Genomic DNA, 72,089 nt, shown 5'->3' with positions numbered 1-72,089 from the left:
TGCAGAGATAAAAAAAAAAATCACATCTATATATGTTATTTTACACTCCTCTGCCGCCCTCTAGCAGTATTTCTGCTATTGGGCGGCCGGAAAGCGGTTAAAATCCATAACAGACCCAAAGGGTCTGTTACGAAATTTAGTGGAGACCCCCATGTGTTTTTTTTTTTACCTAAAGGGTGTGGTATAAAATACGGGGAAAACACCCAGTCATTTTTTAAACTATCTCATCTGCTTTGTTCACATAGTTGGGGAATCCCAGCCAGTAAATAAATGACATTTCACCTATTGATAAAGTTTCCCTGAAAAATCGAATTTGAAAAGTTCTGCTGATATTTCTCACTTTTAATTTTTCTGTCTTCTATATTTACTGTTCACTGAATAAGTAAGGAATCCACATGATCTTTTTTTCTTGTACTATACATCACAGTGAAACTCATCTCCCAAAGCAGCATTGCAGTACTGGGCTGGAAACTTTAGTCTTGGACAGCACAATATGCAGATGCCTGAGACTTCAACGGCCAAAACAAAAAGAAAACAAAGTGCTTAGTGAATAAGAGATGTTAAAATCACTTTTCTCTTTCCTAATGCCCTAGTGTGAAAAGTACTAGATTTGGTTCTTAGCTATTTCTTTTATTGTTGTTTTTTTTTTGTTCTGTTCTCTTCTGTTAGAGGATAGTTGTGCTTTAACTTTTTATTATTTACAGCATAGGATTGGACATGTTTTTTGTTTTTAGTGCTTCAGGATGCAATGCCAGAGGTTTGGGTGATGCCACTAAGGACATCACTAAAGGCTTTATTGCAATAGTGAAACTTGACAAAGAATAGACACATAATTAATGTGAAGAGGAAAGTGATATCTTTTAAAGTGTTACTTAACTCAGGATCCACTATATCTGGTCTCCCACAGTACACAGAATATGTTAATGCAAATATTTTAGTAATTAGAAATGACTAAATACCTTTTCTCATCAGCAGTTAGAGCAGTCATGTGACTTCAATCAGTGTCCAACAGAGCACTGATTAAAGTTGATAGGAGGAGTTTTCATTCTCCCCTGATTGTTCTATAAGGCTGCATAACCCCTGACCCTCTGTCTGGATAGTGCTGATTGGCCCTGTGCTGATCACATGCACTCTCCCAAGCTCCCAGCTTGCCCCCAAGGCTCTCTTCTATCAGAAGATGGATTGGCGACAGTAGAAGAAGGTGAGGATCAGAAAAGACAGGATCAAACATCCTTTTTACACAGTGCGGATTATTAACCCCTTAGGTTCCATGGTGAGTATAAAAAGCATGCTTTACTGCATATACAGACTGATTTTACTGTTGAGGCTTAGTAACACTCTAAGGGTGAATTTATTAAGATGTGTTATTTTAACTGCATTTGTTATATCACGTGCCTGCTCTCATGTTTAATGACATTTTTATTATTATTATTATACAGTATTTATAAAGTGCCAATAGTTTGCTCAGCGCTGTACATTACAAAGGGGGACAGAACATGTGACAGAACAATACCAATACAATGAAAAATATGAGGGGATTGAGGGCCCTGCTCTTTCTAGTTTACAATCTAGGAGGGAGGGGATGGTGGCACAGGAGGAGATAGCTGTCGGGGATGGAGTGGTAGGAAGAGTGGAGGAGGTCGGCAAGTTAGCAGGGGGTGGGGTAGGCTTCCCTGAAGAGATGGGTTTTCAGGGTGCACCTAAAGGAGAGGAGAGTAGGTGATAATCTGATGGGTTGGGGCAGGGAGTTCAAGAGGATGGGTGACCCCCCTGAAAAGTCCTGGAGGCGGGTATGGGAGGAGGAGACCAGGGAACTAGAGAGAAGGAGGTCTTGTGAGGAGCGGAGTGTGCGTGCTGGGCGGTACTTGGATATTAGGTCAGTGATGTAGTTCGGGGCAGTATGGTGGACAGCTTTGTACATCAGTGTTAGGATTTTGAATTTGATCCGTTGCGCAATCGGAAGCCAGTGGAGGGATTGGCAGAGGGGGATGGCGGAAACGGAGCGGATGGAATAATTTGGTGGTTTGCAATTAGTTTTTCACATGTTTTAACTTATGAATATGGATGAAATTTCTATACTCATCACCTGCACAGGTCAATGTCACTCTCTCTGACCCATTCCCCTTTTAGGAACAGCATTGGACAGGGCTTCCACACATCCTCCTGATCTTTATTTTAACAATGGAACCTATCTTTTATAGGATTAAGGCTAACCTGGTCATCTCAGGTATTAGCATGTGTCCCCATCACCACAAAGTTGCAGTTTATGCAGTTGACCGTTTATTCTTTTTGTCCTCCCCAGATGATTTCTTCTTTTAGAGTTTAAGGAAGTTGAGGCTACAAAGAACTTTCATATTGATTATCTGAAACTGGAATCTTTACATCTCTCCCTTCCCAGTTTCATGCTTACCAGGATATTAAGTAATTTTCCACCTACTGAGAGAACCTGCCAATGTCTTTGTTCTAAATTTCCCCTCACTAATTCAGAAGATCAAAAATGACCTATAGGTTTGGTTCCAAGGCACCTTCTCCTGTATAAGAATAAGAAAAATACTTAATCAAAAGGTCCTTCCAAGATTCTTATACCCCTACAAGCTCTACTGATTTACATCCTGCAGTTCTTTCTCAAGACAACCCAGGAACTTTTGAATATATTGGTTTGGGCTAAGGAAGGCCATAGATTATGCAATTTTCTTTTCCTCTATCAAAGGTGGAAGGAAAGAAAATTGCTTGATTCCCCCATCAATGCAGTCATTTTTGATGGGGGAATCCCTCCTTCAGTGATATTGTACTGTGCCAGTGGGGCACCTTCCCTGCCAGAAAAAAACCCAATGTTTACTGTTGCTGGTTGTAGCTTGCAGCACTAATTGTTTGGGAAAAACCCAACAGGCTAGTTGTACACAAGGTGATTGATGGATTGACTTGTGTACAACCATGGAGCCCATACATGGATCATAATTTGGCTGGTCCCTGCTGGCAAGAATGAGGCACAAAATACTTAAAAGAGGTTAATAAGATGGCGTAAGGTCTTTACTAGGTATAAAGCATTATAATATGGCAAGAAATCCTACTAGTAATTAACTGGTGCAGGCACAATACAACCAAACTGTGGACCTCCAGTCTTTTTTTCCAACCTGCAAAGGAATGGAGTGCCCTTCCTGTAGACTGTCAGTCCACAACCAACCATTATTCTCATCTGGGCCATAGCCCAAGCCACATTTACTGAGGGGGTCTATGAGAACATGCATTTATGATAATGGGAAAGTCAGCTAAATACAGTATAGGGCCCTGAACTTCATAAAACAGTCACATTGTCTTTCATACACCAACCTTTTCACAGACCCAAATTTGGTCCCTTTGGGATCATGGCAATGGAGACATCTGGCAGACCTTTTTAAATTACTCCTTAGAGCTTCCACTTTGAGTTGCCCCTGACACCCTTTGAACAGGAATGTCTGCTATAAGATCCTCCTTCTGGGTAACAGGGAATTCCCTTTCTCCCTTATATTCAAATATACAAGTCTACTTTTCCCTTGAGAAGTGACCTAAACCTCTCACCTTGTCCTTCAAATCATCTATTGGCAATAGAGATAAAGATTCCAGGTAGAAAATTGTCATCTTGTGGTATAAGACCCCTCAAATACTACACTCCATTTTCCCAAACTCTTCAGGCCTGTGCTAGTGTTGTGAACTCTCGCAGTGAGACTTACTGGATATTATAAGAAAATTCTGGGACCAGGTAAAAACCGTCATGCAGAAATTCATGGGCATCCCAATCACTTTAGAACCAGCCTTTTTTCTGTGTCATAATAATTCTATCCCTTTAAAATCCTATAAGTAGTCAGTTATAATTCACGTGAAGGCCACCCAAAACCTATATTCCAACTTTATGGAAACAGCCTAACCCCCCCCCCCCAACACTAAGAAACTGGTTTGACAGGAATAATCACATTAAAACTCTGGTTTGTCTGACTAGCTCTCTAAGGTACAGAAAATTTGGAATATCTGGTACTACTGGTTGAAATATACTGTACTTCCATATGGAATACAGATCACAGAAGAATGCGGACAGCCAAGGGTCCCACTTTTGATCCTTATCTTTCACAATATTTGCAACATTATACTTATTCTCTCTAGTATGATGCTCCTGCCCCCTTTTTCTGTTCTCGTTTTACATTCTGCCCCCAATCTTGTTCTTTTTTTTTTTAATTTAAATATTTATTTATTTTTCAAATAAAACAATACACATTTCCAATCTTGTTCTTAATTCCCCTACCACAACTCCGACCCCCTCATTTTACCCTCCTCTCCTCCCCCCCCCCATTTTCCCAAATCCCCCTGAGCTCTTTCCAGTCTTTCCTTACAAACCCATATACTCTGTTTTTGGTGTGCTCATGTCAATCTCTCCCTCCCCCCTAGACCCTTCTTTTTTCCATTAACTGTTGCCATGAAAACACTCTCAACATGTTACCCCACTAGGACCTAACACCATGTGCACATATCCCCCCCTACTGCAGTAATGAACCCACCATATACTATTGCCCACCATGTATCTTCATTATGGCATGCATGCATGCAGAGTGACATACACTAATACTACTAGGGCCTTGGTCCTCACCCCCTTTAATAAAACCTGTTGTTTGTATTCACAGTTTACTGTTGTCTTTTATTCCAGTTTTTTTATGCACCTGCAATTTCTGTAATATGAATATTTTATATGCACTAGATTTTTTATGCTGTGTATGAACACAGCACTTTTATAAAGCATTTATTTAAAAAAATTAGCTGAAGTCTACAGCATTAAAAAGTTTCTATACTTAGTTTTCTGGTAGCTTGTGTTTTCTACCTTCCTTTCATTCCAGAGCTGCAGCTTCACTAATACTCTTTGACATTCAATACTTTTTTAGGAGTGTCAGATTCCTTTGTTGCCCTCCATGTGCTTTTTCTCCATCCTTCCAAACCTACATCACTGCAGAGGCCTGCAAGAATGCAGTGGTTGGACAGTGGAACCACAAATGGCTGGGAACATGGGCCAGAAGTGTTGAATGCTGAAGAGGAGGCTGTAGTGCAGGAACGGAGCATTAGGACAATGTCACCCTATATAAAGGAAGTGGAAAAAATGGATCTACTGGCAGGACAATAAAAAAAACTGACCTCCATATTTCACACTACTAAATTTGACATGTTCTTATTAACACTCTTTAATCTTCTGCCAGAATCCATCAATTTGAATTGCATTCACTAGTTCATTCAACACCTCTCCTGTGCCTTATGCTGGAAGCATGTTTGAATGTAATGTTTGAAATATTGTCACTACTTACATTTGTACCAGGTATAAAAATGAATTTACTTTTTTTTTGTTCATAGACAGTATTAATATGTTCTCATCTCTTCCCCTAAATTGTCTGAGCAATTCTTTTTTAAGGTCTGCTAAAATATTTCATCAGGTGTAGAGGAGAGATAGCCAATTCCAAGCAATTACAGTGATGGGAATTCAAAATGTTTTTTACTTGAAACAGTTTCAGTTGCTTGTGTTAATGATATTCATTTATAAAGTGAAGCCTCTAAATGACCAATTATCATGCTTGCAACTTGTTCTGCGGCGCTTGCTTTTCCTTAAGCTTTGCATAAATATATCTTTTCCCCGTAACTGAAATTCTGGAAATCATATTACTCCCTAAGCATATGGTAAAGAACTGTGATATAATTATAAAATAAATGCATCCACCGCCAGTAATAGTGTTATGTTGAATGTTTATGAACACTTTCTCAAACTGAGAAAAAGAAGAAGGTTTTCAAGTACACTCAGGTGACAGTAAATAATATTTTGAATCTGGTATAATTGAATGTGGTATATTGCTGGACTATTCTGGTCTTAAAAAGCTCCAAAATTCCCTGGTATTGTTAAAAGTTACCCACTACTTGTTGCATCCCATTGGCGCCATCATTATGATGACCTGCTTCTATTGGCCAACGGGAATGTACATGCACTAGGAAGGGTAGGCAAGCTTGGCACTACCATGCCAATTAGCTCTGCATGGCATTTTGGCAGAACAATTGGAACTTGCATAGTGCTTCAAGAATGTGCCTAAAGCTCTAGATCTCCAGATCCCAACCTGCAGCCTGGGGTTTGCATACTGCCCTTTGGAACATATTGTGTAGTCCTCAGCTCTGTTGCAGACCATAGTCTGCTTTTCCTTACTACAGTGCTTTCTTAAAGAGGAACTTCATCTATGGTTGTTAAAAATGAACACTCAGCAGGACCAGTATCTGCTCCTTTGTGCAAGGAGGAACAGGATGAGCACTGCCAGAGCCCTGCGAAATGACCTCTAGCAGGCCACTGGTGTGAATGTCTCTGACCAAACAATCAGCAACAGACTTCATGAGGGTGTCCTGAGGGCCCGATGTCCTCTAGTGGGCCCTGTGCTCACTGCCCAGCACCATAGAACTTGATTGGCATTTGCCATTGCACCCCAGAATTAGCAAGTCTGCTACTGGTGCCCTGTGCTTTTCACAGATGAGAACAGGTTCACCCTGAGCACCTGTGACAGATGTGAAAGGGTCTGGAGAAGCCGTGAAGAATGTTATGCTGCCTGTAACATCGTTCAGCATGACCATTTTGGTAGTGGGTCAGTGATGGTCTGGGGAGACATATCCATGGAGGGACGCACAGACCTCTAAAGGCTAGATAATGACACCCTGACTGCCATTAGGTATCGGGATGAAATCCTTGGAGCCATTGTCTGACCCCATACTAGTGCTGTCGGTCCTGGGTTCCTCCTGGTGCACGACAATAACTGGCCTCATGTGGCGAGAGTATGCAAGCAGTTCCTGGAGGATGAAGGAATTGATACCATTGAATGGCCCCCACGCTCGCCTGTCGCCTGACCTAAATCCAATAGAACACCTCTGGGATATCATGTTTCCATCCATCCAACGCTGCCAAGTTGCACCTCAGACTGTCCAGAAGCTCAGTGATGCCCTGGTCCAGATCTGGGAGGAAATGCCCCAGGACGCCATCCGTCGTCTCATTAGAAGCATGCCATACCCCAACATTTTCAGGCATGCATACAAGCATGTGGGAGCCATACAAACTACTGAGTAGCATTTTGAGTTGCTGCAATTAAATTTTGTCAAAATGGACTAACCTGCTGCATCATTTTTTCACTTTGATTTTTGGGGTGTCTTTGAATTCAAACCTCTGTAGGTTGATACTTTTCATTTTCATAAAACAATGGGGCATCCTTACGTTCCTAACACATTACCCAGTCCATATCAGTATAGATATCCAGCATGATATTTTTCCTCATTGAGATATGATGTGTTTTCAAAGTGTTCCCGTAATTTTTTTAAAAAGTGTATGTACACTATGTTGCCAAAAGTATTGGGACACCCCTCCAAATCATTGGATTCAGGTGTTCCAATCACCTTCATGGCCACAAGTGTATAAAATCAAGCACCTAGGCATGCAGACTGCTTCTACAAACATTTGTGAAAGAATGGGTTGCTCTCAGGAACTCAGTGAATTCAAGCATGGTACCGTGATAGGTTGCCACCTGTGCAATAAGTCCATCCGTCAAATTTCCTTGCTACTAGATATTCCACGGTCAACTGTTAGTGGTATTATAACAAAGTGGAAGCAACTGGGAACAACAGCAACTCAGCCACAAAGTGCTAGGCCACGTAAAATGACAGAGTGGGGTTAGCTTATGCTGAAGCGCATAGTGAGCAGAAATCGCCAACTGTTTGCAGAGTCCATAGCTAAAGACCTCCAAACTTCATGTGGCCTTCAGATTAGCACAACAACAGTGCGTAGAGAGCTTCATGGAATGGGTTTCCATGGCCGAGCAGCTGCATCCAAGCCTTACATCACCAAGTTCAGTGCAAAGCGTCCGATGAAGTGGTGTAAAGCACACCGCCACTGGACTGTAGAGCACTGGAGGCGTGTTCTCTGCAGTGATAAATCACACTTCTCTGTCTGGCGGTTTCCAGTTGAACGGTACTTGCCTGACTGCATTGTACCAAGTGTAAAGTTTGGTGGAGGAGGGATTATGGTGTGGGATTGTTTTTCAGGGGTTGGGCTTCGCCCCTTAGTTTCAATGAAGGGAACTCTTAAAGTGTCAGCATGCCAAGACATTTTGGACAATTTCATGCTCCCAACTTTGTGGGAAGAGTTTGGGGATGGCCCCTTCCTGTTCCTACATGACTGCGCACCAGTGCACAAAGCAAGGTGCATAAAGACATAGATGAGCAAGTTTGGAGTGGAGGAACTTGACTGGCCTGCACAGAGTCTTGACCTCAACCCGATAGTACACCTTTGGGATGAATTGGAGCAGAGACTGCAAGCCAGGTCTACTCGTCCAACATCAGTGTCTGATCTGACAAATGCGCATCTGGAAGAACGGTCAAACCTTCCCATGGACACAATCCTAAACCTTGTGGACAGAAGAGTTGAAGCTGTTATAGCTGCAAAAGGTGGGCCAACTCAATATTGAACCCTACGGACTAAGACTGGGAGGCCATTAAAGTCCATGTGCATGTAAAGGCAGGCATCCCAATACTTTTGGTAATATAGTATATATATATATATATATATATATATATATATATATATATTGCCAGTAAAAAGTTAAAATTCAAAGGTGTAATATCAGTGCATGTGGTACTCCATGGTGAAACATTTGCAAGCATTGTGGGTTTAGGGTCCATTCACACTTTTGCAAATTCGAAATCCTGTGATTTTCACTGCGACTTTACAGTGCGACTTGATGTGATTTTGACACAACTTTGGATGAGTGTGATTTTGGCTTTGACCAAGCAAAATTGTTTTTGCTGTACAAAGTTGTACACAAGTCGCATGTGCAACATTTAGATGTGACTTGCATGCGACTTTGGAGGGTTTACATTGATGTCTATGGCCCTCAAGTCGCATGAAATTCAGACCAAAGTAGTGCAGGAACTATTCTGAAGTCACTGCGACTTTAAGTTACACAGATATGAATGGTACCCATTGGAAAACATGGGGGGCGACTTTTCATGCGACCTTGGACCCCAAAGTTTAAATGGGCTCTTATAGTGATAGACCATCAGATAATTACCATAGCAATATGGTCTGAAAACATATAGTCAATAATAAGGTAGTTGTGATAATAGGAGGTGTCACAATTCCCAGAATGGACTACACAAACAATAAGTTTGCTTACCTATACGCTAGTGGCTATTGTCACCTTCAAGGTAGTCCCCTTGAAGCAACACACTTTTCTAGATGACAGTGCCAATGCTGGAAACATTCCTAGAATTCTTTTTCCGAATGCTGCGCAGTATCTTTGTGCAAAAATGTCATCAAATCTGAGTCCTTTCAATTAATTTTTACATTTTGGATACAGGCAAACATCACAGGGTGCTAGGTCAGGGGAATAAGGTGGTTGTTCAAGCTTTGAAATGGTATTCTGAGCCAGGAACTTGTAAACACTTAAGGCATTATGTGCAGGAGCATTGTCATGGTGGAGAATCCACTTGTCAGGCCAGATCTTTTCCTCTGAAAGGATTCTCTGTCCACATTTTCATCCATCCTTTACATTTTTGGCATCCACTTCTTGCATCATGGTGGACATCTTCCCACCCCTCCTTAAACCACCTATGCCATTCAAAAACACGATTTATTCAAGGAAAGTTCACCATAAGCCTGTTGTAAAAGAACTAAAGTTTCACTTGCACTTTTGCCAATTTTCACACAAAATTTGATGTTAATCCGCTGCTCCAAATTCTTGTCACTTATTTTCAGCGCAATGCACACATTTATAAATTTTTCTACTACTCCGTAAAGACTGAGTCAACTGGTTTGCGACCCAGGCCAGTGCACATTAGAACATGTCAGAACATGCTGAATGCAAATGGCTATGTGACTCACCACCATAGGGCTGCACCGCGTGCAATCTGGGAATTAAATTGTCACACCTTGTAAATTGGATGCAAATGGCAATCATATACAACACATGGCAACAAATAGTCAACTGTTACAATGTGAAGGCAACAAATAGGCAATCATTACAATACAGGGGCAGCACAAGGCAAGTTATGATCATATACAGGTGACCAATGGGCAAACGTGACAATACGTGGCAGCAAAGAGGCCACCTTGGCATTATGGGGTTGATTTACTAAAGGCAAATAGGCTGTTCACTTTGCAAAGTAATATTCATTTTTCAAGGGAATTTTCACATAGCTTAGTGAATGGGGCAAACTATTCACTTTGCAAAGGATACCCAATCATGATTCATGATTAGATGATGGAAGTCAACAGAGCTTCACCTCAGTCACTGAGCTAAGGGAAAATTCCCTTGCAAAAAGAATATTCCTTTGCAAAGTGAACAGCCCATTTGCCCTAAGTAAATCAACCCACATGAGTGCAACAAGCGAGCAATCAAGACAACAAATGGGAAATTGTGACTATATACAGGCAACTCCGCCTGCGCTAAAAAAGCCACCACCCCAAACAAAAATTCCCTCCCCTTAGCTATTTGCCTTCAGTAAATCAACCATTATGATGGCAACAAGTGGGCAATTGAGACAACAAACAGGCAATCATGACTTTATATAAACAACTCCCCCTGAACTAATGCCTTGTTTGCATTTTTACTGCAAAACCTCTCCTCCTTAAGGTTCCGTTCACACCAATGCATTTTTTTTAGTGCTTTTTCCTTTTTGCAGAAATGAACTACAGTCCATTTAAGATGATTTTCCTTTCACATCTATGCTTTTTGTGAGCTGCTGCGGTTTTGTAAAGGGTCAGGGACTTTTGCTATAATAGAATTCAATTTAGAATCTGCTGAAATGCTTGGTAGCGTTTTTGCCACGTTTTGCATTTTTATATAAAAAATTCCACTTTAACAAAAAAAAAAGAGATGAACAAAATGCAGTAAAAACACGTCAAAAACAAATCCAAAACGCGTACAAAACCTGTGTAGAAAAATGCAAAACGAACTGCAAAAAGCACTGCAAAACAGACAACAAGCAAACTGCTTATGTGTGAACAGAGCCTTAAGCAGTATTTACCGCAAAAGCAAACATTTGCTGTATTGCAGCTTACCAATTCTAAGAAGTAATTGCTGCATTTTGTTTCTTAGACTTTCTTTCTTCTATTTTTGCCTTGTGATCTGGCCAGTAAGTCTGTGGTTTTTCAGAAGAACAAGCTCTATTGCAAGATGTATCAGTTGCAGAGATGAGACAAACCATTTATCACTGGAAAAGATGTTTACAATGATCAGATTGTATTTATTCATGTAAAACGTTTATCCCAAAGGGGAAAAACTGTTGCTATAACACTTTATAAAGTGTGAGCTGGAGTTTAGCTTCAATTTGTTAATGTATCTAAATCTGCTAGTCCATCTAAGTCTCCCCTCCCCCCCAGAATGCCAATGCTGCTGTGCAAAGGTGCCCCCTGTGTTCCTTCATCCAGAGTAGGGATACTCTAATAACATGACCCCCATACATGAATGGGGCCCTGAGGAAGTCACATGGGATTGTGACGCAACGCGTCGGCCTGACGTAGTGACGCACTTCCTGCGGGGACGCCATCTTAGCACACCTTTATGTATACCCATGCATACAGATTACACCCAAAAGCATGAGGTTTGAGCTGTGAATACTGCAGATACTGTACATGTGAGTGCGCATTTTGTTTGTTTTTTGCCCTATTCATTGGAAATAAACATATTACACTATGGAAGCATGTGCTTTATGTTTCAAATGAGATATTGGCGCTGTATCTTACCATATCTGGGGAGGAGCTATTATTTGAGTGCTGACCCTGTTTAAGGGAGATTTGTGTGTGGTGGGAACAGATCAGTGGAGTGGCTGCAGACTTGGAGGATCTGAGAGAGGGATCCCATTAAGCGCTTTGATCCGCAAGGGTCGAAGTTGTAAGGTGAGAGGCTTATCTAGCCAATGGTCGGATTGTCTTCTGTCAGCAGTTAAATCCACTATCACACAATATCAGCACGAGTGTCATCGTTTATGCAATAAAGTGTTATTATCCATGTTGACTGGACTTTATGAGCACAGATCAGACGTTGGAGTTTGATCTTTTATTCAGTGTGGTTGCACAGATTCTGTTCACGTGTATGCACATTGATTACACACATTTATGTTTCACTGAGTTGGGGGTTTTATATACTGTATATGTGAGTGTATATCAGGGGCAGACTGACAACTCATCGGGCCCCCGGGCAATAGGGGATCATGGGGCCACTGTGTCCTTGCCCAAACTCAAAAAAGCCTATGAAAAAAGGTACCAGGGGCATCTCATGGGGCCCCCTACTGACCCCGGGCCCTCGGGCAGTGCCCGAGTTTCCAAGTGTTCAGTCCGCCCCTGGTGTATATATATTTATATATTGTTTTTGCATTTATGTATGTATGTGTATTTTTTACTTTCAAGAGATACATATTGGTTTGGTGTTTTATTGGGAATAGATCGCATGTATATGCATTATATCTGTAGTAGTGGCGACACAGATATATCATCAGTCACCATCACTGTTTGTTTGATATGGTTTTTATCACACGGATTTGTGGTATTATATTCAGTATGTTATGCATGATCTCACTGATTTATAATTTATGTTGGCACTGAGTGAGCAATATTGATTTATTTCACTGATTGGTACACAGTGTGTCACTTTATTATTTGTGGATGTATACACTTGTTCATGTATTTTAGTTTGTGAGTAGCGCTTCATTTTATATATATATATATATATATATATATATATATATATATATATATATATATATACCATAACTGAATGCCATTCGTGTGGCTGAAACATGGTGGTATGGGGTTATTGCAGTTAACACAGGACTGTGGTGTCCGTTTATGACACTGAGAATAGCTGCGATTCAACGGATCTCAGCTATTCTCTGGTCATTCACAGTTTATAACACTCAGGAGATCATTTCAGCCCTTCACTGGAGATCTGTGTTCTCCCTCCAGATTCTCCAGCCCAGAGGGACCGCAAACTAAGCAGAGATAATTTACCTCTGTTTAGTAAACTGATCTTTTACTGTACTCTCGCGAGATTATAGTAAAATCAGCCGTTTTCCAGAGTTTGTAGACCGTTCTCCAGGGTTTGGAGACCATTCTCCCTTCGTTTGGAGAACTGCTTCATAAAAGGCATTCACAGGAGAAATGTGTTCTCTGAGAATGCCAGAGAACTGAGCAGCGATCTATTACCGCTGGTTCATAAACGGACACCATAATGCTTTTCACCGCCTGTGAAATGCCCTCTAAAGACTGACCCATGGTGGATTTCTTTTCAGAAGGTGTTTTACAAAGCCAATGTAAATGATCCCTAATAGTTACCTCCCCCCAAAAAACCCCAAAACAAAAATCCCCAGAGAGCACAACCTGAGCCAAAAATCTTACTTCTCCGTATGGTACAATTTGGCTATCTTTGGCTCTCAGTCTCAAAATATCTTCCATCAAGGCGACTTTCTCAGTATACATCATGATTCTAAGAAACGTAAACCATTAATTTAACAGAGGAATGCATCTGCTAATGTATCCCTGTGTAATGAATCTATTATAAATGGGGCTTAGCCTGGTGAAACAAGTTCAAGCCTAATTTAAGCACTTAATTTAAAAGCATGCATGGTGTGAGTCCAGCCGAGTCCCCACACAGCACAATGCTCTGTTTCCACAAATGTGATGACCCGCTAATTAGAGAGCAAAGGAATGTTTTCTGATGCACCTCTAATCAATTCATTACAGCTAATTAACAGCATAGAGGGACATGTAAAGAAGGCCCTTGAATGGATTTCTATTTTTCCTAATTTTAATGCGCTCTATAAATAAGGTAGTTTAGGATTTTTACATGATGCTAAAACACCGGAGTCATTAGCATAACTCAGCCTGCCTCATCTTCTGTGACAGCGTCTGTATATTGGAATTGTGTTTCTTGTAGCAATTTACTATTACAGGCCACTCAGATTGTGAAAATGCATTTGCTATTTGAATTCAATTTGAAATTCCCAAGAATTGAATACTGTATATATTTTATTTATTCATTTATTACAGGTACTAGCGCCATCAATTTACACAGCACTTATTACACTCCCATCAGTCCCTAATCTGCAAGACGCGTACAGGTCCCTAACTCAACTTCATACATGCACTTACTAGGGCCAATTAAGGCTAAGTTCACACCTATGCAGGTTGTGTTTGAGCTGTTTGCGTTGCGTTTTGGCACCTACATTTTTAATGTATTCTGCGTTTTTATTTATTTTTTTTCATTTTTTTCAGATTTAAATATCAAATGCATGAAAAACACATCAAAAACTCATCAAAAACGCAATACATGCTTTTCTGCAGCATTTCCATTGAAGTCTATAGAACCAAAAATGCAACTTTTTGCATTCAAAAAAGTCCCTGACCCTTTTCAAAAAATTAACCGAGTGAAAATGCACAGATGTGAAAATGTACCATAGGAAATCATATTAAATGGACTGTACTGCGTTTCTGCAAAACACTAAATGCTGCAGAAAATGCTTAGCTGTGAACCTAGGGTTTGACAGGAGCCAGTTATTATTGTTATTATTATTATACAGCAGGGGCGGACTGACCATTTGGACACTTGGGCACTGCCCGAGGGCCCGGGATCAGTAGGGGGCCCCATGAGATGCCCCTGGTACCTTAGGCTTTTTTGAGTTTGGGCAAGGACACAGTGGCCCCATGATCCCCTATTGCCCGGGGGCCCCATGAGTTGTCAATCCGCACCTGGAAGGGGGGTAAATCATCAGGAGGGCAAGTGGTTAAAAAATTGATAAAAGCGTTGGTTAGATGTTGGGTAAGGGACCTTGTCAGGATTAAAAAATGCAAATGAAATTTTCCTGCAATAGCAGAACTATTATTGTCTCCAGTGGCTGTCTAACCTTCATTCTTCTCCAATGCTGCAATTCCTGCAAGACTTTTCTCTGTACTTGACACTTCTGGGTGTATCAAATACCTGTGTTCTTTTCCACAGGGATCCCTTTTTCCAGTCTTCAAGTCCTATATTGTTGTGGGGTTTGGGTGGGAGGATGGAATGACAATATGCAATGCAGGATACAGGTATTTGACACTCCTGGAAGTGTTATATGTCAAAGAATATTGCAAAGGCTGTAGCACTGGAACAAAAAGAAGGTAGGAGACATGGGCCATAGGATAGGTGGGTATAATACTTCTATTGCAGAGACCTTTTATCTCTATTTTAACCTGACAGGGTCATTAGTAGGGATTAATAGTAGTAGTGAACAGTGGCGGACTGACCATTTGGAAACTCGTCACTGCCCGAGGGCCCAGGGTCAGTAGGGGGCCCCATGAGATGCCCCTGGTACCTTTTTCATAGGCTTTTTTGAGATTGGGCAAGGACACAGGGGCCCCATGATCCCCTATTGCCCGGGGGCCCCATGAGTTGTCAGTCCGCCCCTGGTAGTGAAGCAAGGTTAACAATGTCAGCTCCAGCCCCTGCCTTTTCAAAAGAAATCACCAATGGCAGCTTCATACATCTCCCCTAACAGGCCTTGAAAGCCCCTTAAAATGCCCCCAGTCATTAAAACAAACCATCTGCCAAGACTTGCTGTGTGTGAGAAAGCATTGCACTGACAGAGGTAAAAACTGGTTTCAATGGTTCTACTGTAAAGTAATTTTACCATCAAAGAAGAAAATACGTGATTGAAGTCTAGTATGGGTGGACCTTGTTCAGGTCCTTGGCTGCTACCTCTCTGATAGTGACACAAGGAAGCAGTCGCCAAATGGTAGATTCTTGAAAGTAAATGGAGGATCACCTGGTACAAAAGTTTACCTTACTTAAAGGACCTTTTGAAACATTTAAGCATTTTGAAACAGTTAAGAACATCAGATGCAGTCAATGTGTTTTGGGGGAAAAAGCCTCCCAGTTTTCAAGGGCTAAAAGAAAAATAAATTTTATTGCCATAAAAATTTTGTGGACTTATACTACTTTATCATTTATATGAGATAATCACAGTTTATTTTACTTTTTTTTTAATATACATTAACCCTGAATAGGAGGGAAGTTTTTTTGTTCCAAAAACACATTGGCTGTATCTGATGCTCTTAACCAATAAATGTTTCAAACAGTATTTTACGTTAGATGCACTTCTCCATACACTTTTAAGAATTTGCCAACACTTAGAAACGTTGTTAAGGTCTCTTAAAATTAGAGACAGCACTGTTAATTTTGACCAGTTTGAGACCTCACACTTTCTGTGCCCACTCATGATCAATAAATATAAAAGATTTATTGAGCAACCATGATGTGGAGCATTGGCTGGGGCTCTCAATTGTAGTAACTGGTCAAGATTTGCCTAAAGCATCCTAAGCTGACTTGACCATTCATTCACTTGACCTTTCTTCATGCCTGGTTACATATACAAAATTTAATTAAAGACAGGTTCACTTTGGGCTTTTTTTTTCTTTTATGAGACACCATATTTTAACCACAGGTCAAAAATATAATTCTTGAAGATAAACTTTCTTGATGCATATTTAACATGAAAATATGTCAAAAATAATAATAAAAAAGCATTTAGCTCTTCTATGTCCACATCCCTATCTTGTGCAAAATCTCTTTCCTTGTAATTGATGTTTTTCTTGTGTATTTAAGAAATCGCAATGCTTACTTAACACTTTTCTGGGTTCTCTTATTGTGTTACAGTCCAAATATTTTCAGAGTAGGAAGCTGTTTTAAGAAGTTGTTCTACTTTCCAAAATAAAGTGTATTTCCCCTCCTCTGCCTGCAATCCCTCAAAGTCACTTCTTAAAGTTGGAGAACGGCGATTATTTTTAAACGTTCTCTTTATTAGTAATGTATAAAATGGCAACTTGCAGAATTCACTGGAGGCTGGCTGATCTTTACATCTTAAATGAGGTCACATAATAAAACAAAGAGTAATTGTTCACAGGCCGTAAATGTATATGAGCAACAAATTTTGTACAAAAATCTACTAACAAACATGGAAAATGCATTAATATATAAATAATTATTCATAATTTACCAGACAGATAGTTTGATAGACCAATATGGATAGACGGAGTCGATAGATAGATGAATAGATAGACAGATACAGTAGATAGATGATAGATAGATAAATAGATAGATAGATAGATAGATAGATAGATAACCTTATCTATCTTAGCTACTGTATCTTAACTATGTGTGACCTTTGTGTTTGCTTATGTAGCACTACCCCCTTAAAGGTTGCTTAGTAATTTTTGGGTTCCATGTCAATCTGGACCTCTTGCTGAAAACCAAAACTCTGCTGACACCACCGTGTTCTTGTGACATAAATAAATCACAACTGTAAAATGGACACACACAAAAATTAGTATAAAACAATATTAAGTTTATATTGGAATTAAAAGTAACTTGGTCGAAAAGAACAAAATGACACTGATATATGCAGCAAATATAATTACTCTTGGCAATTATGAGCAAAAGTAACAACTAGAGATGAGCGAATCGAACATGGCGAAGTGGAATTCGTTTCGAAGATCAGGAAAAATTCGATTCGCGCCGAATCCGAAAATTAGCAAACTTCGGATGCACGAATCGAATTTTCCCAAAAATGGCGGCGACATGTGTGGCGGCAGAGCGGGGATCTCTGGGAAGGCGCGCAGACAAGGCGCGCTGACCCATAATGCATTCATTCATGACATGTGATCGCATTAGCCAATCAGCAGCCAGCCAGCCAGCACTGTGTAATGGTGGAGCTATAAATTGCGGCCATCTTACAATTCTCCATTAGCCTCCGGTCATTCAAGAGAGACAGACCTGTCTGTATTAGGGACAGAGTTAGGGCCAGAGAGACTTTAGGGCCACAGAATCGTTACTTAGGGACACAGAATCGTTACTTAGGGACACAGAATCGTTACTCAGGGACAAAGAATTGCTACTCAGGGACACAGAATTTTTACTCAGGGACACAGAATTGTTACTGAGGGACACAGAATCGTTACTGAGGGACACAGAATTGTTACTCAGGGACACAGAATTGTTACTCAGGGACACAGAATTGTTACTCAGGGACAGACACAGAATTGTTACTCAGGGACACAGAATTGTTACTGAGGGACACAGAATTGTTACTCAGGGACACAGAATTGTTACTCAGGGACAGACACAGAATTGTTACTCAGGGACACAGAATTGTTACTCAGGGACACAGAATTGTTACTGAGGGACACAGAATCGTTACTCAGGGACACAGAATTGTTACTCAGGGACACAGAATTGTTACTCAGGGACACAGAATTGTTACTGACGGACACAGAATTGTTACTCAGGGACACAGAATTGTTACTCAGGGACACACACAGAATTGTTACTCAGGGACACAGAATTGTTACTGAGGGACATAGAATCGTTACTCAGGGACACAGAATTGTTACTCAGGGACACAGAATTGTTACTCAGGGACACAGAATTGTTACTCTGGGACACAGAATTGTTACTGAGGGACACAGAATTGTTACTCAGGGACACAGAATTGTTACTCAGGGACAGACACAGAATTGTTACTCAGGGACACAGAATTGTTACTGAGGGACACAGAATTGTTACTCAGGGACACAGAATTGTTACTCAGGGACACAGAATTGTTACTCAGGGACACAGAATCGTTACTGAGGGACACAGAATCGTTACTGAGGGACACAGAATTGTTACTCAGGGACACAGAATTGTTACTCAGGGACACAGAATCGTTACTCAGGGACACAGAATCGTTACTGAGGGACACAGAATTGTTACTCAGGGACACAGAATTGTTACTCAGGGACACAGAATTGTTACTGAGGGACACAGAATCGTTACTCAGGGACACAGAATCGTTACTCAGGGACACAGAATTGTTACTCAGGGACACAGAATTGTTACTCAGGAACACAGAATTGTTACTCAGGGACTCAGAATTGTTACTCAGGGACACAGAATCGTTACTGAGGGACACAGAATTGTTACTCAGGGACACAGAATTGTTACTCAGGGACACAGAATCGTTACTCAGGGACAGACACAGAATTGTTACTCAGGGACACAGAATTGTTACTCAGGGACACAGAATTGTTACTGAGGGATGCAGAATCGTTACTCAGGGACACAGAATTGTTACTCAGGGACACAGAATTGTTACTCAGGGACAGACACAGAATTGTTACTCAGGGACACAGAATTGTTACTGAGGGACACAGAATTGTTACTCAGGGACACAGAATTGTTACTCAGGGACACAGAATCGTTACTGAGGGACACAGAATCGTTACTGAGGGACACAGAATTGTTACTCAGGGACACAGAATTGTTACTCAGGGACACAGAATCGTTACTCAGGGACACAGAATCGTTACTGAGGGACACAGAATTGTTACTCAGGGACACAGAATTGTTACTCAGGGACACAGAATCGTTACTGAGGGACACAGAATCGTTACTGAGGGACACAGAATCGTTACTGAGGGACACAGAATTGTTACTCAGGGACACAGAATTGTTACTCAGGGACACAGAATCGTTACTCAGGGACACAGAATCGTTACTGAGGGACACAGAATTGTTACTCAGGGACACAGAATTGTTACTCAGGGACACAGAATCGTTACTGAGGGACACAGAATCGTTACTGAGGGACACAGAATCGTTACTCAGGGACACAGAATTGTTACTCAGGGACACAGAATCGTTACTGAGGGACACAGAATCGTTACTGAGGGACACAGAATCGTTACTCAGGGACACAGAATCATTACTCAGGGACAAAGAATTGTTACTCAGGGACACAGAATTGTTGCTGAGGGACACAGAATCGTTACTCAGGGACACAGAATCGTTACTCAGGGACACAGAATTGTTACTGAGGGACACAGATTCGTTACTGAGGGACACAGATTCGTTAATGAGGGACACAGAATCGTTACTGAGGGACACAGAATCGTTACTCAGGGACACAGAATTGTTACTCAGGGACACAGAATTGTTACTGAGGGACACAGAATCGTTACTGAGGGACACAGAATCGTTACTGAGGGACACAGAATCGTTACTCAGGGACACAGAATTGTTACTGAGGGACACAGAATCGTTACTGAGGGACACAGAATCGTTACTGAGGGACACAGAATCGTTACTCAGGGACACAGAATTGTTACTCAGGGACACAGAATCGTTACTGAGGGACACAGAATCGTTACTGAGGGACACAGAATTGTTACTCAGGGACACAGAATTGTTACTCAGGGACACAGAATTGTTACTCAGGGACACAGAATCGTTACTGAGGGACACAGAATTGTTACTCAGGGACACAGAATTGTTACTCAGGGACACAGAATCGTTACTGAGGGACACAGAATCGTTACTGAGGGACACAGAATCGTTACTGAGGGACACAGAATTGTTACTCAGGGACACAGAATTGTTACTCAGGGACACAGAATCGTTACTGAGGGACACAGAATCGTTACTCAGGGACACAGAATCGTTACTCAGGGACACAGAATTGTTACTCAGGGACACAGAATTGTTACTCAGGGACACAGAATTGTTGCTGAGGGACACAGAATCGTTACTCAGGGACACAGAATCGTTACTCAGGGACACAGAATTGTTACTGAGGGACACAGATTCGTTACTGAGGGACACAGAATCGTTACTGAGGGACACAGAATCGTTACTCAGGGACACAGAATTGTTACTCAGGGACACAGAATTGTTACTCAGGGACACAGAATCGTTACTGTGGGACACAGAATCGTTACTGAGGGACACAGAATCGTTACTCAGGGACACAGAATTGTTACTCAGGGACACAGAATTGTTACTCAGGCACTCAGAATTGTTACTGATGGACACAGAATTGTTACTGAGGGACACAGAATTGTTACTCAGGGACACAGAATTGTTACTCAGGGACACAGAATCGTTACTCAGGGACACAGAATCGTTGAATTAAAGAGTATGTCAGACAACACGCAGAGGAGTGGCAGAGGAGGCAATGTTTCAGGAGCGAGCAGACGTGGCAGCAGAGGAAGGGGTCGAGGCAGCACTAGTCGCAGCCAGAGGCCAGTGCTCCCGGTGTCATCCAGCGGTCGTGTCTCCTCCGACAACCCTGCCGTCATCGATTGGTTGGCTCAGTCGTCTTCCTCTTCCCAGGTCATCTCTGACACCTACAGCCAATGGTCGGTGGGTACGTCAGACACAACCGTTAGTTGGCATGCCCCGGGAGCAAGCCCACTGAAATCACGTGTCCTCTACCTGCCCCTGTCCTTTGGTGTTCCCTCACCAAGCGAAGTATCGCATGCTGTGGGCTCAGCCCCACTGTACAGTGAGGAAGAGCTAACAGAGGGTGGTCAGGAACGGGGGGAGACATCCGCCTCTTCAGCAGCCAGGCGAAGAAGTACTGGCGAGGAGAGTGGCTCGGTAGCCGGTCTAGAGACAGGTCTGTCTCCTGACCCACACGCAGCCGAGGGGGCTAGTAGTGAGGCGGAGACCCTAATTGATGATGATGAGGCTGATCGCACTTGGCAGCCTCGTCGTCATCTGCCAGGCCCGTAATCTGCCATGGGCCCCCGTACCGACTCCTCATGCTGCTGCCAGGTCCAGAGTGTGTCATGGGTCCCTGTACGGCCTCCCATTGCTGCTGTCTCCATCGCCACACTCTGCCATGTGCCACTTTCAGGTCTCCTCACACTGCTGGTGGGTTCCATTTTGTCATAGGGTGCTGGCAGATTACGGGCCTCCCATTGCTGCTGCCAGGCCCGTAATCTGCCATGGGCCCCTGTACCGCCTCCTCATGCTGCTGCCAGGTCCAGAGTGTGTCATGGGTCCCTGTACGGCCTCCCATTGCTGCTGTCTCCATCGCCACACTCTGCCATGTGCCACTTTCAGGTCTCCTCACACTGCTGGTGGGTTCCATTTTGTCATAGGGTGCTGGCAGATTACGGGCCTCCCATTGCTGCTGCCAGGCCCGTAATCTGTCATGGGCCCCCGTACCGACTCCTCATGCTGCTGCCAGGCCCGTAATCTGTCATGGGCCCCTGTACCGCCTCCTCATGCTGCTGCCAGGTCCAGAGTGTGTCATGGGTCCCTGTACGGCCTCCCATTGCTGCTGTCTCCATCGCCACACTCTGCCATGTGCCACTTTTAGGTCTCCTCACACTGCTGGTGGGTTCCATTTTGTCATAGGGTGCTGGCAGATTACGGGCCTCCCATTGCTGCTGCCAGGCCCGTAATCTGCCATGGGCCCCCGTACCGACTCCTCATGCTGCTGCCAGGCCCGTAATCTGCCATGGGCCCCCGTACCGACTCCTCATGCTGCTGCCAGGCCCGTAATCTGTCATGGGCCCCTGTACCGCCTCCTCATGCTGCTGCCAGGTCCAGAGTGTATCATGGGTCCCTGTACGGCCTCCCATTGCTGCTGTCTCCATCGCCACACTCTGCCATGTGCCACTTTCAGGTCTCCTCACACTGATGGTGGGTTCCATTTTGTCATAGGGTGCTGGCAGATTACGGGCCTCCCATTGCTGCTGCCAGGCCCATAATCTGCCATGGGCCCCCGTACCGACTCCTCATGCTGCTGCCAGGCCCGTAATCTGCCATGGGCCCCCGTACCGACTCCTCATGCTGCTGCCAGGCCCGTAATCTGTCATGGGCCCCTGTACCGCCTCCTCATGCTGCTGCCAGGTCCAGAGTGTGTCATGGGTCCCTGTACGGCCTCCCATTGCTGCTGTCTCCATCGCCACACTCTGCCATGTGCCACTTTCAGGTCTCCTCACACTGCTGGTGGGTTCCATTTTGTCATAGGGTGCTGGCAGATTACGGGCCTCCCATTGCTGCTGCCAGGCCCGTAATCTGCCATGGGCCCCCGTACCGACTCCTCATGCTGCTGCTAGGCCCGTAATCTGTCATGGGCCCCTGTACCGCCTCCTCATGCTGCTGCCAGGTCCAAAGTGTGTCATGGGTCCCTGTATGGTCTCCCATTGCTGCTGTCTCCATCGCCACACTCTGCCATGTGCCACTTTCAGGTCTCCTCACACTGCTGGTGGGTTCCATTTTGTCATAGGGTGCTGGCAGATTACGGGCCTCCCATTGCTGCTGCCAGGCCCGTAATCTGCCATGGGCCCCCGTACCGACTCCTCATGCTGCTGCCAGGCCCGTAATCTGTCATGGGCCCCTGTACCGCCTCCCCATGCTGCTGCCAGGTCCAGAGTGTGTCATGGGTCCCTGTACGGCCTCCCATTGCTGCTGTCTCCATCGCCACACTCTGCCATGTGCCACTTTCAGGTCTCCTCACACTGCTGGTGGGTTCCATTTTGTCATAGGGTGCTGGCAGATTACGGGCCTCCCATTGCTGCTGCCAGGCCCGTAATCTGCCATGGGCCCCCGTACCGACTCCTCATGCTGCTGCCAGGCCCGTAATCTGCCATGGGCCCCCGTACCGACTCCTCATGCTGCTGCCAGGCCCGTAATCTGTCATGGGCCCCTGTACCACCTCCTCATGCTGCTGCCAGGTCCAGAGTGTGTCATGGGCCCCTGTACGGCCTCCCATTGCTGCTGTCTCCATCGCCACACTCTGCCATGTGCCACTTTCAGGTCTCCTCACACTGCTGGTGGGTTCCATTTTGTCATAGGGTGCTGGCAGATTACGGGCCTCCTATTGCTGCTGCCAGGCCCGTAATCTGCCATGGGCCCCCGTACCGACTCCTCATGCTGCTGCCAGGCCCGTAATCTGCCATGGGCCCCCGTACCGACTCCTCATGCTGCTGCCAGGCCCGTAATCTGTCATGGGCCCCTGTACCGCCTCTTCATGCTGCTGCCAGGTCCAGAGTGTGTCATGGGCCCCTGTACGGCCTCCCATTGCTGCTGTCTCCATCGCCACACTCTGCCATGTGCCACTTTCAGGTCTCCTCACACTGCTGGTGGGTTCCATTTTGTCATAGGGTGCTGGCAGATTACGGGCCTCCCATTGCTGCTGCCAGGCCCGTAATCTGCCATGGGCCCCCGTACCGACTCCTCATGCTGCTGCCAGGCCCATAATCTGTCATGGGCCCCTGTACCGCCTCCTCATGCTGCTGCCAGGTCCAGAGTGTATCATGGGTCCCTGTACGGCCTCCCATTGCTGCTGTCTCCATCGCCACACTCTGCCATGTGCCACTTTCAGGTCTCCTCACACTGATGGTGGGTTCCATTTTGTCATAGGGTGCTGGCAGATTACGGGCCTCCCATTGCTGCTGCCAGGCCCATAATCTGCCATGGGCCCCCGTACCGACTCCTCATGCTGCTGCCAGGCCCGTAATCTGCCATGGGCCCCCGTACCGACTCTTCATGCTGCTGCCAGGCCCGTAATCTGTCATGGGCCCCTGTACCGCCTCCTCATGCTGCTGCCAGGTCCAGAGTGTGTCATGGGTCCCTGTACGGCCTCCCATTGCTGCTGTCTCCATCGCCACACTCTGCCATGTGCCACTTTCAGGTCTCCTCACACTGCTGGTGGGTTCCATTTTGTCATAGGGTGCTGGCAGATTACGGGCCTCCCATTGCTGCTGCCAGGCCCGTAATCTGCCATGGGCCCCCGTACCGACTCTTCATGCTGCTGCCAGGCCCGTAATCTGTCATGGGCCCCTGTACCGCCTCCTCATGCTGCTGCCAGGTCCAGAGTGTGTCATGGGTCCCTGTATGGCCTCCCATTGCGGCTGTCTCCATCGCCACACTCTGCCATGTGCCACTTTCAGGTCTCCTCACACTGCTGGTGGGTTCCATTTTGTCATAGGGTGCTGGCAGATTACGGGCCTCCCATTGCTGCTGCCAGGCCCGTAATCTGCCATGGGCCCCCGTACCGACTCCTCATGCTGCTGCCAGGCCCGTAATCTGTCATGGGCCCCTGTACCGCCTCCCCATGCTGCTGCCAGGTCCAGAGTGTGTCATGGGTCCCTGTACGGCCTCCCATTGCTGCTGTCTCCATCGCCACACTCTGCCATGTGCCACTTTCAGGTCTCCTCACACTGCTGGTGGGTTCCATTTTGTCATAGGGTGCTGGCAGATTACGGGCCTCCCATTGCTGCTGCCAGGCCCGTAATCTGCCATGGGCCCCCGTACCGACTCCTCATGCTGCTGCCAGGCCGTAATCTGTCATGGGCCCCTGTACCGCCTCCTCATGCTGCTGCCAGGTCCAGAGTGTGTCATGGGTCCCTGTACGGCCTCCCATTGCTGCTGCCAGGCCCGTAATCTGCCATGGGCCCCCGTACCGACTCCTCATGCTGCTGCCAGGCCCGTAATCTGTCATGGGCCCCTGTACCGCCTCCTCATGCTGCTGCCAGGTCCAGAGTGTGTCATGGGTCCCTGTACGGCCTCCCATTGCTGCTGTCTCCATCGCCACACTCTGCCATGTGCCACTTTCAGGTCTCCTCACACTGCTGGTGGGTTCCATTTTGTCATAGGGTGCTGTATGGCCTCCCATTGCTGCTGTCAGGCCCGTAATCTGCCATGGGCCCCCGTACCGACTCCTCATGCTGCTGCCAGGCCCGTAATCTGTCATGGGCCCCTGTACCGCCTCCTCATGCTGCTGCCAGGTCCAGAGTGTGTCATGGGTCCCTGTACGGCCTCCCATTGCTGCTGTCTCCATCGCCACACTCTGCCATGTGCCACTTTCAGGTCTCCTCACACTGCTGGTGGGTTCCATTTTTTCATAGGGTGCTGTATGGCCTCCCATTGCTGCTGCCTCCACCGCCACACTGTGGCTCCACACTCTGGTTTTGGCCCCGTCGCTGCCCAAATGAGTGAAGTGTGCGGTGATTCTAAGATCGACGGCACTCATCTGCATGTCATACTGACTGACAGTATTATTTCTCTTCCCCAGCAGACTCCAAGGGCATTTAAATTAAAGGTACAGTGTTCTGCACTAATATAAAGGCTTTCTGAAGCCTAGAAACACCCTTTTTATAAGTTAAATTCGCAGCGAATATATTCGACTCGAATCAAATTTATTCCGCGAATTCGCCGAATCAGCCGAATCGAATTTTTGAATAATTCGCTCATCTCTAGTAACAACGTTCACAGTAAAGCAACAATAGCAGGCCTGCTTTCAGAAATAATCTACTGCCTCCAATTTGAGGGGATTGCTGAATTCCTAGTGAGCAGGAACAACAATCAAGAAACAAATATGCTCTCTGTGGGTCCTCAGAAGTAGATGACAAGGGATAGATGTGAAGGAAAGAGAATTCTCATTTGGAATTGAGCAATGTCCCTTTAAGAGCACTACAGTGTCTTCTGCTCGCTTGTTTGGGCCCAGTTGGTATGAAGTTGAGTTGAGGTGTGGGATATAGTTCCTCTGGATGGCAACACAAAGACAGTGAGAGAAAAGGGGAGATTAACACTTTTTCTCTTGGTGGTAGCGAATTAGTGCGGGGTTGCCCTTAAAACACTAAACATAGGGAAGGCTTGAAGTAATGAATAGCAACAATTGGCAATAGTGTCTATGGACAAAGATAACTCCCTCTGAATATTAAGGCAAAATGAACAGTAATAGGGATCCTGCTTAGCTGAAAAAGTAAAAACTTGTTTTTTCAGTTGGAACTGCTGTATTCTGGCCTGCAACTGTATGTCCTGTGGTCAGCTTGTAAAATAAATTGTAATGCCGATGTATCCCAATGATGGCAGCTGTGAGAACTAGGCCGCAAACTGGGGCAGCTATATGTAATGTTCACAACTATGTGTAGGAAGATAGCTGAGGTGGCAACCTTCACTTGGTTAGTAGGTGCATGGGTCTCTCTTACCCAATCAAAGTGGTCTGGCAGATCATAGCGGTCCATCTTTCCCGGCAGACAGGGTCAGTCCATGAGACTTGGCATCGTGTCAGGTCTCCTGCGGTCAGATTTGCCTGCTGAGCAGTGTGGCAGACCAGGTGGTCAGTAGGCTCGTTCTGCTCTTCCTCTCTTTCCAACCCTGGCTCCACAGCCTAGTTCAGCAATTCAGCCATCAGCATACATCCTTTGTCAGTCTCTCCTAGCCAGTCTCCCGTGCTTGGATATTTATTTTCCCCCACCCATATGCTACCTTTCTTGGGAAATTTAGTCCCGCACCACCATGCTCACCTGCTATTCAACATACAATTTCCAGAGGGCTGTTCTGTCCATGTGAGTGACCCTGAACGGCAGGCCACCGCCATCTAATGTCCACCTTAGTGTACCGCAAGTAACAACATTTCAATGGGCTACACTTGGCATGCCATTTTGTGATGATTTTAACCATTTATTATTAATTTTGATTATAAATTTACACTGGGCATTTTTCTTGTATACTTCTCCAATTTCTGCCTAAGACAATTGTCCCTTCAAGTCCTTCCTGTCCTTATCCTCCCAGTTTTGGACACTTTCCCCATGTTTGTGAACTGGATTTAGAGAGAGGCACTGAATAGTCCTCTCCATTGGTCTGCCCATAGCTGCCGTGGTTTTTCTCAATCCCCCATCCTCACATGCAAGGTGGATAGAGAAATTCTCCCCACTGTGCCATTGTATTCTGACTCATCCACTGTCAGAATTCACTGATCAGTGGCTGCAGCCATTGATTGTCAAAGGCTTTCCAATAGTCCTAGTTTACAACAGGGAGTTGCCATAGATGGATCCAAATCTGGCTGCTCCCTGCTGAACCAACCAAATTTTGATCCATCAATGGGCAACTTAAGGCTTCCTCCTTTTCTCCAGGGTGAAATATCATGAAGATTTCCTGACTACAGTGTCATTGCAACATTATAAGAGTCTTGAATTGTTTTTGTATAATATGTAAAGTAAAAATTTACTATGAGTTTTATGCTTGTGTACATGAGCCCAGAACAATCATTCAATCAGTATTGTAAATACTGAACATTCATAAAGTGCTGTTATGATAAATTTGAACATGTGCCACAAATGTTAATAATACATAAGTACATATTGCAAAAAACAAAAAAGGTGGGAAGAAGGAAAAGAAAACAAACTTTACTGGTACCAGGCATGACATAAATACATAAAATATTCACACAGACATTTTGGATTGTCTGACTATGGAGTTATGTACAACAATTTAAACTGTTTACCTGAATGTCATAATTATGAGAAGTGTGACCTTGTACTCAGGATTTGTCTTCTCTTTGTATTTTAACCTCTTCACGCTGGCCGAACTCAAATGTGCGGCCTCCCGCTGTCTGGGCCTAGACGCCGAGTGGCCGCACATTTGAGTTCCATTAAAAAAAGAACAGATGTGCTGAGAGCGCGCCCTGCGCGCTTCCTGCACACATGTCTGGTACTCACGGAAAGGTCCTGATCTCCTCTTTTGATCGGGACCTTTCCCGATGTGTCACGGCGGTCACATGACTCTAAACCCCATCCCGGCTTCAGAAACTCTCAAAGGGTCGGGAGGCGCCGGAGTGAAGGGGTTAACAATTGGAATGTTTAATTCATGCAATAAAGCTGTTTGAATATTTTATGTAGTTGTGTCAACCCTGGTATCAATAAAGTTCATTTTTTTTCCTTCCTCCCCCCTTTTTGTTTTCTTGCTATATGATATTTGGATTTGTTTCTAATATGGCGAGCAACATTTCAATGCACAAGTACAATTATGATTGCAAAATATGTAAATACAATTTACTACGCTCAAAAACAAATATAGGCAAGGTGTATATTGGAGGACTTTACTGTTTTCTACATGTGATTGTTAATTGTGAACTATTTATAAGGAAGTGGGATATAAAAATATGTATGCCATTTTCTTATAAGCAATGTTTGGGAACCTATACACTAGACATTTTTTAACCTCATTTGAGGCACATGTACATGGGCATTGGCCTCAAGTAAATCAAGTACAATATGCTTTTACCCAATTACCCTGTCTTATTGCAGGGGTTAAAATTTCGAGTCCAGACCTACTAGCCGGTAACAAAACTTACTCTCCACCAGTTGTCCCACTTAACCTTGCCCAGGTCCGCCCCCAACCCCACCCCTGGTCCACCCCAAATCCCACCCCCGGCCCACCCCCAACCACGCCCCCTTAAAGCTTATGAAATTACATATTTCTTTAGAATAAATAGTCCAAAATATAAAACTGTACACAGTAATGTATATCCCAACTCCCTGTACTCCATTATAGTGATATGACATGTATACAGTAATGATTACTGTATACATGTCATATCACTATAATGTATATCCCAGCTCCCCTATACTCCATTGTAGTGATAGGACATGTTGTATACAGTACTTACTGTCCCCCCGAGTCCCCCGCAGTGATGGAGAGGGTGCCTCCTCTCAGCGGAGGAGAGTGGACCTCTCCTGCACCTGTCCCCTCGGCGGCGGTGCCGGAGAAGCCGGAAATCGGAAGTTGTAAACCGGAACTTGGCTTCACAATGAGGCTTGGAGAGCAGGTGCAGTTGCTCCATGCTTCATCTGTAATCACCGCTCGCAGCCACTCACCGCTCGCCACAGGGGAATTTCTCCTCGCATTTGGCGAGTGGGCGAGCGGCTTTTTCAAGCCCTGTTTTATAGGCAGGTGCTTCTAATTTGTTTTGTTATGAGCTGCTTCTGAGTTGCTTATCTAACCCAAATAACAAAGCTCCTTAAAGTGTATTTCCCCTTTTGAGGTCAATTTTGTGTAAACCTCACTATATGTTTGTTATGTATTCCCAATCAAAAAGCATGACTGCTTTTTCTTTAATAAATCATTCTTATCATATAGAGGTTTCTCAAGAGGATGTGTCATGGCTGACTGGAAGGTTTTTTGAACAATGTTAGAATGAGCCTACCCTAAGTCTGTCCTCATTAACATACAATGCAAGAAGCCCAGCCTCTAAACCTTAAACCCTTTGTTAGGATGGTGTTCAAATCTAGTTTACAACTGATAATGAAGATCTGCCAGCACAGTACAGGCAAAGTCAATGATGGCAAACGCAACTGCGCAACATTCTATTAAGCAAAGAGAACTAACTAGGATTTTTTTTTTTTGCTGGTGAGTCCAGAATTGAGCATATAAAAAGGTAAGCTGCTTTTTTTTAAAGATTTTTAAGTTATGCAATATCATTGGGGACATGTAGCAAATATAACGTAGGTGCTATCATGATTCGGCTGCAAAAGTGAACATTTTATAATATGCTTATCTTATAGGCAATGCAACAGCCAATTGAAAGAGCTTGCATAGCAGACTGAAAATGCTGCTGCTAATTGTGAGGCACTAGCTTAGCACTGTCAGCCTTCAACAGGTAGTGCTCTTACTGTCAGGATCTCTAGGTAAGAAACCTTGCAACAGATTAAAACAAAAGATTTTCTACAGTGAGGTATGATGACAAATATACTGTAAAATAGATTAAAACAGTTGTAAAGGCTCAAGTTTTTTACCTTCATGCATTCTATGCAGCAGTGCCCCCAACCCCCTCAATACGTACCTGAACTCCATCACGATCCAACAATGTGCACGACAGCCTTGGCTCTCCCGGGTCTCTGTCTCCACATTGGCTGAGACAGCAAATGGGAGCCATTGGCTTCTGCTGCTGTCAATAACAGCCAGTCAGCCAATGAGGAGAGGGAGGGGGTGGAGCCAAGCGAAGGCTCCGTGTATGAATGGACACAAGGAGCATCAGGTGCCCCCATAGCAAGCTGCTTGCTATGGGGGCACCCAACAGAAAGGAAGAGCCAGGAGAGCCTGTGGGGGACCACTACACACAGCAGGTAAGTATAACATGTTTGTTATTTTACAAAAAAAATGAACCTTTAGTATCTCTTTAGGGTTTACATACACTTTAAGTAATATAACTAGGTATTTCCCTCCCCCAGACTGTAAATGAAAGGTAAAGGAGAAGCTGCAGACTGACAAGCTCATTTCTATGTTAGTACAAACAAATGGCAACAACCCCAACCTATAACTGGCATGCACAGTAGGGAGCACATGGAAGGTCAACACATGTTAAAAAAACAACAAACAAAAATTCTCTGCTTGCTTACCAGCCAGCCTGCAACAAACCCAGTTACCCTGTCTAACAGTTCACCTTAAAAAAAAGGGGTTTAGTTTGTACACGTTTGCAAATACATGCATAAGCTGCAGCAGCCACTTCGTGGCACTCCAGTATACTGCAGTCCTAACTATCACTTTTGATAGTCTCCAAAGTTTGAACAAATATATAATAATAGATAGAATGTGGGCAGATATGCCTGGAGGGAGCCCATCCTTCCTTAACCACTTGCCTACCGGGCACTTTACCAGGCCAATTTCCAGCTTTCAGCGCTGTCGCACTTTGATTGACAATTGCGTGGTCATGCAAGATTGTACCCATATGAAATTTTTAGAATTTTTTTCTCACAAATAGAGCTTTCTTTTGGTGGTATTTAATTGCTGCTGGGCACTATAAACAAAAAAATTGCAAAACGTTTGAAAAAAAAAAAAAGTTTCTTTGTTTCTATTATAAAATTTTTCAAACAGGTAATTTTTCTCCTTCACTGATGTGCATTGATGAGGCAGCACTGATGGGCACTAATAGGTGGCACTGATGGGCACTGATGGGCAGCACTGATGGGCACTGATAGGCAGCACTGAAGGGCACTGATAGGCGGCACTGATAGGCGGCACTGATAGGCAGCACTAATGAGGTGGCACACGGATAGGCGGCACTGATAGGCAGCACGAATGAGGTGTCACGGATAGGCGGCACTGATAGGCGGCACTGATAGGTGGCAATGATAGACAGCACTGATAGGTGGCACTAACTGTCATCACTGCTGGGCACTGACTGGCGGCACTGCTAGGCATTGACTGGCGCAACTGCTGGGCACTGACTGGTGGCACTGACTGGCAGCACTGCTGTGCTGCACTTATGGGCACTGGTGGATGGCACTGATGGGCACAGGTGGGTGGCACTTCTGGGCACAGGTGTGGGGCACTGCTGAATGGCACAGGTGGGTGCACTGCTGGGCACAGGTGGGCGGAACTGGTTGGTGGCACTGCTGGGCACCGATCATCAGGGCACTGATCATCAGTGCCCTGATGATCAGCCGTGTCCAATGACACGCTGATCACCGGGAAATGCAATTGCCAGTTCTCGACTGCACTTTCCTCACGCCGTCACTTTCCTCACGCTCTGACGGCGTGAGGAAAGTGCAGCCGAGAACCGGCAATTGCATTTCCCGGTGATCAGCGTGTCATTGGACACGGCTGATCACGTGGTAAAAGACCGTTGTGATTGGCCTTTTACCACATCACATGATCAGCTGTGTCCGTAGGACACAGTGAGCATGGAGATCGCTGGGTGTGCGCCCCCGGGGGCGCGCAGGAGAGCGCGTTCTGGGAGGACATCATATTACGCCCTCCCAGAACTGGCTGGCCGCAGTGTAGCCATCATTCAGCTATCTGCGGTTGGCAAGTAGATAAAGGTATAAGGACACACTGGACACCCAGAAATAGTACAATGGCAGCAAAGGTATGTAGCATGTCCCCTCACCATTTCACCAACAATACAAACAAATGGCAGCCACCCAAACCTATAACTGGCCTTTGCAGCAAGGAGCACGTGGAAGGGCGGCGCATGTCAAAAAACATCAAACAAAATTTCTTAGCTCTCTTACTAGCCAGCCTGTACAAAACTGAATTACCCTGTCTAGCATGTTAAACACAAGGGGTTTACTTGGGCACATTTACAAATATACTGTATGCATACGCTGCAGAGGCCACTTTACAGCACCTCAGTGTACTCCTAACTCTATAACTTCTGAGAGTCTCCAAAGAAGGAGCCCACCCCTCCGTAAAGGTATAGGAAGCACTGGACACCCATTTCTTTGTCACTCTGCTTTCCCCTCCTGTCAGCATGCCCCTTGTTAAAACATGAGCATTGCAGCAAAGCTGACTGGCTCTTTATGTTGCTTCTCCCTTTTCCAGTCTGAATTTCTGAATTTAGCAGTACTGATATGCTATTTATGATCTATATATTGATACTGATATGAATGATTTGTACTTAGACAGAGCTGAGCAAACTTTTTGGCGCTATATAAATACTGTATAATAATAATAATACTTACAGTAGTTGCTTTTAGTGAATTTTTTCTGAGCACCAAGAAGAGATATGCATTTTGTTTATCTATCTGGAGTTCAACTTAGGCCTGGTTCACACTAGTGCTTATTCTACACTTCACTCAGATGGGCATTTACATTCATCTGCTCACATGCCAGTCCCTGGGACATGCCTCTAGGTTGTGTTCACCGTACAGGGGGTTGTGTCCTGGTGCCATGGGATTTAACATGAGATTATACCCATTGTTGTTTTTAACATAGCTTTCATGTTTTTATCATACATTTCCTAATCACGGTTTTCATGCATTCTAGCGACCGATCACGAGCCAGCCTCTTGGTGGCAAAATACATTAGGTTAAGGGTTTTCATAGATCAACACAGTGCAGGGCTGCACTTTACATAATGATTTTCTATGTATTTTATTATTTATGGTCACACAATTCACTTGTTTGTGTTTTATCTTTGCTTTGAAGTATGCCATGATTTCCTAAATCCTAGATGCATATGGGCATATCTGTCCTGTTCCTGCCCACCAACCCTTGCTTGGGGGGGGGGGGGCTAGGGTGTCTCTTGGTCATTTAAGGGCAAACAGGACACCTGTTAGGTTCAGCTCTGAGGAAGGGAGCTTGACTCCTGAAATGTGTTAGCTCCATTCACCAGGCAGTGCTGTATTTTCACATATACCTGTTGCATTCATGATTTTGTAAGTATGTCTTTGTCTCTTGGCATTTGATTACATTTTTTAAAAGTAATGCACGAGGAGTCTGAACCCTCTTGTATGTGTTTTCTTGTGTCCATTTACACCGGCCTACCTACAGATCCGATCAGGCCCACTAAAAAAATGGAAGAAGACTGCTGTCTCTGATCGGAGGCAGTCAGTTGCAAATGGACAACGATGTCCGTTTACTCCCAGCCACCATCAGGAGACCTGCCATGTGCCCCACTCTGCTCCGATCAACAGGAGATCAGTGGACAGATCTCCTGCTGATCGGAATGGAAGGCACCCATGTAAAAGGACTCTAACTAGTAGATAACACACTGTATTGTTAATTATCTCCTTGGAATGACCTAGACTTCCATAGAGGGACTACTTTTCTAATAGGTCTTGGATGACTAAAGAGCCCCATAGAGGTCAAGACATTTGAAGCTATGAATCTGCCTTTCTCAAAACAGTTCTGAAGATGTGTAAAGCATCAATATTTCCATTCTCTCCTTTTCTTTCACTATTTCTGCCCTCCAGTTTGAAGAATTGCACCCTATGTGGAATAACTTGTCAGACAAGTTGAAGGCTGCTTATTGTCAACATATTAACCGAGCTTGATCCACTAAAGAGCCTTGTTGAGAGGCAGATTGCTGCTCTGAGTCCTGCCTTGCCATTGCCCTAATGGATATGTATCGATCTGCTTAGCCTCTGCTTTACCGTCTAATGTCCGAAGAAGCCTAAAGGACTATTGATTTTTTTTTAGAAATAAAAAGATACCGGTATTTACATGACTTTAAGATTTTGATAAGAAGTGAAAGCCAGTGTCGAGGGAAATTCATCTCGGTGATCGCTTCTTAGCAATGTAACGGGATGAAAATAGTCGAGTGGCACAAAGTTGACATGTCGGCCTGTCACTACAGAACTGAAGGCACCATTCAGGGGCATGACAGATGGATAAAACACTGGAGATGCGAAAGGTATCGTGCCAAGCCTCTTAAATCACATCCTCCAATAAAAAAGACCAAAGGCTATGTATGTTAGACACAAACGCTTGACACGTAGATCTACAACACAAACACCAACAATGCCTATTAGAAATACAGTGCACATCTCCGAGAGGGGATGTATGTCAGGTAAACAACAGAGATATATATATATTGATGGACTCTTATTAAGCCATACAAGGCACAGCGAATGCTGCATGTCACGACAGACCAAAGCATTCTCTATCTATTATTTAACACTTATCCTGTAAGAAGCAGACTTCTATATAGACAGAACAAGGTGTCAATGTATGGCCTGTAAATAAACAGAAGGAAAAATATCTGTCTTCTTACAAAAATCCTTTGTGTATTGTCAGCGAGTTTGTACCAAGAAGAAGGGATATGTCATAGATAGACATGTTTGCTTTATGTACATTACAGATCACAGGCCTCGAGTAAAACATATTAGCTGAATTCCAGGCAGTCAAGATAGAAACTCATGCTAATCACGCTATTCTTTTTTTTTAATGCAAGCAATATAAGGTACCAGGATGTGACTTGGTACCAGTTTTTTGCAGTACCCCGTTCATCAGAGCTCAAGGAGGGACAAGAAGAAGCATAACTAGAAGCCAATCAGGTATACTGCAGTGCAAGGAGCCTGCTGACAGGAAGAGAGAGCAAAGTAAAAGTGAGATAAGCTCATCAGTGTGCTGCTTCTCCTTACACTGTCCAGTCACAAGGTGGTTGTAGGCAGAAGACTTGTAAGTGAAAGTGAAACTGCATCATAAGGGATCAGGTCTTCTGCCTTGTTAGGCAGGACTGTACTGTGCGGCAGAACTTTGGAAATCTCAGGACTGGGTAGACCTAAATATATTTACATTGGCAAGTAAAACAATTTTCATATGTGTATTTCATCCTTATATTTTCCTGTTTTCCTGAAGTTCAGCTTTAAGACATTGATTGTTTATAGTATGCTGATCATGTGCAAATGTATTAAAATAACCTAAATATAAAAAATAGATTCAGTTTAAAGAAAACTAAATAAGGTGACCCTATCATCTTGTTACTAGCCAACTCACTTTCCCACCTATACTCACCTTCCTGGTTCTCCCAAGTTGCTCCATTGCTCCTGCAAGTCTATGCTTGCATTGGATGGGGCCTGATAAAGTCATCCTCCTCTTCAGGTGTTTAAGCCTAATGATTGGCCTCTCAGGCTTGAGCTCTTCATCTTAGAAGGAAATCACATGAATAATCCTTGTGAGGACACAGACATCAATATCAGCTTGACTGGAGTTCATATCCTGACCCACTCTTTTCAAAACAAAATAAAAATGTTTGGGCTATGCATATGAGGTGTGTTCAGAATATAATGAGAATGACGTTCCTAAGCTATAGAAGGGCTCTGTGAAAGGAAAAGCTGGCCAAGGTCAATAGGAGTCACTTGCCAGGTATACGTTAGAATACTGATCAGTTGCATTCAAACCCTGTCAGAGTTCTTATTTGTGACACCCTGTTCAAGTGCCTCATATTAAGAAAAACGCAAGTGAGTTTGGTACAGCAGTACGAAATAAAATTGTGTGTAAAATTGATTAAAAGTGCTTCATAAACTTTGGAATTGGTGAGGAAAGCTTATGGAAAAACTGCATCAGTATCTGCACAAGTGTACCAATGGCAAAAGGCTTTCAAGGAAGGACAAGAAGGTGATGAAGATGAACAATGCTCAGGACATCCCTCTTCATCAAAAATGGAACAGAATGTGGATGCAGTGAGGTCTGTTCTCAACAGCTCATTATCAGAACGTTTTCAGAGGAAACAGGAATTACTAAGTCAATTGTTCAATTGTTCATGAAATCCTGACTCAGGATTTGAACATGAGAAATGTATGTGCAAAACACATTTCAAAGAATTTGTCACCTGATCAGAAGGAACAATGTCAAGTCGTTTGCTCATATGTTGGCCCATATGGAAAGAAAGCGGTGATCACGGGAGATGAATCCTGGGTGTTTGAGTATGATTCCGAGATGAAGAAACAAAGTTCAGAATAGCACACACCCACATCACCTTGTCCCAAGAAAGCTTGAATGAGCAAATCAAAAGTCAAATCAATGGTCAGTGTTTTTTTTATTGATGTGGAATTGTCCATAAGAAATTTGTACCTACTGGTCAAACTGTGAATCAAAGATTTTACTTGGAAGTTCTTGGTCGCTTGAGACCAAGAGTGTTTTGTGTGTGTGTTCTGAGATTGGCTCAACTTGGATCCATCATCATGACAACACACCGAGTGCTTTGGCTGTCAGAGAGATTTGGTTGAAAAACACATGACGGTCTTTCCCCCCTACAGCCCCAACTTTGCTCCTTGGAACATTTTCGTATTCCCAAAGATGAAGGGTTTGAAAGGACACCATTTTGGTAGTGTGTATAATGTTCAAAGAGCCACTATGCAGGCTCTGAACACAATCCAACTCGAAGACTTCCAGGGATGCTATGAAGAATGGAAAAATCGGCAGGAGCTTTGTGTACACTTACAATTACACCCCAAGGTCTGTGACTACTCAATAAATGATACAAATAATCTTCAATGAGGTAATGCATCTTTACAAACAACAAATCACTGCAATGTTGTGTGTGTTGATGCATGCACACTAGCAATCCACCTATAAGCAGTGAACATAATTAGAACTTGTAAGACAAAATACAGCTGTGCTCAAAAGTTTGCATATATCACAAAGAAGCCCTATGAGGCATACAGTATCAAGGTAATGTTGGGCATATTGTAACCTGGCTTTTATATGGCATTGGCACAGTAAAGGCTTCTTTATTGCAACTTGACCATGCAACTCAGTTTTGTTCAAGTATCGTTGTATTGTGCCCCTGAAAAACAACCATGCTGCCTTTTTCCAGAGCAGCATGAATTTCTCTTGAGGATACCTGTGGGTTTTTCTTTGTATCCTGAACTATTTTTCTGGAAGTTGTGGCTGCAATCTTTCTTGTATATTTCAAAAATGGATCGCGCTAAGGTCACAAATAGACAAAATAAATTTTGCAATCTTTAAAGTGGTAGCGCTGAGCAAAATACAAATACAATCTTAATATTCAGTCCCAACATATGAATAATTGGTGCAATGGTGCTGTATCTTTAACGGTGATATTCCATATTGAAATGACAAGTGCTTCACTGTGTTCACACTGGTGCCCCACATAGATGTATTTCACCGTTATTTCATGACCATCTATCTCTAGGTAAGTTACACTCGCTTTTTGGGACTATCCCAGTTTGCAACCTTAGCGTGGTCCATTTTTGAAATATATAAGATTTTGTGTTTACGAATTCACATTTAGGACTGCTGCTATATAGGTATCTTATATATAGTTAAATTCTTTCACATGTATGTTAATTAATTTTTCCCGAAGCGCAACAGCACCCCCTTTTTTTCTTTCAAACATATTTGCAATCTTTCTTGGTCTACCTGACTTTTACTTGGTATCAAGAGATTCCCAAATTTTCCATTTCTCAATAAGTGATTGAACAGTAGTGACTGGCATATTCAAGATTTTGGATATCTTTTTATAACTTTTTCCATCTTTATAAAGTTCCATTACCTTGTTACGCAGGTCTTTTGACAGTTCTTTTCTGCTGCCCATGTCTTAGTATCTAGCCTGCTCAGTGCATCTATGTGAGAGCTAAGAAACTCATTGCCTATTTATACACAGACACTAATTGCAATTTAAAAAGCCACAAATTTGGGAAATTAACCTTTACTTGCCATTTTAAGAAGGTGTGTGGTACCTTGTGAGGCTGTACCAAGACCAAACATTCCAGGGTATGTAAACTTTTGATCAGGGCCATTTGGGTGATTTCTGTTATCATTGCTATTTAAAAAGAAGTCAAACAACTATGTGATAATAAATGGCTTCAAATGATCACTACCCTTAAATCAAAGCCAGTTTTTGGCATGATCAGTCATATTTTCAATATCAATGGTAAAATTTCACACTTTCTGCCAGGGTGTGCAAACTTTTGAGCACAACTGTATATATTTATACAAAACATAATTTAAAATCAAAGTGTGCTAACATTATTACAATATTAGGTAATATAAGACATACACCTTTATCAAGTTACAACAATCGGTCTATTTGCCAGTAGAAAAATACAAGTATCTTGATCCATACAGTTTGGACCTTCCAGAGAGGCTTAGTTAAGTTCAGTTCATTTTTTTTTTAATTTTTGTTAATATGTCCATATGCCCTCCTATATTTTTTATATTAAAAAAAAATAATTTGCCAAATGCTACTCACTGTCACCAAACTTCAGCCATACCCAGCAAAGTCATTACCAGTTGAAAGTCGCCGAACACCATCACACCAGCCCGGGATCATAGGAGAACGCCACAGAAAACAGTACTTACATAACTAGTACTACATAACTATTGTTACAAAGTTAAAAAGGAAAAATACTGACATCCATCAAGTTGAACCTCTTACAATACACACAACTTTCATTAAGAGGAAGGTACACCCTCCAATGGCAACTGATGCCAATTTGGAACGTAGGAGTAATAAAATTCTTTCTTACACCTCAAGGCCACTTGGATCAGTTTTCTGGATCATCAAATACTGCTCTCACAGCATTAAGTATTTATACATTTTAATAATATTTGGCAAGGAAATCATCTATTTCTTTTTTTAATTCCCATTTTTATCATAATGACCTACTGTGGTAAAGCATTCCACAGCTTTAGCACTCTTATTGTACCGGGCACTAAATGGACAGAAAAATCTGCTTTCTGACATGTGTAACTTCTGTCTTCTTGTCCGTTGTATAGTCCTTGAAACAAGAACTTGTTACTTCATCAAACCTTTATATTGGTTTGGATATATATTAAAATATGTCAATTAATTTGCCTCTAAAGATGTCTTTTTTTCAAAATGAGCACGCCAAAAAATGTAGATGGGAAAATACAGCATGCTTTCAGGTGTGCATAATCCTGAGGTGGCTCCATGTGATAACACAGAGGTACCATTGTTTGATCCACCACCAACAGAGGGACGGAGCTTTGGATCCTGGCTGAGCACCATACCATCCTTAAGGGGACCTCCGGACCCAGCATCATATCTTTCCAGGCTGAATGATCCATAGATGGAAGCTCATCCTTTTCATCTACTATAAGGATTCCAGTGGATATTAATTATATGCGCATTATCTATGCGCGTCCGGTGAGTGCGCATTTTTTTCATCAGTTCCTGCTTTAAATTGGCTACCCTGGGATTTGGATATATTCATTTATATATTAGTCACTGACTATTTCCTTTGTTTTTTACACATTTCAGCGCTGCACTTTGTTTTACTGTGACAATTACTACTTATCAAATTACTTATTGTCTGGTGACTAGTGATTATACAGATACTCCTGGTAGCTGGTCTTTTCCCCATTACTGACTTACCTTGTCTTGTTCTGCACTGTTTCTGCATGGAGGCAGACATCTTGGTAGAAGCAGGGCTTTGAGGTCTCTTGTGTAAGCTGCTCCTTTGAAGGGGGATTAGAAGCGGCAAGAGAGATGACAAGAGCACAGATGCCCGTGAAAGTAGAAGATGGCCAATCCTTGCACTATATCCCATCAGGTACAGATTCCTCTCCAGCAAGCAGAATATTGGGCAGCATACATTATTGAATCCCATTCCAAATCCTGTTGCTTAATCAGTGTAACTTATAGATGTTTAGCATAGTCTCAATAAGACTCTATAACAAGAGAGAGTTAATTTGAAAATCAATACTTCAGTAAAACAGAACACAGCTGCTTGGGATTATCCTTATAAATAGCATCCCTCTCAGTTAAATCCAGGGTAACAGAAACAAACAGCTGGAGGGATCCAAGGCCCAAGGATAATTGGCCAATCCAATGGAACTGCAGGACTCTGGTAGCAATTGAGGAGGGGTTTTCCACAGCAGTTTGGTCTTTTGAAGAAGTTGTGGGCTATTTGGCACCTGTATTGCTGCCCACATGCCAGTTCTGATGGTGGAGGACCTCTCTCCTGGCTACAGGTCACTTGATTTTCATAATAAAAAACTAAAAACCCAGCAGTTGTTAAATGCCATCAAAAGAGAATGCTATCTTTCTATGTGAAAAACACGATTGGGTACAGCATTGCGTGACGGAGTAAATTCGGGTCGAACAATCACAGTGCAGAAAACTGAAAGATGGCCTGGTAATGAAAGGGTAATACAGGCTGGTACTTAAGTGGTTAAGGCCCCTTTCACAAGGGGCCAACTCCGCTAGCTTAGTGGGGGATCTGAACACTGATCCCCTACTGAGCAGAGCGGAGTGGGCATGTGACAGGTCCATGTCCATTCCGCTTATGCAGAGCAGACACAGCCCACTCTGCTCTATAGGTGGTCGGATGTTGACACCCGACTGCCCATCAATGTTATCCGCTCAGACAGAGGGGAAAGGATCCCCTTCCGTTTGTTTTTTAGTGGATCTGATCAGATTGGAGGTAGGTGGGTGTAAAGCGACACAAGTCCATTTAAGTCCACTGCTGGAGGATCAGCATGGGTAAGTCTGAAAAAAGGACATGCAGACATAATTGGACCAACTGTGGGAAAGGGGCCTTAGTCCTTCTGTTGCATTCTACATAATGTAAAATTGAATTGCTCATAAATCAAAGGTAATTAGGAGACCAGATACAGATTGAGTCTCCAGAGTAGGCAGCAGAGTTATTATTATTATTATTATACAGTATTTATATAGCGCTAAAAGGTTTGCTCAGCGCTGTACATTATTGTGGGGGACAGAACATGACAAAAGATAGAAGCCAATCAGGGAGTCAATCGTTCAACAACTACTGAAGTTGATGCATCTAAATTGTTCATAGACTAAAGATATGATTCTCTTATGGTTAGGAGAATTATCTATTCAGACGCTCAGAGTATAGAAAGATGTCAAGTAACAGGCTATGAAGTATAAAGGAAAATTCTACGGTCAAACAGTTTGCCCATTTAGACAAAATCTCTAACTCTGACTGCAGAAAAAATTTGAACATTCAGTATTACAAATTTATTTTGGTCTTTATAACAGCTCTAAAAAGATCGTCATTTTACCTGGAGTTGCTCTTTATTTGTTTTTTGGTAACAAAAACAAAAAAAACAACAAAAAAGTTATATTTGACCTCAATATCCAACTATTTTGAGAAGTTTAACTATAGTCATTTACGCAATACATTCTGCATACGTTTGCATTGAATAAAAATATGTCTATTCATTGTCTCGTTACAGGGAATAATTCAGTATATAAACTTTCTGAAAATCTCACTTGACCAAAATCCCTCCAGGAATTCTCAGGGCACTAGAGTGTCTGAGATATTTTAATGACATTACTTTTTTTATCTCTCTCCTATTTATCAGTTCACATCACAAAATAAACTATGGTGAAATAAAACAAATAAGGCAAGGAAAAAAGGGAAAGAGAACTAAAAGGAGTCTACAGCTCTAAAATAGTTTTGAGCAGAGAGATTTAGGGGAACAGGAGTTTGCAGCAAATTTAACTATTTTTCTGTCTGTAAAATTTCATGCAAGGTCTTTTTTTACCTATTAAGCTGGTTAGGTAAAATTTACTTTAATTGTTTTTCTTTTTTAATCTAGTTTTTCTTCAGTTAGAGCATTGGTGTCTAACCTTTTGACTTAGCTTTGCCACACTGGAAGAAGAGGAATTATCTTAAAATAAAATATACTAACAATAAGCACAGCTGATGAGCAGAAAAAGTTGGACAGATCACAAGTTAACGATCACTGATAAAGATAACATACCTATCTGAGTAATAGAACTTTTTTTTTTTATTATTATTATTATTATTATAAAAGTAAAAGAGGGCAACATGAAAAAAAGTGCAATATCTGACACTGTTTTAGATAAGCTAACGCAGCAATATCTGGTTGGTTGGATGGAGTAGCATTTCTCAATGAATTCACAATGTGCTCATCAGATATTTTGCTTCTAATTTTCCCTCCATGTGCTTCATCCTTGAAAACAGTTGCTCACAAATATAGATAATGCCAAAAACTGCTGATGGACATGTTTCTTTGGGAAGGTAAAATGGACTGTATAAAATTCCTAGATTGTAAGCTCTCAGGATCAGGGCCCTCTGTTTCCTCTTGTACCAAATTGTATTGTAACTATAATGTAACTATAATGTCTACCTTCATTTTGGAAAGCGCTGAGCAAACTGCTGGCAATATATAAATCCTGTATAATAATAATAATAATCATAATAGTAATATAGAAGTTCACTAAAGACACTGTCAACATTTTCTTTGGCTGCATGTGTTCACTAAGTGCAAATGCATTTTTACAAAAAAGTAAGTTTTCGATTTTGTGTTGGGTCTATTAATAGTCATTTTGGGCTGTATGCAGCCCATGGGCCACGGATTGCACAAGACTGATTTAGAGGGTGTGGGTGTCGTTTATTTTCCGCTATGTTTTTGTGAAAAAAATAAAATAAAATAATGACACCGATCAGAAGCTTTTTTTGGCATAAGGGCAGATTCAGGATAGTTCAAATAGCAGTTGTAATCTACAGAAGGCATTTAATGCCCAATGTGCCCATTGCATTTAAAATCCACTGGGACTATATTGTATTTAGCCAATATGGTAAAATTTTGATTAAAAGAAGATTATTGCTAATAATATCAGTACTATGTCTATATAGGGTTATAAATTGCTAACAACCCTGTTAATTTAAACAATGAGAACCTCCCATGGGACTTTAACCCCTTTGCGTCTACAGTACACAAATATGCGACCTCTGGGCGGGTGGGCCGTGACACAGAGAGGCCACATATTTGCATACCCACAAACAAACATGTGCCAAGAGTGTGCAGTCTGCGCACTCCCTGTACAGTTACCGAAACATGATGGAAAGCTTCTGATCGCTACTTGCGATTGGGAGCTTTCCGATCATATGACCACTGTGACAGTCAAACACTGAGGTCACATGATCTAAAGTCCTGCCCCGCCTCCTGGCATTTGAAACTCCTTAAAGGGCCAGGAGGCGCAGTGTTAAGGGGTTAAATGGCATTAACAACAAAAATATGATATATAATTTACAATACATTTTATTATATGTACTAATAAAAAAAATTGCATTAAAATGACATGCTTAGTGGAGTCATACACATGAAATAAACTGAGTCACAATGTTCCTCCTCAACCTCCTCATGGGATGAATCCCAGCCAGAAAATTCAAACTCATTTCAATTTAATTGCTTTATTGCTAAAATATTGAGAGAATTAAAGTATATCCAAAGCCAAAACTTTTTTTTTTTTCATTTCGGATAGAGTAGGAAATGCTTGAAACTGCTGTCAGTTTTGTTTCCTATGTGTGTCTGTTTAGGGAGATTTACCATGTTAGACAGCTTTCATGGGAAGAATTGCTCCGATTGGAACATTTCCCCTTTTTCTCCTTCTGGGAACACAGAAAGAAATAAAAACCTGACAAGGGTCCTAACATCTCACCACTGTATCCAAATCTAAAACAAATGTCTTTAGTTATACTTTAAAGCTCTTGCTTCACTGCAGTCCACTAAACCTTGGCTGAAGTTGAAAGTCTTTGTTGTGCGGCCCGTTAAATGGATGGTGGATTGCAGTGAAGCAAAAGTAGACTCCAGGGCCTTGGCACCCAACCGATTTTAGGAAATTGCGGAGGATACAGGTCATTGAGCAGTGAAAGGGGTTGGGTTTGTCTAACATTACTCATCTGGGCTTCATCTAACAGTCACCCAACTGATTTGAGGCAGATTAATGTAAGTATATATGAAGACATAATTTGTGTGTAGTTCCTCCAGAAGTGCTCCGGACAGTAGTACTAATTAATATGAGTGTAATTTTATTTTGGTTTTAATATTTTTTGAAAATATTTTTTGGAAAGCACTATGATCCCTATATTTTTATTCTGGGACAATATCTGGAAGAAAGAAGGAGTAAGATGGAGAACTTGATTTTGGAGTAAGTGGAGATCCAAGCCAAAGGGGAAGACACTGTTTTGACCTCATAGTATATGGGTCAACCTCCAAGGTGAGAGCATATAGAGTACAACGTGGGCAGCAGTTGGAATTCATTTTGTAGTGGATTGCCATATATATAATTGTTATTGAGAGCACTTCAGTCATAGAGAGGATTTACACTATACAGGAAAGACAGAGTAGGGAAGAGGGGAGGTGGAGTTGCTTTATATGTCAACAATAGCATAAGGCTAACATTAAGTAAAAAACAAATTAAATACTCAAAACCTTCTGGATCTGCCTTCCAACCAGAGAGGGATCTTTCCTTAGAATTGGTATAATATACAGACCCCCAGGACAGACTGAAGATTATGATAACTTGTTGATTGACGAGACACACTATATTGCCAAAAGTATTGGGACGCTTGCCTTTACACGCACATGAACTTTAAGGGCATCTCAGTCTTAGTCCGTAGGGTTCAGTATTGAGTTGGCCCACCCTTTTTAGCTATTATAGCTTCAACTCTTCTGGGAAGGCTGTCCACAAGGTTTAAGAGTGTGTCTATGAGAATGTTTGACCATTCTTCTAGAAGCGCATTTGTGAGGTCAGGCACTGATGTCAGACTAGAAGGTCTAGCTTGCAGTCTCTGCTCTAATTCATCCCATTCATTCATCCCAAAGGTGTTCTATCGGGTTGAGGTCAGGACTCTGTGCAGGCCAGTCAAGTTCCTCCACCCCAAATTCGCTCATCCTAGTCTCTATGGACCTTGCTTTGTGCACTGGTGCGCAGTCAGGTTGGAACAGGAAGGGGCCACCCCCAAACTGTTCCCACAAAGTTGGGAGCATGAAATTGTCCAAAATGTATTGGTATGGTGACACCTTAAGAGTTCCCTTCACTGGAACTAAGGGGCCAAGCTCAACCCCTGAAAAACAACCCCACACCATAATCCCCCCTCCACCAAACTTTACACTTAGCACAATGCAGCCATGCAAGTACCATTCTCCTGGCACCCGCCAAACCAAGACAGTTGGTGTTACAGTACCAACAACAACCTCCAAATGAATTTGTTGAATTTCCATTGTGTAAGGTCTTGTTCCATCAAAAATGTGTGCACTACTTTGACGTGCTGCACATGCAGGACACTGGAATTCAGTGCCTCCACATCCAAAGTTACGAGCGGGGCGCCTGGAGGCAGAACTAATCCTTCAATATGTCTTATATAATACAGTGTGTCTTTGATATATGAAGGTATACTTGTCACATGGGGCATCAGGAAGAAGTCAATGAATCTACTAGCATGTTCTATAAGGGAGCCAATGCCAGAAACAATTGGTCGGCCAGGAGGGGATACTGAGTTTTTATCTATCTTTGGTAAAGATTAGAATGTCGCACTATGAGGGAATTGGTCATTTAAATACTCATAGGTGTCATTATCTATCAATGCATCCATATAGGCAGCATTAATCAAGTTGTTATATTCAATGATGAATTGTGCTATGAGTCCCTCTGAAATAAATTGGTACCAATCTGCATTGTTGAGGACATCAAAACACATCTTCTTGTTTTTTAGTCATCAACTCAATGTTGCCCCCTTTGTCCGATGGTTTAATTACTAAATCGCGGTGATTCCTTAGGGTAGTAATGGCCTGTTTCTGGACCTGAGTTAAATTGCTTGGGCTGGGCATAAGAGGCATGCACTTAATGTCATTTATAGTTATTGTTAGAAATGCCCATACCTTGGCATTAGTCATTAGATCTGGGAACTTTTGGGATTTGTTTTTAAACAATCTAGATGGTCCCTTAGTTGTATCCAAAATAGGAATACCAGTATTTTCGTGTGTATGCATGGGGCCCTCCTCCTCCTCTAAATGGAGGATGAGATCCCTAAGGATCTGAAAATCCTCTGTTGTAAAATATTTTATTTTCTCAGTCAATTCTTTGTCTTGTTTGAGTTTAACTCTATCTGAGAAACTTAAAGGTTAGATTTCCTTATGCAGGTCCCCAGATTTGTTCTGATGCTCAACTTCCTGTCGGTCCTGCCTGTCTTTGCCATCTTTGCCATCTATTCCACATGATTTTATATACACATATAAGTTTTTACAAACAAGTATTTCAGTATGGAAGATTTAAGTTTATGCACTTGTGATCATTCATGTCTCTTTGTCTTTACCCATTTAGAAAACTGTACATAGGGGAGCGCATGCACTGCTTTTGGGAGTTCAGCTGCATGTAGTAGGAGCTCCGCTCCTACCAGGGGCGGACTGACAACTCATGGGGCCCCCGGGCAATAGGGGATCATGGGGCCCCTGTGTCCTTGCCCAAACTCAAAAAAGCCTATGAAAAAGCTACCAAGAGCATCTCATGGGGCCCCCTACTGACCCTTGGCCCTTGGGCAGTGCCCAAGTTTCCAAATGGTCAGTCTGCCCCTGGCTCCTACCTCCGATTCTACCTGCCTTCTGGGGCCAGACTGCCACCTAATTCTCTCACCATTTCATCTATCATCCCCAGGAACAACTGGTGTATGCTGTCAATGAAGAAAAAGAGCAAGGGGATCGCTCAAAAGTCCCTTACTAACTATTTACTGCGGACTCAGGAGCGGTGCAGCATGTCACAAGATGGCGCTGGCGGTGCATCCCCTCCACACTTCTCACCGAACTCAGTAGCCATGACTCCTGCACAGGACCGTGAGTACACTCAGCAACTTACAAAGGGGGACTTAGAGAAGAACCTGGACTCTATAAACACTAAATTGGCTGCAAAGTTTCAATCTGAGCTTCATAAGAGCACTAATGTCCTTTCTCAGAAAATAGCTGCAGTTGGGGCCAGAACTGATCTCTTAGAAACAAAACATGATGAACTTAGTTTGGCCTATGGCGAGCTTTCCAGAGATCACAAACTTTTGCATACGGCCTTTAATCAATTGCAGGCACAGGTGGAGGATATAGAAAATCGTAATCGCAGGAATACTCTGCGCATCCGTAGTGTTTCCGAGATGGTTACAGATCTTGCTCAGGCTATGCTTAAAGCGGAGTTCCACTCACCCTGTCAAAAAATAAAAGTCAGCAGCTACAAAAACGGTAGCTGCTGACTTTTAAAAAACAGCCACTTACCTGTCCCTAGGTCCCGTGGTGTGTCCCCCGTAGCCCGTTTCACCGGCAATCCTGTATTCCAGGAGGCTGACATCTTCAATGTGGGCACCCGGCTGTGACAGCTTGTGGCTTCACAGCCGGGTACCCACTGCGTATGCACGAGTAGCTCTACGCTTCATGAATGGTCCTGTAGTCTTCTGGGGCCTGTCATGTGTCCCAAAAGACTACAGGGAGAGAGGGAGGACACCTTCCACTTCCGGTCACCTAGTCGATCAGACCAGAATTGGGAGCGGGTACCTGTCAAATTCAGGTACCCGCCCCCCAAAGGTGCCAATCCTTAATGGGGAGCGGTGGAGCAGTCCTTAAAGAGGAACTTCCCCTTTTGGGTGGAGCTCCGCTTTAAGTTGTTCAAGTCTCTTCTCCCAGATCAGGAAACCAAAGCTTTCACCTGTGATCATATACATAGAGCGTTACGCCCCAAGCCACCTGCGGACATACCCCTTTGTGACATTGTCCTGTGCATGAAAGATTTCCTTATCAAGAAGGATATTTTCGGACTGAGCATGGTGCCGAACGAGAGATCAAGGTAAGATCTCCTGTCACCAGGCTCCCTCAGCGCTCTGTCAGCCTGCCTGCATGACGGGTAGAGAAGCAGGGAAGGAGAGAGGGTGACTCGCCTGCCGTTGCAGTCAGTGGTGTGCGGGGTGTCCTGGAGCCTGGTCCGTCACCAGCGTGCCGGTGCTACGGTGGAGCGGGCTGGACCCGATGGGGCAGGAGGAGTTGCTGTGCCCTGGATAGTTGGAGCCCGTAGGACGCCGGGCGGCCACGTGACTGGCTGCAAAGGAGCATTGGGAGAGGGAGCTGCCGGCCGGTCTAAGGGAGACACACAGCTCTGAATAACCCTCTCTCCCTCACCCCATAAACTGAACACTATCTGGGACTGCTACTGTTGCTGGGTCTGTCTTTCTGCGGGGGATGTCCAGGATTTTAAACTTGGGAAGTTTATTGAACCAAAGGGACCATCTCTTACAACCCCCCTCCTGTCAGGGAACTCTTCGGATGTCACTCCTCCCAGAAGTGAGAGCTAAGAGGGTGCATGAATGAGGCAGAGTGTGATATATATGACAATTTAAATATTAAGACTGAAATAAACTTGGTTGGATAGGGGTGGGGAGGTTGCTTGCATGAGTCACCTATGAGATATCAGTCCTTATACGGGGTTAATGAGGGAGAGGGGAGGAAAGAAGACAAGGAAGAGTTAAAGGAGAAGAGAGGAAGGAAAGATAATAATGAGAATACTTGTCAGAAGAGTTGATTATTGAATCCTCTTGATATTGAAAATATATCAAAATGAAGAATAAAGGATTAAAGGCAGGTGGGTCAAAGGCCCCGCCATCTAGTTCAATTAAGAAATATATACCTGGACAGGACAAGCAGACCCCTGAGAGGCAAATTGGATCAATTGAAAAGAGTGTGATAGAGAACAACAGTGGTGAGAGCTCCAGATTATCTTTGGGAATGTCTATTACTAGTCAAAATCCAAAAGAAACAGATATCAAGAAAACTTGTGTGGTGGAGAATATGGAAGATCAAGATTCCCACCTGTCAACTAAATCAGAAATAGTAGAAATGTTTAAAGGTTTGGAAAGATCTATAAAACAAGAGATGGGGAAGTTACATATAGATTTGGGGCAGGTGCTATCTAGAGTGGAGGAGCCGGAAGAAAAAATAAATAAACATGCCCAAGTGATACAGAACCTAAAAAAAATATGGTAGAATTGAAAAAAGAACAAAGAAATGCGCAATACAAATTAGAAGATAAGGAAAATAGGAACAGAAAAAGCAACTTAAGGATACAAGGTCTTCCTGAGATTCCCCAAGGAGAAGACTTAAAGGAAACAATAGAGAAAATGTTTGAAACAATAATGGACAGATCTGCAGCAGAACCCTATAAAATTGATGGGGTGTATAGAATAGGAAGACTATATCAAGATGGTAGGAATAGAAAATCGAGAGATTTCATTGTTCAATTCCATCATTATCGTGATAAAGAAGAGATCTGGAAGAAGATGAAAGGAAGAGCGGTTATAAAATATGGAGAAATAAATATACAGATATTTGCTGATTTGGCTGCAGAGACACTGTCAAGAAAGAAAATTTTGAAACCATTAGTAGAACAAATGAAGAAGCAGAACGTTCGATAAAGCTGGGGGTCCCCAGCATGTTTAATCGGCTGGAAGAATGGGCGCTCTGCAAGATTAAAGCTTCCTGAAGAACTAAGAGACTTTTGTGAGAGACTTGAGTTGCAGAATATAGACATTCCTGGGTGGGGTGGGGTGGAGGGGACAAGGAGAGGTGGAATATGAAGAATGAAAGATGGCAGACAGTTTAGGAGGAGGATAGAGAGAGGAGGGGAGTGGGATGGGAGGGGGGTGCAGGGGAGAGGGGGGGGGTGAGTTTATTGGTAGGGGATTTGTTTTTTTTCTCCCCCCCTTACTCTCTCCCTGACTCCTCTGCCTTTGTCCCCTCCCCCTTTCTTCTTTTTCTTCCTTTCCTTCTTTCTTTTTCTCCCTTTTTTTTCAGCAAGCAGGTCTGGCAGGATGTTGGGGGAGGGTAAACAGAAAGTGGTGTTCAGGAGCAGAGCTCCACCCTAAAATCAAATCAAAGGTGGGACTAGGACCACAAATGATTCATAGGCACAACCTTGGCCTAAAAAGGGTATGGGGAGGTAACAGAAAGGAGGGGGGGGTTGGGATGGGAGGATGGGAGGGTTGGGGAAGGATATGGGGAGGTAGTAGGCAGCCTAAGACTCTGCGGAAGCCTTAGATTGTGCGGGATAGTTGGAGGTACACTAGCTTGGAGAAACTTTAGAGAACGAAGTGGAAGATATGATGGAGAGAGGGCGAGAGAGGAAGAGGATGAAGAGGGATGAGAGGAGGTGAAAAAAAGAAAAAAACAGAAGAGATTCACTTTGTGACTTATAATGCGAGAGGTTTAAATAGTCCTGGGAAGAAATTTAGGATTCTTAAAGAGCTTCAACATAGATTTTCCTCAGTGGTGTTTCTACAAGAAGCTCATTTGGTACAAGAAATAAATGTGAACTTAAAATTCAGACATTATCCAGAGTGGTATTATGCAGATTCCCCAGTTAAACAAGCAAAGGGAGCGGCAATAGGATTTGTGAAAAATATAAGGTGTAAATTGGAAGAGAGATTGGTAGATCCGGAAGGGAGATTCCTGTTTTTGAAAGGAAAATTACAGGAAATAGAATGTACATTAGCAAATATATATTGCCCGAATAAGAAATCGGAGGTATTCCTAAAAAAATATTTTAAGGAAATTAATGGATTTCAAAAAAGGTGATTTGATTGTGGCAGGAGATTTCAATCTATGTATGGATTCACAGATGGATGTGACCTCTCTGGTGCATAGAGATGGTAGTAGGTTTTTGAAAAATCTGAAAAAAATGTTAAGGATAGAGATTATACGTTTAATTCTCATGTACACGAGATGTACTCAAGACTGGATTACACACTGTTGGACCATCGACTTATTGAGTCTTTGGTTAAAGTAAACATAGAAACCATGTCGATTTCTGACCATGCTCCTGTCACAATGCAATTACTATGGGGTAATGAGCAGAGTGGAGGAAAATCATGGAGGTTAAATGAGACACTTCTTCAGGATCAAGAGACAGAACAAAAAATTAAGAAGGAAATAGAGCAATTTTTTAAGGAAAATGATTCTGAGGAAGTGTCGGTAGCCACGGTTTGGGAAGCTGATAAGGCCTATATCAGAGGAATCCTAATAGTGATAGGAGCAAAGAAGAAGAGGGAAAGAAGGGAAAAAAGAAATACACACTTTAGTGAACTCTGTAATTTAGAACAGATACATAAAAATAAAGTAACACAAGAGGTGATGCAAAAGATAATAAATAAAAGAGAAAAATTAAATAATTTTCTGGAAGAGGATAAGAGGAGAGTTTTTAATAAAATGATAAGTGAAAGGTATAGATGGGGAGATAGACCAGGAAAATATTTAATGAGGGCCCTGAGGAAAAAAAATCTAGGAATTATATAGAGAAAATAAGGGATGATAAAGGAGAACTAGTGTACTCAACTAAAGAGATAGCAAAAGTGTTTAAAGATTATTACAACAAGTTATACAATATTAAGCCTCATGGTATTACAGGAGAAGACGAAGTAAGAAAAATAGAAAGAAGACAGACATATATAAAAAAGGCAGGATTACCGAAAGTAAGTGAAGAACAATTAAAATCCTTGGAAATAGCAATAACACAGGAAGAGATACATATAACAATAAAAAGTACTGTAGCCGGGAAAAGTCCAGGACCCGATGGGTATACAGTGAGATACTATAAAAAGTATGAAGAAATATTACTACCAAAACTGAAGATACAGTCATGGCCGAAATTGTTGGCACCCTTGATATTTTTCCTGAAAATCAAGTATTTCACACAAAAAAGGTATTGCATTAACACATGTTTTGCTATACACATGTTTATTCCCTTTGTATGTATTGGAACAAATATAAAACAGAGGCAGAAAAGCAAATATGACATAATGTCACACAAAACCCCAAAAATGGGCTGGACAAAAGTATTGGCACCCTTAACTTAATATTTGGTTGCACACCCTTTGGAAAACATAACTGAAATCAGTCGCTTCCTATAACCATCAATAAGCTTCTGACACCTCTCACCCGGAATTTTGGACCACTCTTCCTTTGCAAACAGCTCCAGGTCTCTCTTATTGGAAGGACACCTTTTCCCAACAGCAATTTTAAGATCTCTCCACAGGTGTTCAATGGGATTTAGATCTGGGCTCATTGCTGGCCACTTCAGAACTCTCCAGCGCTTCTTTGCCATCCATTTCTGAGTGCTTTTTGACGTATGTTTGGGGTCATTGTCCTGCTGGAAGACCCAGGATCTTGGACGCAAACCCAGCTTTCTGACACTGGGCCCTACAGTGCGACCCAAAATCCTTTGGTAATCCTCAGATTTCATGATGCCTTGCACACAGTCAAGGCACCCAGTGCCAGAGGCAGCAAAACAACCCCAAAACATCATTGAACCTCCACCATATTTTACCGTAGGTACTGTGTTTTGTTCTTTGTAGGCCTCATTCCGTTTTCGGTAAACAGTAGAATGATGTGCTTTACCGAAAAGCTCTATCTTGGTCTCATCTGTCCACAAGACGTTTTCCCAGAAGGCTTTTGGCTTACTCAAGTACATTTTGGCAAACTGTAGTCTTGCTTTTTTATGTCTCTGTGTCAGCAGTGGGGTCCTCCTGGGTCTCCTGCCATAGCGTTTCATTTCATTTAAATGTCGACGGATAGTTCGCGCTGACACTGATGCTCCCTGAGCCTGCAGGACAGCTTGAATGTCTTTGGAACATGTTTGGGGCTGCTTATCCACCATCCGGACTATTCTGCGTTGCAATCTTTCATCAATTTTCCTCATCCGTCCACGACCAGGGAGATTAGCTACAGTGCCATGGGTTGCAAACTTCTTGATAATGTTGCGCACTGTGGACAAAGGCAAATCTAGTTCTCTGGAGATGGACTTGTAACCTTGAGATTGTTGATATTTTGCCACAATTTTGGTTCTCAGGTCCTCAGACAGTTCTCGTCTCCTCTTTCTGTTGTCCATGCTTAGTGTGGCACAGACAGACACACAATGCAAAGGTTAAGTGAACGTCTCTCCTTTTTATCTGCTTTCAGGTGTGATTTCTATATTGCCCACACCTGTTACTTGCCCCAGGTGAGTTTACAGGAGCATCACATGCTTGTAACATTCTTATTTATCCGCAGTTGTGAAAGGGTGCCAATACTTTTGTCCAGCCCATTTTTGGAGGTTTGTGTGACATTATGTCGAATTTGCTTTCTTTCCTCCCTTTTTTTGTTTTGTCCCAATACACACAAAGGGAATAAACATGTGTATAGCAAAACATGTGTTAATGCAATACGTTTCGTGAGAAATACATGATTTCCTGGAGAAATATCAAGGGTGCCAACAATTTCGGCCATGACTGTATATATGAATGTCTCAGGAGGAGAGATGGAAATGAGGAGGGAATCCCTGCAAGCCCATGTCGTCCTCATACGTAAGGAAGGTAAAGGTGATACCCACTGTTCAAGTTAAAGACCAATTTCCCTATTAAATATATATTGAGAAAAATACATATACCTATACAGTATATTATATTGTACAACAATATAGATACTAAATTATGTGCAAAAGTATTAGCAAACAGATTGAAAGATTTAATGCCGAAGTGGATAAATATGGACCAAGTAGGGTTTGTCCCAGGAAGAAAGGGTGGAGACAACGGATTAAGATCTCAGTTTCTCATACAAACAGTAGGAAAGAGAAAACTCCTGTGTTGGTACTCTCGATAGACGCTGAGAAGGCATTCTATAGAGTAAATTGGGGATATATGTTAGACACTTTGGAAATTTTGGGAATCGGACCTAGAATAAGAGAATGGAAAAGGAAATTATATAGTCAACCTTCGGCTGCATGTATGGTTAATGGGGAACTGTCAGAATATATTGAGATGCAGAATGGAACAAGACAGGGATGTCCTCTGTCTCCACTGTTATATGTTTTATCTCTGGAATCTCTCTTGGCTACCATAAGGAATAATATAGATATAAAAGGAATTTGGGTAGGAGAGATAGAGCATAAGGTGGCAGCTTATGCAGATGATATGCTGTTCTATGTAGGAAATCCAAGGAAAATACTGCCAAATTTAATGACATTTTTAAAAGAATATGACGAGATGTCAAATTTAAAAATGAATCCAACTAAAAAAGAGATTTTAAATATAAACCTTCTAAACAGAGAAACAAAATGTTACAGGAGGAATTTCCCTTCGTCTGGAGAGAAAGAGAATTAAAATATCTTTGTATAAAATTGACCATTTCTATAAAAAATGTATACAGAATAAACTATATTCCATTATTAAATGAGATTAAAGATGAAATAATGACTCTAGGATGGGGATCTCAGTCATGGATTGGACCGATAAACTTGATAAAAATGGTGATTGTTCCAAAAATCTTATATAAATTCCAAATGATACCAATTAAACTACCTGAAGCATTCTTTAGCATCATTAAAAAAATCCTGACAAGATTTATCTGGAGCAATAAAAAGCTTAGAATTAGTTATGATATCTTAAGTAGAGACAAAGAGAATGGCGGTTTGGGAGTACCAGACATAAAAAGATACTATAACTCAGTAATATTGGTGAGAATTTTCAATTGGACATATAATGCACAGGGGAAAAGCTGGGTAAAAATAGAAAATACATTGTCACACAAATTTAAGCAGAAATATTTGGTCACCTCCTCAATACCGTGGATTAGCAGATAACAAAAGTTTGTTTACACGTAATGTTTTAAGAGTTTGGGATGTTTTATACAAGCAAATGGGGTGGGAATTTAATTAACTGTTAATGCCTCTTGGGTACATCACAGGGAAGTGGATAACGAAGAAATATGTTCAATTAAGAGATATAATGGATGGAGAGGAAATATGTTCACTTAGGGAATTGGAAAGTAAGAGGGAAATATTCACGAGAATGGATGAATGGCGTTATTTTCAGTTGAAAATTTTTATAGGGAACCTCCCAAAGCCACTAAGAAAAAAAGAGGATTGGAACCCCTTGGAGCACGTATTAGAAACATGAGGAGATGAGAAACATGGGACTTCTAAAATATTTAAGATTCTCACAGGTTTAAGTACGGTTATAAGACCACCATTTATAGAAAAATGGGAAAGGGATTTAGGAGTAATAATTGATGAGAAAAAACAGAAGAAAATGTATTGCTTAATTCACAGGAATGTAAATATGAAGGAGGTATAAGTGAATTATAAATGTTTGGCAAGATGGTACTGTATATCCCACCAAATGTAGCACACAGGATAAGTGGAGATAACTCACCTTTATATTGGTGTGGATGTGGAGAAAGAGGCACAATGTTTCACTTGTGGTTGGAGTGTCATAAAATTCAAGAGTATTGGGGAGGTATAGTACATGTAATACAGGAAATACTGGAGGTTAATATCCCAAAGGAGCCAGAGATTTGTCTTTTCTATGGTTTTGAGTTCTCATTAAAAAAATATAAAAAAACTGGATTAGTGTACTACTTGAATGCAGTGAAAGGCCTGATACCCATATTTTGGAGGGAACAACAGGCGCCGAGAGTAAAGGATTGGATAGAAAGGGTAGAGAGGATTTATAGTTCGGAGGAACTTTACCATATGGATGAAGATAGGATGGAGATTTTCTGTATAAGATGGGAAAAGTGAAAGACATTTAAAAAGTCAAATGCATACCTGGAATATATGTAATAAAGAAAAGAAGATATGGAGGATAATTGTAATATTAAAATAGTAGTATTCTTCGAATAAGATCAATAGAATAAACAGGAAAGAGCATAATCAGGGTTGGGGCAGTATGGGGCCTGAGGTAGGTGGGGAGGGAGGTGAAAGGGAGAGGGGAAAAGGATACCAAGAGCAAAGTTGATATTTTGCTATAATGTCAGATAAATATGAGTATCCTATTTTTTGTTTGCATGTTTTATTGGCTTTTGTATATGTAAAATGGTATAATGAAAATTTATAATAAAATATTTAAAAAAAAAAAAAAAAAAAGAAGGATATTCTCTGGGCTGCCCGCGATTTCCCTGGAAGGTTCACCTCTGCAGATATTTCCAGATGTCTCCCAAGCCACGTTGGAGAAGAGGCGCAAAATTAAGGAGGTCACTGCGGCCCTCTCCTCTGCTCACATTCGCTATAAATGGGGCTTTGCCCATGATCGTTCCTCATAATGGGAGTACATACATGGCAACTACTCCTTTGGAGGGCCAGGAAATTCTGCTGAAGCTGGGCCTGGCAGAAGCTGACATGCCTCAACATCCACCCTCAACTCCTCGTATATCTCCTATCTCCTAACACACCATCTCGTTGTCGTGACAGGTGGAGGGTGATAGTGAACTTATCTGCCCGATGCTCTGGTTCACATTTATATACGATTGATATACTGGACAGTTCCTTGGCATTTTTTTTTTCTTTCGTGTCTTCCATGGTTGGGGTGACTCCTTCTATCCCTTGACGTGCATAATTCATTCAGTATGAGTCATATCTCTCTAATTTTTTGCTTGCATGCTGGATCCACGGAGGCTGGTGCAATGCTGCCCCACCCTGTTGCCACGCATGGTCAGAGGAGATTTTCTATCTCTGCAGAGGTGTTTCTCATGCCCCCATGTTTCTTGGCAGTAGGGTTTGGGTCATTTTGGCCCCTGGAGGATATGGTTTTCTGTCTTTTCATGTTTGGCGGATCAGCTACCTGATCCATGATTTGTTCTTATTACTATTGTGATTGGGGCCATTCTGGCCTCATTTTTTACTTCTACTTTTCTCTGTTTTCTTATTTCTTGGTAATGTAGTGAAGCATGGTATAATTGGTCTCCATATAATGATTGTGTAATTGTTGTATTGCATAATAATACAAGGGTCATACAGTATTTAGCCCTTTTGGATCTTGTTTCCCAGGGTGACTCATTCATTTTTACTAACTATTGTTATGATAATGTGATCATAGACTTTTTGGTGCTTTTTGATAAATGCTGATTTGTTGCCTTTCCCATGATGTCCAGGGTCTCAATTCATGGAATAAACACAAAAAGGCATTCCTCCAGTACAAACAGCTAGGGGCAAGATTCTTTTATTGCAGGAAACTCATTTTGTGGCGGATAAACACCCTACATGTTTTCATAAATCATTCAAACAGTCTTTCGACACATCGTACTCCTCCAAAGGCAAGGGGGTGGCAATCTTCCTCCATAACTCTCTCCCTTTAGCGGTTCAACAGGTTTATTGGGATTTGGAGAGTAGGTTCATTATTACCAAGGGCACCCTCTTAGGACATGAACTCACTACAGCCAATGTCTATGCCCTAATTTGTCTCAGGCAACCTTTTTCTCCAATTTTTTTAGTGTTCTCGATAAATCTATGTCCTTCCATATGTTGGTGGGCAGTGATTTTAATCTGGTAGCCAACCCGTTGTTAGATATGAACACCTCTTTCCCTCTCTCTTCAGCCTTTCTGAAATCCCTTATGAAACACCTCTATTCGTTCCAATTGATAGACTCTTGGAGGGCGCACAATGTTGGTACCAAAGAGTATATTTTTTATTCCCATCCTCATGTATCTTATGCTAGACTGGATTACATTTATTGCACTCCGATTATCTTGGCCAACTCCATGGATGCCAGGATCCATCTGTGTCCTTGGTCAGACCATAATATTGTGTCACTGTCTGTCATTTTTATAGGTTTAGTTGACACCCCCTACTCTTGGCGTTTGACTGATTCTTTGCTCACAGAGCCCGACTCTCATCAGGAAGTGGCTACAGCCATTCAGGAATATTTTCAGTTAAATAACACTCCTGACACCTCTTCAGCTATGTTGTGGGTGGCACACAAGGCGGTTCCCCCGAGGCCACCTTATTTCTATGGTGGCTACTAGGTATAGAGAACACTGGCGACAGATTCAGATGCTTACTAGAGAACTGGAACATCATTATAGAAATCATATAGGTAACCCTCATTAAACAGACACCTGATAGCTCAACAGCGCCTCGAGTTGAATACGCTACTGTCCCATAAAAACTGAGAAAGCACTGCATTGGTCGAAGGCATCTTTCTTCTTGCACAGCAACTCAGCATCTACTATGTTTTCACGCAAACTTAACCAATCAATTTGCCCCCCCCCTCATGTGTCTAAATTATGCAATAAAAAAGCTGATGTTCCCTCATTACACCATGAGGTTTTGGATATATTTAGAGATTTCTATTCTACCTTGTTAGCCCCTCCCTATTCTGTCCTTCCTCCTGCTATTGAGTCCTGGTTTAATTCTATACCTCTTCACTCTCCGACTCCATCCCAGACCTCCTCTCTTAATGCTCCAAGTACGCTAGATGAAGTCCTTAGTGTAATTAATACTTTGAAATGGTCCACAGCCCCAAGCCCTGATGGGTTCTCAGTCATCTACTATAAACACTTTGCCCCTCTTCTTGCCCCATATTTGGAAGAGATGTTTAATGGGGTTCTACAGGGCGATAAGGTCTGTGATGAGATGCTTTTGGCTAACATGTCTTTGTTGCCAAAACCCTTGAAAGACCACCTATTACTGCAAAATGACCTACCCATCTCCGTTATAAATAATGATTAAAAGATTTTTAGTCATATTTTGGCAGATAGACTGGCCCCTATAATCTCCTCCTTAGTTTCACCTGACCAATCGGGGTTTATCCCAAATAGGCTTATTACAGATAACATATGACTTACTCTAAATGTCATACATGATGCTAATTTGCATTTAAAAGAGGTCTTATTGCTGAGTCTGGACATTAATAAGGTCTTTGACAGTGTCCTTTGGCCTTATTTGTTTTCGCTTTTACAGAGTATGGGATTTTAGAACAAGTTTATATTGGGTGTGCAAGCCCTATACCATTCTCCTCAAACAAGGATTAGGATGCCTGGTTGTAATTCTGATTTTTTTTTACTCTGGGCAGAGGCACCCATCTGGGTCTCACCCCTATTGTTTGCATTAATCCTATAACCCCTAGCCACTACTATAAGGTTACACCCAGATATCTTGGGATACACGCTACTGGCTTCTCAATTCAAATTATGTATGTATGCTGATGATGTTATGCTTTTTCTTACTAATCCATTAATATCGGTTCCTAACTTATGTTCACTGCTGAATGATTTTGCATCCATATCGGGTCTTACTGTTTCTCCAATTAGTGGCTATGCCCATCAATTTTGCTCAACCCCTCAGTGAGTCCCTCCGTGGTTCTTTCCCATTTCAATGGGCCAATGACCAGATTCCATATTTAGGTATTTATGTTACGCCTAGGGCTTCTGACCTGTTTATGGCCAATTACCCACCATGTGTGTCCCGTCTGCATACCTTGCTCAAAATTTGGCACAAATATCCCATTTCATTTTTGGGTAGAGTCACGGCAGTAAATATGAACATTTTGCCTAAACTTCTCTATTTATTTAGAGCGCTCTCAATACCGATTTCTAAATCGTATCTTGATCATTTCCAACGTGTGGTCAATAATTTTATTTGGCACAATAGACATCCTCATTTTACCTTACTAATTTTGTACAAATCGCAACGCACAGGGGGTCTAGGCCTTCCCAATTTTCGGCTCTATTATCTATCCCCTCACTTTTCTCAAGTTGCTCAATGGGCCACCATTAAATCCCCAATTCCCTGGGTTTTGAGTCTCAGTCAAAATGCCCATTTTATCTTCCAGGCCTGTTGTGGGCTACTATTCCACCACGCTCCCTGTCACGTTATAATACTATTGTATTTCAGACATTGATACTATGGTCCCGATATACATCCAAATTGGGTCTTGCTTCCCCTGCCCCTTCTGGGTCAACTTTTTTTGGGGATCCGAATTTTGCTACGGCTTTCTCACATCCCCTTGCTTTTCGTTGGTGGTATGACTGGGCCCTCATTAGACTAGCGGACTTTCAAAGGGGGGGTTCTTTATCTCTTTTGACCTACTGCGGACCCACTTTAATGCCCCACTTCGTGAACATTATCACTACCTACAAATACGTCATTTTTTAATTTCCCATTTTGGTCTGACACCCTCTTCTCCACTTAGCTATTTTGAACATATCTTCCGTGACTCACCTAGGAGCAAAGGCCTTATTCAGACTTATATCACCTCTTCCTAGATGTTTATTACGCCTCCCTCCCCCCCATAGATTAAAATGGGAGCTTGAGTGTAACACGACATTCTCAGATGACGACTGGGACACCATGTTGGACAGTATTTGTAAGAGCTCTAGATCTCTTTTAGTTCTAGAGACAGCCCTTAAGGTTCTTATATGTTGGTATTATACCCCCTCCAGACTGCATGTCATGTTCCTGGGTGTTACAGTCTTCTGTTTCAGGGGTTGTGGCCTTGCTGGTACTCTCATACACATGTTTTGGACCTGTCCTGGTCTTTCCCTGACATGGCGTAAGATATCATAAGATATCGGAGGTCACCTCCGCAGTGGCGGGTTTCCTATTGTTCTGTCGGTACAGATGTGTTTATTAGGTTTGCCCATTCCAGGGGTTCCCGCTGGTTTGATGAGGTTAATCCATACCATCTGCCTATCTACCCTGTGGGCAATAGCTCTACATTGGAAATCACCTGTGGTCCCTTTAGTCTCTGTTTTATGAAGAATTGATATGGTTATGCTTATGGAACGTATACATTACACTTTACTGGACAGGACACATGTATTTAACATCAAATGGGACAGTTGGGAAGATATATCGACACTTACTGGTGGATTGAATGTCTACCCCTACTAGGTTTGTCCCTACCTTTTGTATATTATGCTGTTGATCTACCATATCATTACATGTTTCTCTCACGCACTTGGTTTTCACTTTGACTGTCTTTCTTAAACTGAAATTTACCTGTTTTTCTTGTATTACTGTTAATTGTGATATGTTTTGCAATTTGCTGATTTTTTATTTCTTCTTTTCAATAAAAAGTTTTAAACAAAGAAAACTGTACTTAACTCCTGAAGAAGTGATCCTCATCACGAAACATGTAGAGCTCATTACTAATCGACTTTCAGGGTCCAGATTGAGTGAAGGAATTTATGTAAAATTCTCCCTTGCTTTAGGGATTTTTTTGCCTCACGTTAATGTACCGGCCACTTGACCTGATCCGTCTATGCTTAAGCATTTTTTTATACTATTTCTATGTATTTTAATATTTGTATAATATTTGTCTCTTTCGGCCAGTTGACCATGTCGACCGCCTTATGCTTATCAGACAATGTTTTTCCGGAAACTGTATGTGCCGTCATAGCCTTTTATTTGTACCTCATGACAAGGCAAATAAATTGGCAACTTCATTCACAGAGGCACCAGCTAAGCTGCACCAACAATTTGACCTCTTTGAAGCACAGTAAGCTCAGACACAACTCCTAATTATTAGCAGCACATGCAATGAATGATGAATGTAAGGCTTTCCACCTGTTAGGTGTCTCATTATGCAGTGGAAACAAAACAATGTGACATTACTTCTGCTTTCAACACAAAGTATATCAATATGCAACTGTTTGTTTCAGACTTTGAATCCTTGCTTTTTCCAGTAGCCTTCATTAGCATTTTGGGTAATTTTTGGATCATTGAATTAGTATTAAAGAATAAAAAATTCCCCAGATGTATACATCAGAAGATGGGGCCTCTTGTAGATAAAGATGTATCTCTATCCTTATTTGTAATGAAAAAAAGGCCAACAGGGTTTAGGAAAAGTTTCCTTTTTTCTTGTAGTGGATGTCCATGCCTGGTAGCCCTATCCAAGAAAAACTCTATATGACCATCCTCTACTGTATTTTTTTTATTTATCTCAATTCTTTCTACTTGAGCAGATTTTAGCATTTTTTTGCATATGTTTGTCCAAGTTAAGTGTCCTACCATCTGAATGCATAACTCATTCATTTTGAATAGGTGCAGCTAAAACCCAAGTCTCCTTGTCTTTGATTGTCTTGCCATAAGCAAGATTCTGAAAGACATGTATAAACCTCAGCATGGTCTTTTTTTAAAAAAAGAAGCTCTTCCATTACATTTGATTTTGGCCATACTGAAAATAGTCAGAGAGCTTAAACATTGTCTAAACCTACCTTAAAGAATAACTTCATTAAAATAGTTAAGGAATGCTTAGCATCCAGCAACTGTTGAGACAATTAACACTTTGGTTAGAAGTATGTAATGTACAATATAGTGTATATAATGCCAATGTCTGTAAGTCACAGAGTTCAGAAATCTGGGTGTGTAATCCAAAGAGTGCAAGGGTGAAGCATACATAACGCACAGACTGCAGAGGTCAAGAATAAGTAATGCACAGGATGCAGGGGTGAGGAGTATGTAATGCATACAGTTTGGGGTGAAGAGTCCTCAGCACACAGAGTGCAGGGATCACAGAGTTACATAGTTCTATATAGTTGGTAAGGTTGAATAAAGACATGGGTACATGCAGAGTGCTGTTATCACTACTGGGCTTAGTAATGCATAATGCACAGAGTGCAGGGGTCAGGAATGTGTAATGCACAAAATGAAGGAGTCAGGTTTACATAATGCTCAAAATGCAGGGGTCAGTTGTGTGTAACTCACTGTGTGCAATGTGCACCATGTGGAGGAGTGTACAATGTGCAGGGGTCAGAAGTAAATAATGAAGAGAATGCAAACGTCAGGGCTGTGTAGTATACAGTGTATAGGTGTCAGTGAAGTGCAAAATTCCTTGACAAGCAATATTCTACCATCATTTCCCCCTCTTGAAAATCCCCCTCCCCCCCCAAAAAAAAAAAAAAATCAGTTAATCTATACTCATGCTGCCCCAGCACAAATTTCCTCTGCAAACTGAAATTCTTCCTAAACAAAATGCAAAATCCCAACACAAATCTTTACAACTTCTACAAATCCACCTCAAAGAACAAATCTTTACAGGTTCTACAAATCCTGCTCACAGCACAAATCCTCTTCCCCCAAAAAACGACCCCCTCCCAGTACAAATCCTCTCCCCACCCCAAAATTCCCCTTTCCAGTAAAAGTCCTCTTCACTCCACCCAAAATCCTCTCTGCCCAAAATAATTCCTCCTCAAAATCATCTGTCCCCTAAAATCTCTCCTCTTGGCTGCAGCCACTGATGGACAAATGTTTTCCAGCTTGTCGTATTCGACTTCTGTTGAACAGGGATGGCCACAAACTGATCGAAATTTAGCCAGTCCCTGCTGATGCAGTAAAATTTCGATCAGTCTATGGCCAGATTAACTCAGCACTCCCACACAGCACTGCCCTATTCTGCTGTACAAGGGAATGCAAGAGACTGATGCCAAATTCAGGAACGTATGCTGCATTTTATTATTTATTATAGGTACTTATATAGCGCTATCAATTTACGCAGAGCTTTACATATATATTGTACATTCACATCAGTCCCTAACTCACAAGGGGTGTACAATCTAAGGCCCCTAACTTACATTCATACATACACATTTTAGTGTAAGTACCTGCAAAAAACCTCAACAACATATATAGTCAGGTCCATAAATATTGGGACATTGACACAATTCTAACATGTTTGGCTCCATACACCACCACAATGGATGTGAAATGAAACGAATAAGATGTGCTTAAACTGCAGACTGTCAGCATTTATTTGAGGGTATTTACATCCAAATCAGGTGAACGGTGTAGGAATTACAACAGTTTGCATATGTGCCTCCCACTTGTTAAGGGACCAAAAGTAATGGGACAGTATAATATTCATAAATCAAACTTTCACTTTTTAATACTTGGTTGCAAATCCTTTGCAGTCAATTACAGCCTGAAGTCTGGAACGCATAGACATCACCAGACGCTGGGTTTCATCCCTGGTGATGCTCTGCCAGGTCTCTACTGCAACTGTCTTCAGTTCCTGCTTGTTCTTGGGGCATTTTCCCTTCAGTTTTGTCTTCAGCAAGTGAAATGCATGCTCAATCGGATTCAGGTCAGGTGATTGACTTGGCCATTGCATAACATTCCACTTCTTTCCCTTAAAAAACTCTTTGGTTGCTTTTGCAGTATGCTTTGGGTCATTGTCAATCTGCACTGTGAAGCGGCATCCAATGAGTTCTGAAGCATTTGGCTGAATATGAGCAGATAATATTGCCCGAAACACTTCAGAATTCATCCTGCTGCTTTTGTCAGCAGTCACATCATCAATAAATACAAGAGAATCAGTTCCATTGGCAGCCATACATGCCCACGCCATGACACTACCACCACCATGCTTCACTAATGAGGTGGTATGCTTAGGATCATGAGCAGTTCCTTTTGTTCTCCATACTCTTCTCTTCCCATCACTCTGGTACAAGTTGATCTTGGTGTCATCTGTCCATAGGATGTTGTTCCAGAACTGTGAAGGCTTTTTTAGATGTCGTTTGGCAAACTCTAATCTGGCCTTCCTGTTTTTGAGGCTCACCAATGGTTTACATCTTGTGGTGAACCCTCTGTATTCACTCTGGTGAAGTCTTCTCTTGATTGTTGACTTTGACACACATACACCTACCTCCTGGAGAGTGTTCTTGATCTGGGCAACTGTTGTGAAGGGTGTTTTCTTCACCAGGGAAAGAATTCTTCGCTCATCCACCACAGTTGTTTTCCATGGTCTGCCGGGTCTTTCAGTGTTGCTGAGCTCACCGGTGCGTTCTTTCTTTTTAAGAATGTTCCAAACAGTTTTTTTGGCCACGCCTAATGTTTTTGCTATCTCTCTGATGTTTTTTTTTTTTTTTTCAGCCTAATGATGGCTTGCTTCACTGATAGTGACAGCTCTTTGGATCTCATCTTGAGAGTTGACAGCAACAGATTCCAAATGCAAATAGCACACTTGAAATGAACTCTGGACCTTTTATCTGCTCATTGTAATTGGGATAATGAGGGAATAACACACACCTGGCCATGGAACAGCTGAGAAGCTAATTGTCCCATTACTTTTGGTCCCTTAACAAGTGGGAGGCACATATGTAAACTGTTGTAATTCCTACACCGTTCACCTGATTTGGATGTAAATACCCTCAAATTAAAGCTGACAGTCTGCAGTTAAAGCACATCTTGTTTGTTTCATTTCAAATCTATTGTGGTGGTGTGTAGAGCCAAAAATGTTAGAATTGTGTCTATGTCCCAATATTTATGGACCTGACTGTATTTATTTATTAGGTATTCATTTGTATCTTTTATATCTCCCTGGAGTTGAGCTTAAACTAATAATAATACTAAAACAAAACTTGTTAATCTCAAAAATGTAGGGATTCAATTTGCTGTCTGTTTTGATTTAAATAGGAGACAATTGGTTGGAAATACAAAAGAAATGTCTTTCTATATTTTCTTAGAGCGGTTATTGTAACGAGAAGGACAAAGTTCTTACAGTATTCACTAGAACTATTTTAATGAAATGTTTACTTAGTGCAGTGTGAAGTAAATAATTATCTAGAGCCAAGAGAGAAATTGATTATGTTTTAATGCAAAAGTCATGTAGGCGGATTTTGAATGTAACCATTAAACATTGGTGTAAAATGTAGGCTGAAGCTGTGTTATAGTGTACAATATATCACAAGCTAGTATGTTAATTGTGTTCTTTGGAACATTTAACTATTAGAAATAATTACAAGGATAGCTGCCAAAAAATGCGTAATTAATCAGGACAAAGGCCTTGAACAAACAATTACTGGGTCTCTGAATTCATCAGTGTTTTATACTGTGCTTTTATACTTGCTTGTTTACATTTGCATTTAGCACTGTATTTTTCAGCATTTTCAAAGTGGCATTATGCCAAAACAAGTTGAGAAGAAAAGGCTAGATGGCAAAAAGGCTGAGGCATGGCCTTGTAAGAGAAAGTATTACTGTGAACATAAAATTAAAATCAGGCAGTTCTAAAAGGTTGGTACAGTTGCTCATTTCGAGGAATAGTCCCTCTTCCAGAACCAAATCCCTCTTCCCCTCTTTTCACATTGTTGTTCCTTTTGTTGGTCTGTGTATGGAAAATTAACAATACTAGTGGTAGTGGAATTATACGCAAACACAAATGTTTATTATATTGTAGCTTATCATTTCTTAGATATGGTGACTGCATTCGTTTTTTAAGGCTTTCTTTCCTTTATTTTCCCCTGGTGATCCACCCATTAAATCTGCTGTTTTTCAACAGAACAATCTGCCCTGCAGATGTACCAGTTACAGGGATGAGCCAAACTATTTACTTCTGGCAGAGCTTAAAATGATAACTTTTTATTTATTTAAAGCATAACTAAAGACGATTTTTATTTATTTTTATTTTTTTTGTTTCGGACAGAGTGGAGACAGGTTAGATCAACAGTCATGTTTTTATTGCAGTCTGTGCCACCCATTAGGGATATTCATCCTCTTTATTTGTCCTGTTTACTAATCATCGAAAGTGAAAGAAAAAGATAATGCTTACTTTTTGGTTGTCCCCAAAAAATACCAGAGGGGAAATTTCCCAACGGGGACACTAGTTCTGGTGACCTGGGAGTCCCCAAGAAATTCCCTTAATTTGCATTGATTTCTTTTCATTTCCTGTTTTAGTATTGGGACAGGAAGTGAGGGTAAATCTCACATTTTAGTGTAAGTACCTGCAAAAAACCTCAACAACATATATAGTCAGGTCCATAAATATTGGGACATTGACACAATTCTAACATGTTTGGCTCCATACACAACCACAATGGATGTGAAATGAAACGAATAAGATGTGCTTAAACTGCAGACTGTCAGCATTAATTTGAGGGTATTTACATCCAAATCAGGTGAACGGTGTAGGAATTACAACAGTTTGCATATGTGCCTCCCACTTGTTAAGGGACCAGAAGTAATGGGACAGAATCATATTCATAAATCAAACTTTCACTTTTTAATACTTGGTTGCAAATCCTTTGCAGTCAATTACAGCCTGAAGTCTGGAACGCATAGACATCACCAGACGCTGGGTTTCATCCCTGGTGATGCTCTGCCAGGTCTCTACTGCAACTGTCTTCAGTTCCTGCTTGTTAGATCAACTGTCATGTTTTTATTGCAGTCTGTGCCACCCATTAGGGATATTCATCCTCTTTATTTGTCCTGTTTACTAATCATCGAAAGTGAAAGAAAAAGATAATGCTTACTTTTTGGTTGTCCCCAAAAAATACCAGAGGGGAAATTTCCCAACGGGGACACTAGTTCTGGTGACCTGGGAGTCCCCAAGAAATTCCCTTAATTTGCATTGATTTCTTTTCATTTCCTGTTTTAGTATTGGGACAGGAAGTGAGGGTAAATCTCCCCAATGGGATGCAGATGGAAAGCAATAAACTGAAAGCATTTATAACCCTCCCTTATTCTATTGAAAAATAAAAAAAAAAAGTTTTGCTTATATTTCTACGTTAACGCCTTGAAGCCAAGAGTATACATATATGCAGCTTCTCGGCAGGTGGGCCTTAACACAGAGAGGCCGTATATATGCATACCAAAATGTAACAAAGATGTGCTGAGAGCGTCTGCTCTGTGAGCTCTCAGCACAGTTACCGGTGCCTAACGGAAAACTCCCGATCGCTACTTGCAATCAGGAGCTTTCCCATCATGTGACTGCTGTGACACATGATCATAAATCCCACCCCACCTCCCAGCATCAGAAACCCCTAAAGGGCCGGGATGCACCAGAGTTAAGGGGTTAAGTAAAATCTTTCTCCCAAAAGGAAAAAAACAGTTGCTGTAACTGCTTAAAAAGTGTTATTTGGAGTCTGACTTAAATTTTTTTGTATATCTCGATCTGCTAGTACATTTAACACTCCCCTCCCCCCAGACAGACAATGCTACTGTCCAAAGGTGCCCCCTATGCTCCTTCACCCAGAGTGGGGGCCCTCTAATACAGGAAGTGTGTTACTGGCCAAACCACCAGATGAAAACAGGGAAAAAAAAGCTTAATACAAGAAAGTTAATGCAGCCACCATATCTAAGGATTGGTAAGCTGCAATCTCTCTCTCCCTCTCCCTCTCTCTCTCTCTCTCTCTCTCTCTCTCTCTCTCTAGTTCTCTATCTCTATTTCTCTCTCTCTGGGGAATGGTTTGCCCCAGGAGACAATGTTGGATATTTCTTTTTTACTGGTTGTGACTTTGCTATCAGGATTAAAGGATATATGGAGTTTTGATTGATCTTTTGGCACTTGGTTTCTCATGTAGAGTGAATTCCCCTTCTGTGGGTCCGCCTTCCCCCCACTTTGTGTTTCCTCTGAGCAGCAAAGATCCTTTAAAAAAAAAACACTATCAACTTGCATTTGAAGAAAAATGAAGTCTGGCACCTCTTTTTCTCTTCTTGCTTTCTCAGTGCAACAGGCAAGATGACATTTGTCCCTTGTCAGTAGCCTCAGGACCTGTAGCTGTTTTGCATGCATAAAAATCAAAAGGTATGAATGATGTTAAAGTATCTAAAACTTCCAAAAAAGTCAGCATGTTGCAACTTACCAGTCTAGATGGACTGACATCAACATCGGGGTATCCAGATGGAATGACTACATTCATTTTCGTACATTTTTCTGCAAGTAAAAACAAATACCCGTTGCTCAGAACTGATACTTCAAACAATAATATAAGTTTTCCCAGAGAGCAGGAGCCTGGGAGGGGGACCAGATGGGAAGGGGCTCACCTACAGGCAGAGGAGATGGAAAGGAGTAAAGCTCAGGACCTCATCAACCCCCAGAGAGAAGACTATCTGTTCAGTAGGGAAGGTGCAGCCCAGCGGAAGGCCTGAGAGCAGCCACTGACCCATCAGCTTACAGACAGAGGACTGAGTGAGTAGAGCTACACCCTCTGGACCAGAAAGGGGAAGTAGCAATCTAGTTAGTAACTGGATTAGCTTGCTACCGGGAACTGTCTTATATTTAAAGTGGCAGGCATTGGATCGCCTACCCAGGGATTCCTTTCAACAGCTGGATAGAGGTGTATCTGGGGTCTGGGGGGGAGATGCTGGTGAGCTCTCCAAGAAGAGAATTTATGTTGTTAAAGAGACTTGTACATAATTCTAGGAAGATTGATTGTCCTCAGTTGCTGTTCCCTTGAGCATCATGGCCAGATCTGGGGGATGCTGGGGTGGGCTGCACCCCCCAGATTTCTGTTGTGCCGCCCCTGGTTGATGGCTGAGTATCTTCCCCCATTCCCACACTCAGGGCTGGCCTGGGACGTAAGTGCACAGCCTAGTGCAGTGATCTGTGTTCAAGAGAGAGGTTGTGCTGTGACCTCTCCCTCCTGTCAGTGCAGTGCTCCTCCACACAGCACATCACACACATACAGGATCGCTAGCTCTGACTGTAAACAGTTTAATTACCTGCACACATTTCCTTCTGCCGGGACTTGGAGGAGGCAGGGTGCAAGTAAACTCTGTGTAGTCCAGACTAGCGATCCTCTGTGTGCGTGTTCGTGTGGGAGGGGGTGTGAAAATAATTTGTGTTTGAGATTAGAAGTGGAGCGATTAGTGACTATTTGCACTGGAGAGGGATATTTGCTAGGATAGGGGATTGGAGGGGAATATGTGCAAGAAGGAGGGATTGGGGGGGGGGTGATAGGTGCAAGTAGGGACTTGGGGGGGGGGGGTGATATGTGCAAGGAGGAGGGATTGGGGAGGGATATGTGCAAGGAGTAGGATTAGGGGGGATATGTGCAAGGAGGAGGATTAGGGAGGATATGTGCTAGGAGGGCAGATTGGGGGAGTGATATGTGCAAGGAGGAGGATTAGGGGGGATATGTGCTAGGAGGGGGGATTGGGGGAGTGATATGTGCAAGGAGGGGGGATTGGGGGAGTGATATGTGCAAGGAGGAGGATTAGGGGGGATATGTGCTAGGAGGGGGGGTTGGGGGGGTGATATTTGCAAGGTGGAGGATTAGGGGGGATATTTGCAAGGAGGAGGATTAGGGGGGATATGTGCTAGGCAGGGTGATTGGGGGGGGTGATATGTGCAAGGAGGGGGGATTGGGGAAGTGATATGTGCAAGGAGGAGGATTAGGGGGGATATGTGCAAGAAGGGGAGATTGGAGGGGATATGTGCAAGGAGGAGGGATTGGGGGGGATATGTGCAAGGAGGAGGGAGTAGGGGGTTATATGTACGAGGGCAGCTACATACTGTGCAGATGGATGCTGTGTGTTTAAGAGAATCTGATCCTGGCTATGTGCTGTGTGGGTTGGAGGAGATCTGAGTACCCAGGCTGTTTGCAGTGTGGGGAAGGGAGGAGGAGACCTGCTGAGTACTCTGCCAGCAGTGACCCTGTCCTCTTCTCTGCCAACCAATGTCTTATGCCCTACTGACTCCTGTCCTCTGCACCTGACAACCCATTTTCTCCACCCTGCTGACCCTTGTCCTCTGTTCTGCTCTCCCACTGTACAATGTCTTCTGCTCTGATAATCCTCTGTACACTATCCTACAAACTGACCACTGTAGACTGCGCTATAAACTGCTGACCCTATCCTCTGCCCTGCTGGCCCCCAGTAGACTGTCTCACTGACCTCACATCCTCTGCCCCCCCCGAGATTTTTCTACTGCACCTCTACATCAGACAGTCTAGATCTGTCCCTGTTGGGAATCCCATACAACCCTTACCCTATCCAAGTTATTCATCCCCTAATAAAATCCCCCAAAAAACAAGCTCAAGGACTGGTTACTGTCTACTGGATGCAAGTCTGTGAGGAATGCATGTTGACTGGCTGTGCAGGACTGTAGGGAGACCCAAATCTCTGGCGACTCCTAAGGGGGTAGTGCTACACTGGCAAAATCCAGAGGTGAAAATAAAGGGAAATAAATCAATGCCGCAATTGAATCCAAAGACTGATAACCTACAGTATATTACATTTTTGGTTTTGGGTTTAGATATACTTTAACCTCTTCTCTAACCCCCTTCTCATTAAAAGATCAGCTAGATCCAACATTTTAGGAAATCGGTGTGAGTTCTCTAGACATTCACAAGGGCTTATTATTGCCATTTAGGTTTTCTGACTGTTTATGGTCACCCTTACTCCTGATCCTACAGAATACTGGTGTCAAAAAGGCTTGACAACTTGCCAACTGAAGACTTAGCATTGTAACATTTTTAAGTCCTTTTTGGTGATGAGAGTTTGACAGAATAAACATGGGGAGTGTAACATCCGAGCTTCTAATTCACGCAGGCATTGAAATTGTTAGTGTAATTTCCATTCTGGAGCTGCATTGTACAACGCTCAAACTGAATGTATCGTTTACTGTCAAAAACAGCCTGGTAATCACATTCTGTCTGTTTTCACCGTATCATTGTCTTTCTGAATATTCACAGTTTTCCTTTCTATGTAATCCAACAGTACATTTTCAGAACATCAGGTGCAGTATGCTCTATAATACTAGATGGATAAGGATGCCCTGAAGCATGCATTAAGTCGGAAAATTTGAAAACAGACTGTAAACTTTTCATTTTGGCATATTTATGGCAAGCCAACTTACTCGGCACTTTTGTACAGCAGGGAAGAAAAACTACTTTAAGCAAAAATTACAAACTGCCATCAAAAAAGTCATAATAGGTTTGCTTTGATCAATTCTATGTTTACTGTAGCATACATTTTGGATGTATTGTTTGTTTTGACTGAAC

The sequence above is a fragment of the Staurois parvus genome, unplaced genomic scaffold (assembly GCF_062004578.1).
Source record: "Staurois parvus isolate SC_StPar_1 unplaced genomic scaffold, SC_StPar_1.0 ptg000030l, whole genome shotgun sequence".
Lineage (NCBI taxonomy): Eukaryota > Metazoa > Chordata > Amphibia > Anura > Ranidae > Staurois > Staurois parvus.
The sequence above is the reverse complement of the archived record's forward strand: the minus strand, read 5'-3'. Positions refer to the sequence as shown.